The following is a 72089-nucleotide window of genomic DNA, read 5'->3' on the forward strand; positions in this document are numbered from 1 at the left end:
AGGTTGTGCAGTGTTTAGTACAAAGCCAACGGGCAAATAATGATTTGCTGGATCAGCGCACACAGACGGATGTTTGTTGAGCGCCCCATTTCGAGGTTCGTGTTCGTGGTGCCGTCCACGCCACGCAGCAATGCCGCTTCAACCTGCCGCCGCGTACGGACAGACGCATGTACACTCGCAGGCGACATGAAGGTGAACGGCGGACCGTCGACCGGTGCGCGCTATCAGCGCCTTGACGCGGCTGCCGTGGCGGCTCGCATTCTTAACGCTCGCTTCGCCGAGATTAAGCGCTTACATAAAGCGCTGTTCTCAGCTCTGATGCCACTCCCCGCAGAAAGCGTGGAAGTGGGTTTCGATTTCGGCATTGCTTTTTCTGGGCGCCGTGCCTCCGTAATTGCCGGCAAATGATTTGCACATTGTACGTGAACTAGAGCGGACGTTCTTCGGCATGGTTTCTCAGTGACTCAACCGCTTTTTTCATTCATGAGTGAACGCTATACTTCGTTTCAACTTCGGTCCGAGCGCGGCCTGTGTTATGAGCCGAAGGGCCAATCATACAGCACCAAAAGCGCAGCGTCATGGCGTGCTCTCTTCGCATTATAGAACTAGCCGGCAGAGGAGCCGTAGTAGTAGTAATAAATCTTTATTTGCCCGGATGGAGTGTTAGGCGATCGGTGTCAGCTGCCCCGCGAGGGGTCGCCTTCCCCGGTCGTCTTCCTCAGACGGCGGTTTGGATCCCCTGGATCTTGGCGGCGTCCTCGGCCCAACGGACAACGGCTTCTTGGAACTCCTGTGATGAGGCCTTGAGGAAAGCGTCCCAGTCGTCTTGACTGGTGACTGCGGAGATCTTGGGATACTTCGATTGATCGAGTCGTGCGCACTCCCACAGCATGTGCCGCAGGTTCGCCTTCGCTCCACAGAGCTTGCACTTGGGGGAGTAGCGGTCCGGGTACCGCTTGTGGAGCGTGGAAGGGTTCGGGTAGGAGTTCGTCTGCAAGCGTCGCCAGGCCACCGTCGATGCCTTGTCCAGCGCGGCGTGCGCCGGCGGGTAGCGAGCGCGATCGCCCGCGTAGTAGTTGAGGACGTCCCGGAATGTGACCAGCCCGTGTCTCCCCGCCAACGACGTGGTGGAGGGGTCCAGCCTTACGCCCGCCCGGCCAATCAATCCTCGGGCTGCGCTGTGAGCCTTCTCGTTACCGGGAAGAGACGAGTGAGCTGGGGTCCAGATCAGCTTGATGGGAGACGTCGCGGGGGCGAACCCGCGCAGAATTTTGACTGCTTGTGGCGATACACGACCCTTGGCAAACTGTCGGATGGCCCGTTGTGAATCGCTCACAACAAAGCGCGCCTTGTACGTGTGGAGAGCGAGGGCGATGGCCACCTCTTCTGCCGTTCCCGGATCCGTAGTGTCAATGCTGCAGCTCGAGACGAGGGACCCCCCGGCATCGGTTACAGCAGAGACCATCTTGCCGGTGCCGTAGTCGGCTGCATCTCCGTAGTAGACGTCACGTTCCTTGCTGAGGAGGGAGTGTAGAGCCCGAACACGCGCACTCCTGCGACCCTCGTGGTGTATCGGGTGCATGTGCCTCGGGATGGGTTGGATGAGGAGCGCGGTCCGGACCTGCGTGGGAACGGCGCACTTGGGCCCAGTCTGATTGTCGTAGCGAATGCCTAGGCTGCGGAGGATATGGCGACCTGTCGCACTTCTCGTGAGACGTTCCATTTGAGATGGGCGTTGAGCTTCCACGATCTCGTCCACCGTGTTGTGGATGCCGAGGGCCGCGAAACGGTCGTTCGAAGTGGAGTCGGCTAGACCCAACGCCCTCTTGTACGACTTGCGAATAAGACAGTCGAGCTTGGTCTTCTCTGCTACCGCGAGACGAAGGAACGGGAGGACGTATGCCATCTTGCTGACGACGAAGGCACGTACCAGTCGGACCAGGTTACGTTCTCTCATGCCAAATCTACGGCCGGAGATCCGCGAGATGAGTCGTGTGATCTGGGAGGTCGTAGCCTTGAGCGAGTTGATCGTCTCGTAATTGTTGCCGTCCGCTTGGATGCGAAGCCCGAGAACCCGGATGCTCTTAACCGCCGGAATTCGGACTCCCCGCGAGTACAGCTCGATGTCTGAAGGGAGCTGTTTAGCTCGAACCGGTTTGAGGAGGAGGAGCTCTGACTTCTGGGGCGAGCAGACGAGGCCTCGAGGCGTCACGTAGTCTTCGACCGCGTCGATCGCCGCTTGAAGCGTGTCCTGGATTTGGCCATCGCTGCCGCCAGCCACCCACAGCGTAATGTCGTCCGCGTAGATGCTGTGCTGAAGGCCGCCGATGGCTTCCAGGCGCTCCGGGAGGCCCAGCATGGCCGTATTAAATAGGAAAGGAGACAGGACAGAGCCCTGGGGGGTGCCCCTGACGCCCATGGGAATCTCTTCAGAGGTGGCACCGCCGATCGAGATTCGGGCTGTGCGGTTCGTGAGAAAGTCTTGGATGTAGGCATACGTCCGGGCTCCAACCCCCAGCTGCTCCAGGCCAGCCAGGACCGCGTTGTGCTTGATGTTGTCGAAGGCTTTGGTAAGGTCCAGGCCGAGCACGGCCCGCGTGTCCAGCCTAGAGCAGCCCTCTCCGTCTATGATCTGGTGTTTGAGACGCAACATGACATCTTGCGTCGAGAGGTGTGGTCTGAAGCCCACCATCATGTGCGGGTAGAGAGCTCGATCTTCCATGAACCTGTTTAGTCGGTTCAGTACGACATGCTCCATGAGTTTCCCGACACACGAGGTGAGCGAGATGGGACGCCGCGCGTCGATGGAAGACTTCTTTCCGGGCTTGGGAATCATCACCACCCTCGCCGTCTTCCAGGCCGGAGGAATCTTTCCGTCGTGCCAGCACCTGTTGAAGTAAGCCGTGAGCTTGTCGACCATGTCGTGTTGAAGGTGTCGGAGCATCTTGTTTGTGACTTCGTCGGGACCGGGAGCGAACTTCGTTTTGAGGTCGCGGATGCCAGCGGTCACTTTGAGGGTTGTGAAATCGGCGTCCAGTACCTCGTTAGGGCTTCCCGCGTAGAGGGTGGGCGAGCGGGGCGGCGTGTCTCCCAAATATCTTTGGCGGACCAAGTCGATGAGGTCCTCTTCGGAATTTCCGCTTCTTCGGAGGATCTCGCACATACGGTTATGTTGCGCGGCCTTGTTGCCTCCCGGGTCGAGGAGGTGTCGAATGATATTCCACGTTTTTGGCACGTTGGGCTGCCCGTCGAAGCTGTCACATAGATCTTGCCATTGCTGTTGACAGACGAGCTCGGCGTGCTCTTCGATAGTGCGGCTAAGCTGAGCGATGCGTCGGCGAAGCGATCTGTTCTTCTTCTGTGTGAGAAGTCGTGTCTCGAGCTGTGTCTTGGCTTCCCAGAGGTGGAGAAGGCGGCTATCCGCCGCGTCGAGACCATCCGTCTTCGGGAATCACCTTGGTGGCGTGGTCAGCTGTGGTGCGGATCCAGTTTGACCAGAGGTCGATGTCCCGGATTTCGTCGACGTGCTCTTCCTCGAGAAGCGAGCGGAACTTGTCCCACTCAACGACCGTGCAAGGTTTGCCCCTGCGTTGAGTCGGGCCAGCCGTCGCATCGATGCGGACAACAAAGTGGTCGCTTCCAAGGTCTTCTCCCGTGTTGCTCCATATTACCTCCTTGACGTGCTTCGTAAAGGCGAGGTCCGGCGGGGTGTCGTTTTGTCGGATGTTCCCCCGCCGGGTGGGTTGGTCCGGGTCGGTGAGCAGCGAGAGGCCGGACTCGTGGGTATCTGTCCAGAGATTCCTGCCCTTAACGCTTTCCGTCCCGTATCCCCAGGCCGGGTGTGGTGCGTTAAAATCTCCCACGACGAGGAGAGGCTGTTTCCGGGCGATGTCCAGCGCCGCGCGGAATAGCTTGGCAAACTTGTGCTTGGAACGAGGACCGCTATAGATGTTCAGCACGAAAAGACTGCGGGTGTCCGCAATCTTGGGGGCGATGATCTCGATCAGGAGATGGTCGATGGTCGAGATGCCAGTGTCATGGAGGATTACCGGAGCGTTTCTCTTGACCAGTGTCTTGACTTGCGTCTTCTCCGATTTGTCGCACCCGAACGTCACGTAGCCCGAGAGCTTGGCTAGGCGCCTTGGCTCTTGCAGCGCAATCACGTCCGGTCGGTCTTCGACGGGGAGTGCATTTATGTGTTGTTGGAAGTATCCGCGTTTCTTGCCGTAACCGCGACAGTTGCACTGCCAGACGATGTAGGTTTTGGATTTACGCACGGTGCTCGTGCGGGTGAGGTGGTGTCGCCCGGAGGCGGTCGAGTTGTGAGGCGAGACTGGCGAGCCATGTTCGGTTCTGCAGCACTTCGGCAAAGGCTTGGTGGATTTCCTGTTGAACGGACGGGGGCCGAAGAGCCTCCCTCTCTCGCAGGTGCAGGTGATTTGGATCGTGTCGCCATCTTGCGCTTGACAGGTGGGGACGTTGCTGCTGGATCTGGTGTCGGGGGTGTCGTCCCGGCTTGCAACTGGTGTCGAAGGTTGGCGCATTCCTGCTCCGTCCGTTCGAGTCGGTAACCATCCTGCGAAGATCGTTCAAGTCCGAGTTTCTCGAGTTGTTGGCCGTCTTGTCCTTGCTCTCGCGCGTCGGCTCGCTGGCGGGCGGCGCACCCCATTGAACGGTTTGATCCCCTCCAACCCTTTGTCGGGACCGGGAGCGGCTTCTGCTAGGCTTCCGCGGGTTTTGCCGCTTCGCTGGCGTGCGGCTCCACGACCGTGACGCGGGAGGGAGAGGAGGGAAGTCGATTGAATTCGGCTGGAATGGCGTGCGCTGTTCCGCAGCCTGTTGGAGACGGTCCCACTTGCGCTTGACTAGGATGTGCGGCATCTTGTAAAGAAGCTTGCATTTCTTATCCCCCGTCGGATGACTCTTGCCGCATATCCCACAGGATGGTAGGCAATCGTGAGTGGGTGCCGGGTTGAGCGCGTAGCACGCGTTGCAGCGGCGATCTGTAGGGTTGGGGCAGACATCCCCCCTGTGTCCCACGCTGCCGCAGGTTGCGCAAATCTCTACCTTCTTTCTATAGATGTAACATCGAAAGACAACGTTCTCGTACCGCACCCAAAAGGGTACACGGTCACCCTCGAAGAGAATGAGGACGGAGTGTGAGCGTCCCATGTAGTACGGAGGGGTTTCTGCTGTGAACGAGATTCTCTAGAATGTCTTGCTCGGAGTCTTCCTGCGGTACGCCTTGAATGACGCCTCGTTGGGTGTTGTCGGGAGGAACGACGTAGGCGGCGACTTCCCATTCCTTCTCTCGGTACGTGTACTTCGTCAGTTGACTAGCGCGTGGCGTTTTCGGGGCTCGGGGTGCTATAAGAAGCGTGTTTAGGTGCTCGTTTAGCCGAAAGGTGTCCCTAGCTGCCATGCCGCCAGTCACGTCCACCGCTAGTTGTATGCTACGCTGTAGCGTCACGCAGTCCCCCGGTTTTAGTTGAATGCCCCCGCGCAATCGAAAGACCACCCGGACGTCATCTTCCGGTAGCTTGGGAAGCCTCGGGGTTTTCTTTCCTCTAGCTGCTCTTTTGGGCGCTAGGCCAGTCGTCTCGAGTTGATTCTGGCGGGGCTGCACCGCTGCGTTTTGCACCCTGCGCCTCGCATATGCTTTCTTGATTGCGTCTTGCCAGCCGCTGTTAGGCGCGTGGAAATCTTCCGGCGAAATCTCGTCTCCGTCCATGATGACGCAAGAGTGAGTAGAGCTTACCGGTGTGTGTGGTAATCCCTGCCTGGCAGTCTGGTCCCACTTGGACTCCGGAGGACTCGAAGGGTTTCCACTCGGTGTGGCCATATAGTACTGTTAGGCTTAGCGAGGCGACGCCCCGCTTCGGCTAGGGAAATCGAAGTTTCTCGGCGAAAAACGGGTCGAACACCGAAAAAATGGTATCCAAATGTTCCGCACCACTTCCGCCGTGCGGTAGCGTAGAAATAGTGGCACAATCAAGCAGATGACCTCAGGAAAAACTGATTAGTGAGCGGAGCCATGTAACACACGTCTTGCACCTGCGGCCGCTCGCAGCGCCTCCCCGCAAAGGAGCAGGCACAGAGAAACGGCGAATTCCGGCTGGTCCTATCAACTGCAGAAAGCACGCCATGAAGTTGTGCCTCTTTCGCTGTTTGTTTGGCCCTTCGGCTCATAACATCGGCGGCGCTCGGACCGAAGCTGAAACGAAGTATAATAACTGCGAACACTAATAACTGTTCTTTTTAAGAAACGGAAAGGATAAGTTACTTTTTGAATTGTTCCGCAGCTTTCCGGTTCAGCACATATAAAAAAATTACTAAAATCATATTGTCTACCGATAGCGTCTGAAAGGCTCCTTCGGAAATCCTCGCGCTTTCTGCGGGGAGTAGCAGCAGAGCTGAGAACAGCGCTCGATCCAAGCGCTTAATCTCGGCGAAGAGCGCGATAAGAAAGCGAGCCGCCATGGCAGCCGCCTCATGGCGCTGATAGCACGGACCGGTTGATGGTTCATATCGCCTGCGGCTGTACGCACCAAACAAGAATGTTGAGCAGGACATCTCGTAAACCCTGATATGGGGAACGATAAAAAAACGGACGAACACAACAAAACATAACAATAACTTTTATTGGAAGTAAGCTCGAGTGGTTCATGATTATCGTGTAAGAGTTATTAGGTTAGTAATAGAATTTAGTCATCGAACTCTCGAAATATACCACAAAGATAACGACTGCAATAGGAGCATTTATTAGGATATAAATAACACATCTCATTCGCTCGATCATGTAGTATCGAATCTTCTATTTCAAATACAGAAATAAAAAAACTCCTTAAATGCGAGAAGAAAACACTACAAACAAAAACTGGTTGGTTCCAAAATATTTGAAAAGGAAGAAAAGCAAACCAGATTAAGTTAAAGTAAGATTAGTCGCCTCATGTTCTGCTCAATGTCAACCTGAGGTGCCGACCAATCAGTTAGGCAACTACAAAATTCATATTTCATTTCAACTCAAACCTCAAAAGCGTCTTCATCGTTTTGTCGCCTCAAATAAGTTCGGAGAACTAATGTTGTTGTTGCTGTTTTTATACTGTGGTAAGAACAAGGTGATGTTTGCTTTATTTCAGCTGCCTCCTGGTGTACACGGAAACGAAGGAAGACAACTGGCATGGTTATGCCTACGCCTCGGCATACGCCTTTTTCAGCTTGTCGGAGAAGTGTCGAACGCCCACGCTGCCTACCTCATGGCGCTTGGAGCCTATAATGTTAATAAAGTTCAGTCGGCACTTACGTGTGCCTTATTTAAAAGGGTAATTCAGCATGACTTCTTCCGCCCCCCAGGTATAAAAAGAAAAATATTAGATCGCTAAAACCTTTGCATCAGGTGAACTTTGTTGAATGACTAAGTTATTGACCGATTTTGTTCTATAATTATAGATGTTCAGCCAACTTCACACTTGATTTCCACGCAGAGGCTCAGGGTTCAGTTTCTACCACTGGACTGCCTATAGTTAGCCATTTGATTTTCCGATAAATTTGTTTGACGTTCCAGTGAAACCTTAGAGCTTATCATTTATTTTTCTCAATAACCGTCCCTACCATAGTGTTGGTGTAAAGGAAGCCGAATGGTTTCAATCAAAGAGGCAGTTTATCACTAGTGTAAGATCCTGTTCTCCCACTCACATCGATGCATGTGACACTAGTTATAATTAGGGTTCGGCTTTTTTGGTTTAAACCGATAAAAACCGATAAAAGTACGCCGAATTCATTTTCGGAAATTCGGTTTTAACCGAAAACGGTCAGTTTTTAGACGCGGCATTTTCGATTGAAACCGATAAAAATACGTCGCATTCATTTTCTAAAATTCAGTTTTAAGCGGAAACGCTCACTTTGACCTTCCAGTCGTACCGCAGAGCCGTGGCGAAAAAGTAGAACGACAGTGTCTATCGAAATGTGCCCGAATTTATGGGATACACGGATGCCATCACGACGTTTTGGTTTGAAAGTGCCGCATCATCGATCCGAACGTGAAGTCTGAAATGCCCCATGACTCCCCATATACAAGCGTGTTTTTTTAACTCATTGTAAAGAAGACTGACTTGATGCAAGCTCTGCATGTTATGTTGTGCTTCAAAACGTCGCACCGTGTCTTTTTTGGCGGTCACAATTGGTTGACTGGCTGATTTTGGCTCAGGCAGCTCTTCATCTCCTCAGCCTGCCAGTGTCCAGTGTTAGCGTTGTGAGGGCATTCTCGAAGCTCAGGGTCATATTAACAGGGAAGAAACAGTGCGGATCAACGAGGAAAACTTGGGAATGTACATGTGTGTGTAATATAATAAGATCACGTAATTTTGACGTACAGACGGTAAAGTTCCATTTTTTTTTTTGGAAATAGGCTTTATATATGACTTGTCTGTACTTCTGTTTTTTTCTTTTTTCTTTTATAGTTGCGCATATTTGCCAAATAAAGTGTCCATTTCTTTTTCAATGTATCTGTGCCGTTATTCTTTGAATGATCACAAATATCAGAGCAACAAGGATCATCTGATCCGGTGAATGTTGGTGTTTATTGTATATTCACCGAAAAACGCCGATAAAATTTTGTGGGCATAAATATACGCCGAAAAAAACCAAAACTTGAATTTTAAAATAAACACTAAGAAAAGTACGCCGAATTTTGAAAAAAAAAATAGAAACCGAAAACGAGGAACCCTAGTTATAATATCTTGTGTTGGCATATGTTCGCCAGGTGAAATCTATCCCGGTAGTTCACCCTTTCGTCACTTGCTACCTCTGTTGCTATCACTGTGAACTCCGGAGCGGCAGAAAGGTCTTTAGGTTGTCTCATGCCAACCCAAACCTTCCACCTTCAGTGATGATATGGCGTCACGCGAACTTCGAGTTGCATACGCGCAGTCAAAGCGCTACAAAAGGATTATATACAATTTCATCCTGTAATATCGGAAATACTTAAACACCCTCCCGCGATTGAATCTCTTAATTCATTTCGACCACTAATGAAACATTCACAACCCAAGCAGCACGCCATAATAAAGCCTAACTTGGCTCAAGTTTGGCAACCCTAGATACATTACTTGGGCCTAATAAACTTTGCACCAAGGCGCTTATATTTGGCCCTAATTTGATATAGAAATGTCAAGTTTGGCTCGTTTTCTTTTTACCTGTTGTCAACATATTTGGCAAAGAGCCAGGTATGAGTCACAAATTCCACGTTACAGCTGAACAACCGCAAGTGACATCTAATTCATACAATTGTTTCTGTATCCAAAGAAGCAAGGTGACAAGCCAACAACCAGGCATCGAAGCTTAACTCTGGCACTTGCTCCGCAATTTAGGGCCGAAATGCCCGCACCCTGTAAAAGAAAAAGAAGTTTGGTCACACTTCGACTTTTTGGACTGCTTTCAGGACCCTGAATTGTCACACAAAAAACACGTTTACTCGAAACAAATTCATTGGGCTGGCACGCTCCCAGTTAGACGCCCACACATATACAGCGAACACACGATGCAGATTCTGAATGTCAAATCGAGAACAATGCAAGGCCTGTAGAAGATACCACAGCTTTGCGACAAAAAATAAATTACACACTAGCTCTCACGAAAATAGACAAATGGCACTGGGGGCCGCTTTCTCGCGCAGCCTATCAGTCTCTTCGCTCCACAGACCTGTGCTGTCACGGTTGTATTCCAAAGGTACGCCAAGGTAACGGGTGGCAAGGGTTGACCACGCAACGTGAGCGAGAAATTTTGGCTTCGATACCTATCGGCCGCGCTAAAAACTCGAACATTTAGCCCAGTTCACGGAACATCCGGTCCGAGAACAAAAAATTTGGTGATTCCAACGGCCTTTTCAATGCTCTCCTTATCTGTGCAAAAAATAGCAATGTCATCCGCATAAGCCAAAATGCGAACCTCACGCGCATTCAAAGTAAAACCGCGAAAATGATCACTCTGAATGACATTCAAACAGTATGGTTCAATATGCAATGCAAACAGAAATGTCGAAAGCGGACAGCCTTGCCTAACCAGATATTTTACAGGAACGCGTTCACTGACTCGCTCATTAAATATAAGACTCGTTGTGCAATTGTAATATGCCATTTGCACACCTTCAAATATAATGGGTCCTATATCGATATGCTTCAAAATTTGGCTTAGAACGTCATGAGACGCCCGGACGAAGGCCTTTTACAAGTTAACTTGTGACATAGCAACTTTGCGCAGCTCACTGTCACAACACTCCAAGATACTGCGCGCAACATGAAGGTTGGTCAAATAGTCCTACCTTATGTGTTGCACAAGGCCCAACAAGACTCGTTATCACACGCCGCAAACGGCGAGCTAGGACTTTCAATAATATTTTATAGTAAACATTAGTAAGGCTTATTGGACGGTAGAAGTTAACACTGCGAAGCTTAACGCGGTCGTCACATTTTGGGATTAACACTGTGTGTGTGTGTGTGTGAAAAGGAGGGGGGGGAGAACTTTTCTTTCATATGCCTCGGTGAAAACTTCGAGTAACACGGATGGAATTTCATCATGTTGAAATAACCTGAGACTGGGGTAGAGAAGAAGTATCAAAGCGTAGAAGGGACAGAAAATAGACAGGACGACGTCTCACCAGTTCGCCTGCACCGTTACGATTTTTTCTATGGAATTTCATGTTTAAATGTTTTGTAAAAACCAGCAGTTAAACCATCTGGGCCTGGCGATTTTCCGCGTTTTAAGGCATCTATCGATTTTGTTACCTCTGACAAGCTGATGGGTTCGTTTAAAAAGTCCTTATCGATTACGTCAACCTTTGGCAGTAGAGGCGAAAAGTCGCCTATAAATCCTGAGAGTGGTAAGGCGCTACAACTAGACAACTTCTTATAGTGTTCAAGAAACGCCTCTTCGATATGAGTTTTATTGCTGGACAACATCCCAAGGTGTTCTATTTCGACTACATCATTAGTTCGCGCGTATTTCTTTTCCGCCGCCACCATTCTTTTTGTCCGCTGCTCTCCAACCAAGAGACGCTCTGAACGCGCCCCTATTGCCGCCCCCTTGAATCGGTCGCGGTCAAGACTCTCGAGTTTGGCTTTGAAGTGGTTAATATCCTTAATGAAAACGCCAGGTACTAGGCATTCTTCCTGTAGCAGTTTGTCTAAGTTTTTCCGATACTCCGATTCTTGATTCTTCTACTGATACTTGAGGATACATGTTCTTTCAAGTGCAGTTAATTTCACCTCCTGTTTAAATGTCTCCCAGCGCTCGCCTGCCCTGCCTCCTTTCAGTTGCACGTCGCACCAAATTGTCTTAATACTAGAAAAAAAATAGTTCACCCTTCAGAAGTTTTGCATTCAATTTCCTAATTCCTATGAGGAATCGGATCACTCTTTTTTTTACCTAATTGAAATGTTACAAGGCAGTGATCGCTAAAAGCAACGTAGTCTACAGAATAACCCCGACATGAATACACTACATCCGATGAGATATACGCCAGGTCCAGTCTAGCGCGACTGGCTCCCTGAAAGTGCGTACAGTTTGACCGCGGCACACAACATGCAAACGTCTTCGAGAACAAAACCTTCAATGATGTTATTTAATTCTAGGGTACTGGCATTCCTATAGCGCGTCCTGCTGGACCTGTCCTCAGCTCGGCAGACACAGTTAAAGTCACCCAAAATAATGAGAAAGCGGTCGGGCTGGCGATGTTGGTAAACGTTTAAAAGAAAAAAAGAACAGGCGCTCCTTAGCCTGATTTGGTGCATAAACACAAATGACGCGCCCATTCATTTCCCATAACAAAGAAATCGCACATGACAAACCTCCCAGACGGGCAGGTCGTGACGGTTTGCACGGCAGCCCCTAGAGATTTTCTGAGGAACAGGCAGCAACGAGCCGAGAAACCAACGGCATGACTCACGCAGACTTCATACCGAGGACGGCGACGAAGCGCTCGTTCTTACGGACGTGTTTTTCCTAGCTCCGCCGACATATGTTTATAAGTCCGAGATTAAAAGGCACTCGCGCCCCGGTAAAGAGCCCCATTCATCAAGGGGAACCCTCCGCCACCCTCCGACCGTCGATTTTGGATCCGGGAGGGGCCAGTTTGTTGAATATGGAACCCGAGACTATGGACACCTCGCTAAACCTAGCGTCTGGAATGCGAGGCACGAAACCTTAGGCTGCCTCTACAGGAACAACCGCGACCACGGCGGGCCCATCGACGGAAGGGCTTTAAATTTTACTGGACAAGAACACCCTCGGCATATTGAACGAATTTGGAGTTGCGAGGGAAGATATGGAAAGGCTCTTTGTGAGCTTCTTGACCTACCTCGCGACCGCACAGCAAGGAAAAGGCGTGCAACCAGCCGCAGCAGAAAAGGTGAGCTCAAGCCTTGGACAAGAATATACCACGATAGCTCAAGCAGCACAATTGACAAAGACCCCGTTAAAAAGCCAGAATGCTAAACATAATGGGACAGAAGCCACCCTTTTGGCGGAAATTATGGAGGACAACTCCTGGACACCAGTCCAGAACAGGCGCCGCCGTAAACGCTCACTGACGTCTATCGAAGAACCTGAGAAGAAAGCCGCTGCTATGTCCATCGATGAGAGGCCAGAGAGTAAAACTACCAGGGCCATTGTCCTTAAGCCGGTATGTAAGGAAGCAGTAAATGGCTTCAGAGCCAGGGACATCAGGCAGGCCGCGGAAACGGCAGGAATCGAAAGCCAAGAGGATTTCAAAATCCAGTATCAGACAAAGACCAACACTATCGCGCTCACTACGCGAGAAGAAGGCACGGCAGAAAAGCTGCTACGGCTTAACGCAATAAAGAAGAACGGCAAGCAGTATGCAGTTTGCCCCTACAGAGCAATAGAGAAGAACCAGATCCGCGTTGTCATATATTCCCCGGGAGACAACAGGTTAAGAGACACCAGAGACGTTGCTCGCAGACATGAAATGCGACAAGGCAAGGATTATCGCCGCCCAACTTATGGGTAAAGGCACAAGCGCAGTGTTAGTTACCTTCGAAGGTAACAAACTGCAGAAGAAGGTCGTCTTCTGCCAAGCAATATTGAGCGTGAAAGAATACCGCCCGCGCCCGAACGGGTGCTTTAGCTGTCACGAGCTCGGGCATAAGGCGGATATCTGCTTTCGCAAAGAACGAAGGTGCGGTCAGTGCGGGAACGTGCACGACGAAGGAATGGACGAGTGCGATCGTGAATTAAAATGTCATAACTGCGACGGCCCACATCCGGCCACCAGTAACGACTGTCCAAAAATAATTCCGGACAAAAAGAAGATGACACCCACACCTCCGGCGCAAAATAGAGTTACGCTGCAGCTGCCAAGGCCATCACGGAGCGACTCAAGGCATCGGGGAAAAACGATCAAGACGAGCGTCCGACATGGACACCGGAATGAGCGAAATCTACAAACGACAGCAGCCAAGTCAGCAGGCGTCAGACTTCGACGCCGAGAGAGCGATGAATAAATTCAAGAACGACGTACACATCGGCTTCAAGATGATCTTCGAGGCCATCGGAGAGATCAAGAAGGAGCTGGCGTTGCTGCGACATGGGAAGTAACTCCCATAGCAGTACAGGACAGGCCACCACGGAACAGACCCGCATTGTCCAATGGAATTCCTGCACATTTTCGACCAAAAGTGCAGAGCTGAGGTTCAGATTCGAGAGACAGCCGCCGCCGGATGTGCTTCTTCTTCAAGAAACACGAACCCCGAACCTAACGTTCCCCTGCTATAGTTTCTACACGAACCCGACCATAGCAACTACCCCAAGACCGAGCGAAAGGAACCCAGAGACGAAGAAAGGCTGGGCAGCAGTAGCAGTCCTGCGGCCCAAGAAGAAGATAGCGCAAACCAGAGACCGGTTGCAATGAACACCCGCACGCCAGAAGAGGAAGGAATGGAAAACCCACTAAATATGGGAGAACTAATCGAGGCAATCTACTCGGCGAAGACCGGTAGTGCTCCTGGCCCGGACGGGGTAACGCACCAAGCTCTAAGAAACCTACCGGAAGAATCGAAGCAGAAACTGCTCGACAAATACAACACAGTATCGGAAGAGGGTAGGCTACCGAGAGCCTGGAAACTCTCGTGGGTCACCCCAATACCCAAGCCGGGCAAACTGCTTGATCGCATTGAAAATATGGGACCTGTATCTCTAATATCTAATATCTGTAAGACGATTGAGAAATTCGTGCTCAGAAGGATACAATGGTATTTGGAAAAACACGAACGCCGGGATCCCCGGCAAACGGGCTTTCGCGAAGTAATGGGCACGCAAGATAGCCTCAGGTTGCTCTACGAGGAGGTGCTGGCTGAAAAAGACAAACAAGACCCACGGCTCGGGGTCGCTCTGGACATACGCAAGGCGTTTGATTCAGTGCCGCACTGGGCAGTCGTCCGGGAGGCAAAAGCATGCGGCATCCGTGGAAGAACTCTGAACTTTATACGAGACTTCCTGCGCGACAGGAGTGTGATGATCGCTAGTATCGCCACGGCGAAGGAGAAGAAGCGCGCGCCAGGGGAACGCGGACATATATAAAAAAATGGTAGCCTAAGACCGAACGCTGTCGCTTCTTGGCCATCACGTTACAATTGGTGGCAGCGGTGGGATGGCCACCAAACCTGTACATCCCGTTCTCCCGGACGTCTTCACCGGTGAGGGAAGCTTTGAGTCATAGGCAAAGCTCTTCTCCAGTTGCGCGGCAGCCAACGGTTGGGACGACGCCAAAAAGTTGGTGTACCTGCCGACACGCCTCCGAGGATTGGCCTTCCGCGTCTTCCAGCATCTTCCCGACCAAGACAAGGCCACTTTTCCCGCACTAGTGAAGGCGTTGACACTTCGTTTGGCGTCGGCGGGCCAGCGTGCTGTGTCTAATGGCACAGTTTCGGTCCCGCGGTCATCAACCCACAGAAGCCCTAGACGTCTAGGCCTACGACCTCGTGGACCTCTTTGGACAGGCTTATTCTGAGGTGTCACTACAGGTGGGCGACCCGATGATACTGGACCAGTTTATTGTGGGTCTCCAATCCAAGCTGCGTGACAAAGTCCTCGCCGCTGACCCTGCAACATTTGAGAAAGCTCTTGGGAAAGCCTCAAGACTAACATCCATTGGGCATCTGTCTGCGACTACGGGGACACCAATACTGTGCGCCGCCGTGGGTAACACTTCAGAAGCCACTACGCGACCCACGGGCGATGCCATTGCGCTAGAGTGAACAGTTTCATCGAGTCGCAGAGTCACTTCCGGGAGCACAGCCAAAGCTTTCCCCGCGGAAACACTCCTAGGAGGCCACCAGGATGTTTTCAGTGTGGCGGTACTGGCCACCTCGCAAGATCGTGTGCAAACTCTGACCAGCGTGCGCCACTGCGAAGTGACAACCCTACATTTGTGGAACGTGGAGATCAGGGAATTCTCCCGCACCCCCAAGTAACAGTGAAGGGGAAAGTGGACGGAATTTTCATGAACATGCGTATCGACTCCGGGTCGTCAGTGACCATTTTACGAGGCGACAAGTGGCTTGTGCTCTCGCACGACAACCCTGACCTTGCGTTCACTCACCGAGAGGGAGTCATTGGCCTTAACGGCGCCGCCTTCGAAGTATGGGGAACATGCAGCTTAAACATTGAGGGACAGAACGAGCGGGTTGGTATGGATAGTAAACTTGAGGAAGAAAACGAGAAAGGACGGACAAACACAAACGTTACTCTAGGAAGTTTGTGTTTGTCCGTCCTTTCTCGTTTTCTTCCTCAAGTTTACTAAACATTGAGGTTGCAGATCTCTCGGTGACCCACCCTGTCATTGTTAATCCCGGCATCCTACATGAGTTCGTCCTGGGACTGGACTTTTCAATAAAACACCAATTCCGTGTTGACTTCAGCATTGAAAACTCGAACGACAAGTAGAGAGCCCGTGTGCACAGACCCAACGAGTTCAGCTTTCTGTCACGTCGGTTCTGCCACCGAGGACCGCAACCATCGTTCTCGGGACCATTTCACCGAATACGGCAGAGTTCGGTACTGGGCTTCTCGAACCTCGCCCGGATCTCCTCGTGAAAAGGAATGCTGAAGTCACCTGGAGCGTGTTGGCAGTGTCCGATAAGCTACCAGTATGTGTCATCAACCATTCCGAAGAGTTGGCCACCTTATTCAAGGGTACAAGTCTCGGAACCCTGCACGCTTTTGACCACCTTGAAGGCGAGTACTCCGCTGCTCCACTTGACAAGAGGCACGCGCAGGCGGCACGAGACCGAAAGAGAGAAATGGGCATTCACCTCGCTGCAAGATGAGCTTGCCGCATCACAACACCTCCAGGGCAATCAACAAAAACTGATCGAAGGTACGCTTCTTGACTTCGAGGATGTAATTTCTCAAGCAAGGTGATTGGGACTTGGGCAAAACGTCAGTTCTGACGCATTCGATCGACACTGGGGCTGCCGGCCCAATCAAAGAATCCCCACGCTGCTTACTTCCAAACCGCCGCGAAGTTGTGACCACGAAAACGAATGAACTTCTGAACACGGGAGTAATTCGTCCTTCTAACAGCCGATGGGCAGCGCCCGTCGTTCTGGAAAAAAAGAAGGACGGAAACTTGCGCTTCTGCGTAGATTACCGTCGGCTGAACGAGGTCACACACAAGGACGCATATCCACTGCCTAGGATCGAAGAAACTGTCGAAGCCCTGAACGGTGCTAAATATTCCAGCACCATCGATCTGGCGTCAGGATATTGGCAGGTGGAGATGTCGACGGGGACTCGGGAGAAAACAGCGTTTGCCACACATCAGGGACTTTTTGAATTTAATGTCCTTCCATTTGGGCTGTGCAACGCTCCTGCGAAGTTTCAACGGTTGATGCAAATAGTCGTGGGAACATTTGACTTCTGTCTTTGCTATCTTGACGATCTTATCATCTTCAGCAAAACGGAAGCCGAACATGTCATGCATCTTCGACAAGTTCTCAAGGCGTTGAGAGATGCAGGTCTCAAGTTGAAACTTTCAAAGTGCCGCTTCTTCAGCAACAGCGTTTTGTACTTGGGCCACAAAATTTCGGCTACAGGAATCGGAACCGACGAGACGAAAACAGAAAATGTCTCGAAGTGGCCAGAGCCTTTAAGCGTCGAGGATCTTCGCTCGTTCTTGGGACTTGCCTTGTACTACCGGAAATTTGTTGCAAACTTTGCCGGCATCGCGGCCCCGCTTTACAAATTGTTGGAGAAGCAAGTACAATTCGTCTGGACACAACAGTGCCAAGACTCCTTCGAAGAGCTCAAACAGCTCCTCACGAACTCTCCAGTTCTGGCGTTTCCGAATTTCGACCTGCCGTTTATCCTCGACACGGACGCAAGTGAAAACGGTATCGGCGCGGTACTATCCCAAGTACAGGATGGGAAGGAGAGGGTAATCGCCTACGGCAGTCGTACCCTCACGAAGCCTGAACGCCGCTACAGTGTGACCAGGAAAGAAATGCTGGCCCTGGTTGATTTCGTCCGTTACTCTAGGCACCACCTGCTTGGACGGCGATTCACATGCAGGACGGATCACAGCACGCTTCAATGGCTACACAGCTTCAAAGAACCGGAAGGCCAGGTCGCCCGCTGGATTGACCAACTCAGCGAGTATGACTTTATCGTTTCGCATCGGCCGGGAAAACAACATGGAAATGCAGATTCGCTGTCCAGACGGCCTTCCCCGGCGAATGAAGGCCAACATGTCGCGCTCATGACAGTTGCAGTCTTCATTCACCATGACAGATTTTCGAGAAGAACAATGACGTGACCCGCAGCTTTCGCCCATCATCGACGCCCTGCTTGCAGGCACGCCGGCAGGAGATATTCATCGATGCAGCGCGGGAGTGCTCTTCCGCAACCGGCAGAAGCTAAGGCTAGTCGACAGCTGCCTCATGTGGAAAAAAACACCGAAGTCAACCCCTGTTCCCGTGATCCCCGAGACATGGATACCGCTGGCCATAGACTCCGCTCATGATGCACCGGGCGGCGGACATCTTGGGCGCACCAAGACACTAAAGAAGGCCGCAGAAAGGTTTTTCTGGATTCGAATGGGCACCCAGTGTAGCCGACTGGTGCTCGAGATGTGTTAAGTGCTCCGCTCGTAAGGCACCAAACCCCAGACCACAAGCACCACTGATTCAGGAAGCGGCCAGCTTCCCTTTTGAGCGAGTGGCTACTGACATCACTGGTCCGTTTCCAACGACGGAAAGAGGCCGCAAGTACATCTTGGTGGTTAGCGACTATTTTACTCGATGGGTTGAAGCGTTCCTTGTGAAGACTCAAGAAAGCAAGGAGGTCGCCAATAGCGTCGTCCACAACTTCTTCAGTCGCTACGGGATACCGTTAGCACTACACTGTGACCAAGGCAAAACTTTCGAGAGCAACGTCTTTCAAGAAATGTGCTCAATTTTGGGCATCCGAAAAACAAGGACCTCCCCTTACCACCCCCAGTCGGACGGATTGGTTGAGCGATTCAATCGCACGCTGATGAATAGCTTGAGTGCGTACGTCAATGACACACAGACTGACTGGGAATTCAAGCTCCCTCTCGTCATGATGTCCTATCGCTCGAGCGTGCATCAATCGACTGGTTACAGTCCTCATTATCTGCTCTTCGGTAGACACATGAATATACCAGCTGACATGCTGCTCGACGTGCACGTCCATACTAACATGGCGTCGACGTCCAGTTATGAACAACACGCATCGCGCCTACCGACAACATTACAAAGGGCTTGCGACCACGCAATTGTAAGCGACATGAAATCAAAAGATGCACAGAAGCGCCACTACGACAGCACGGCCAGGGAAGAAGACTACGAACCTGGCGACAGAGTTCTACATTATCCCGCTGTGCCGCGAGGACAGTCCTCGAAGTTATATTTGCCATGGTTGGGTCCTTATGTACACTCTCAACAAAAGGGTTGTCGTAGGGTACTACACTTGGGGTAGTCAGAAGCCGTCACAGATATCGCTACCCCCCCCCCCCCTTCGTTATACTAACAACCCCATGGGCAGTCACACGGCACCCAATCAGCAGGTAATCACAGTGAGCACCCCCAAAAGCAACATGGCGGCTGGCAAGCGACAGTGGAGCAATACGAGTAAGGCCTAGCGAGCTGGACTGCTTTTTGCTAAACTACGATTCTCAAGTGCGTACGCCCGTTCGCTGCCTTCCGTGCGCACAAAGCACTCCGAAACGCGCCTCGAAGCACCGGCACCTCACCTAATACGAGTAGGGGCGACGATGTGAGGGGGGGGGGGGCGCATTCGAGGGGGTTTGTCCGCGATTGCTTTCGCGAGGCCGGCTGCATTTACTTCGCGGTCAGAAAACATTCAAAGAAGGAAACAAAATAGCGACAAATGGAATGATGTCTTTATTGAACAGAGCATCTGCTTGCTGTGCTTGCCGCAAGTGATCCGGCGTTTTCGGTTGACAGCGGCGAGGCGAAGCATCACCGATTTAAGCGGCGTCGGTTCCGATCGTTCAACGCTCCAGGGGGGCTATGTTCGACAAATGTTTCGTTTCTCTTAAAAAGAAACGGAAGTGACGCAAGGGACCATATCGCGTCTGATTGGCTAGAGGCTCAAATGACGAAAGAGGGAACTTTCGTCATTGGAGCTTGTGGGAGCCGGGGGTGAAAGACGAGGCAGAGAGCACGTGACAGGCGGCCGGCGGAGAAGAGACGTGCTGGCACGAGACAGTGTGTGCTGAGTGAGGCTGGTAGCTGGACAAGGAACGACGAAGCCAGGCTGCCTAGCCTGGCCCATAACGAGCCCCGGAGCGGTCCGCCAGCGAGGTCTGGAGCAAGACCGGTGGAAACGGCGAGCCCGGGCCATATGACCTGGGCTACGACGATCCCGGGGTGGTTCCGCAGCGAGACTCGGGCATTGATAGACCGGGACAGACAGCTTACGCAGCGCTGGCGTGGGAAAGGCGATCCGCAGGCCTGGTCACGGACCCCGACTGTGAGCTTTGATTGACAGGCGACAACAAGGGCCGGGAGGCCCGGACTACCGGCTCTTGACGACGGGCAACCGAGAGGCACAGTAAACTCATTCGCTGTCTTCTCGTTGCAGTATGTCACTCCCTGGGTGACGGGCGGAGCGCATACCGATCGGGCGGGATTATTAGTAGAGGGATCTCCGTAAAAGAAACCCACAAGCTTCTAGCCAATCAGACGCGATATCATCCCTTACGTCACTTCTGTTTCCTTTTAGGAGAAACGAAACATTTGTCAAACATCGCCTCCCTGCTCACCTGTTAGCATTCGTTATCCACTTTCAAGTCCCTGGTAATCCTCACCGCGTCTGTGCACGCACTTGGCGCTATTCACCGCACGGAACACCCATTCAACTGGCTATGGGACTGATCCCATTTGGATGAGAGGCCGAGAACCGAACCAGACCGAACCCTTTGTGGCTGCTACGTGGAGCCATGGAACGCCTCCATGTTTTTCACTCAAATAAGTAGACATAAACGCGCGACTTCTTGAATTGGGCGGCCACACCCGTCACCTAACGGACAGCGCTCAAACTAAAGAAAAAAAGAAACCAGCAATTCTTGCCCTGAGCGCCTCGCCAGACAATGTCGTATGTACATATCCCACGCCACACTTCACTCATACGCAACATACAGACATCACAGCATTTTATACATCAACGCATTCAGAAACAGCACAAAATACAACATCACATATTGACACTCTGCATTCCTATACACACGTTTAATCGACACCACCAGCTTATATTCTGTGTATTTTATGTGAACGATTAGGATGGTGACCACTGTCATGTTTTGCATAAATACGAAAAGACCGTGCAAGATTTAGCCGTATATATTCTTTTCTTCTACTGCCCTTAGAAAAGCGCTCGTATCTCTAATGTAGGGCCATTGCAAAAGTGAACTGCAGGTTATAAATAAATTTGAATAGTTGCTACACGTCACATTTTGAACAGTTTCGTTTTCTCGCTTGCCTACACTTCAAGTATACAGAAGCCTGTTTAATTAATTGTATTAATTATCGAAACCAATTTCTGCAATCACAAATGTCTCAGTGAACACACTGATACATTTTCTTTTCTCTTTTTACATATCCAGACTGACTTTAGCGGCGGTTGGGTACACGTTGAGTACACTGAGCACGCGCAGGTGATTTTAGCGAAGCCTGTCCGCCGGTCCTCCCCGAAGCGTTATTTCAGTTTCCTTCTTTTCGCTAAATATCCGTTCTATGCGTTCGCGCTCGCGCCAAGAGGACAGTGCAGAATTGCTGCTTTCGGGCCCGTGCCTTCTCCTGCAACGAACGCGAAATACGTATGCTAAATTATCTAAATCCTGGTTGAGACAGTAGTGTTTGACTGCGTGCGTCTGACTGCGTTGCGGCTTCGAGAAATCAGGACATCCCTGCTGCTTATATCGCGTGCCAAGATGATTCCTTGAATTGGATTCCACGCTTGATACGAAGCACAGACGTGCCCGTGAGTGGCTTTCGGTTCTCGACGCAACGCTGTCAAACGCTAGTGTCTGAACCGGCCTTGTTTGAAGCATTTGTTTTATCGAGTGTGCTCGATGAAATGTGCCAAATGACCCAGAGAAGGCGAATCATGTACCTCGAGACAGATAAATAGTGAAATACACGGACATGATCCCAGATATCTGTGTACGTTCGTCCTGTCCGGCCTCAGTCGTGGTGTTCAATGCTTCATACTTCACTGCACTTGAAAGCAAAACAATTGTGTACGACAGGCGCGCAAGTTCGGCGGAACCGAGGAGGCCAGTTGAAACTGATCTGCACGCAAAACTGACCGATCACACCTTTATTGAGAGCACGCTCTTTACTGAACCGCACAATAAAAGACGACGAGAGTATCTCGTCCGGAGAACATTCAAGTCAACTCACGCCTGTGCGTTGCTTCCTGTGCTTTTCTAGAGATTTGGTTAAATTCCTCGAGCACGACGCCAGCTGCCAGCTGTTTACTGCTGTACATGGTAAAACCCGCGACGGAACCAAAAAGGACAACCGCGATACTTTTTATCTGCCTCGGGTTTTAGCAGGTTCCTACCAAGGTTGCATGTACTTGTTTGTTTTCTGCCAGTTTAGGCGAACTGAGCCACACGCTTGTTTCGACCGGTTCAAATTTGAATAAATGATAACCAACGCACAAAGAAAACAAGTTTCAAGTACTTTTTGAGATTTTTGAAGTGACTTTTGCTATTGAACGACTGCATGCACTTGAATGTTCAATTCAAGAGTTTATAAAACGTGACTACCCCATGCTTGCCACCTGCCAACAGGATGCTAACTCACAATGGCTCGAGCCCAGTGGGTAGTTAAGTAAGCCTGTGGGGTCGTTACAGCCGTCAAAACGCACGATGACGAGGGGGGGTGCTCACTTTTTCTTAGAGTGTAGTCCTCAAGAAGCTTCCTAACAACGTGTACAGAATCCAGGAAGAAACTCGAAAAAGGAAGCGCCGGGTCGTACACCACAACCGTTTGAAGCGGGTAGCCGATGGGAACGAGTCAGTCTTGTTGCCTGCCAGGACGTTATCACACGTCACGGATAACGACCTGCCTTTATCTGCACCAGCACTCAAAGACTTTCCCGATATAATCATCACAGAAAACAAAGATAACGACCCGACTCCTACACGCCCAGCAGTCCCAGACTACCCAGACATAATAGACATTGAAGATGATGGTCTGTACGTCGATGCGGTCGAAAGTCTACCACCGGTACAAGCAGCTGAGGATCCGAACCTGGCCGACGCTCATGAGAACCCACCGCTGTTAGACATCCTCAACAACGAGCTTCACGTTGACGACCAAGTAGAAGAAAACGGAGACCAAGGCACTGACAAAGGCCAGCACAATACGCCACCAGCGAACGGTGCCGAACTTCTGGACGACGACCAACTTCCAGTCGTTTTTTTGCCCCCTGATGACGTCACTCCAACGAACTTGCCTGTAGACGTGCCACAGCAGGCAAAGCCAGCAGAGCGATACCTCCTTCGGCAACGAAAAACATTGAGTCGACCCGCGCGGTATCGCGATTGAGTGCTTCTAGCATCAGAAGCCTAGTGCCGGGACGGCAACTTCCTCGTGAAGGGGGATAGTGTGATGATCGCTAGTATCGCCACGGCGAAGGAGAAGAAGCGCGCTCTGGGAGCGCGCGCCAGGGGAACGCGGACATATATAAAAAAATGGTAGCCTAAGACCGAACCCTGTCGCTTCTTGGCCATCACGTTACAGTAGGTTCCAGGTGAAGATCGGATTCACTATGGGCCCAGAAACGCCGACTAAAAGAGGAGTGCCACAGGGCGCAGTTCTATCGCCGATCCTTTTCAATATGGTAATGGCGGGTCTCCCAGCTCGGCTTCGAGTCATCGAAGGGCTGGGATTCACCATCTATGCGGATGGTGTGACGCTCTAGACCCGAGGGGGATCCCGGGAGAACAAGAAAGCACGATGCAGCTGAGCATAAAGTCGCCACCTACATGGCAGAGGTGGGGATGGAAGGTTCACCAGAGAAAACGCAATATATGATGGTCGCACGCCCTAGCGACCACGGGAAAGGAATAGCAGGCTCAATACGACTAGAACTCGATGGACAAAAAATCGGCAAAAAGCCACATATCAGGATCCTTGGAGTTACCTTCGAGCAGACGGCAAGAAGCACGAGATGGATGCCGGAGATGGAAAAGGCGTGGGCTCAGCGTCTCAAGCTCATAAAGAAAACAGAAAGTAAGTACTGGGGAGCAGATGAAAAGGCTCTTCGTATTCTCACAGAGGCCCTGCCCACGTCACGAGCAGTGTAGAGTTGCAAATGGCTGAATCTCAACCAGACGCAGTGGAAAAATATTTCACAGCTCCGCGACTGCCCCGACCTCTCATTCTTAAACGAATAACACGGCGGACCCTGAGGAACAGGCTGAACTTGCCAGGCAGGCGAGGAAGGCCAACCTCAGAGGGTTGCTGCCGTCACAAGAAGACAACATACCAACGAGCTATACCAGATGGCAAGCTGTCCGAGTCCGACGGAGCAGGACCGGAACAGCATTCACTCCGGCCAAACAAGCGAGCTTCGGGCTCGTCGACCTCGAGGGCTCCAGATGCAATGTTTTTTGCCGGGAACAACACAGTCACACTACGCTACGTCTTTTGGGACTGTGCAGGCCTGGAACGACTGAGGAAGAAAGCGATCCAATCTCTTCGGGTAGAGGAAAGACCGGCGAGGCTCGAGGAGTGACGAAAAGGCCAACAGCGCACAGTAAACGGGGACTAGAGGAAGTGCAAACAGGACAAGCGCTGACTCTCAACTGAACTTTAATCACATGAAAACAAAACAAAGAAAACAGCAACTCCGCCGACGTCAAATGATACATTCACCACGCGTTCAAAGAAAACAATTTCTTTACTACTCAAGCCCAGTGACGTTTGGCTTACGCAGTTCGCGCCTGCTTTGACAATTGCATGCGCCTTTAAAATTTCTCTATTCACTGTGTCCCTTCCATTTCCAATGATACCAGTCTTACTGAAGATAGGTTCGCACCCACATCTCTGACAATGCAATGCCAGATGTCCCCCCTAGAGCTCGCACCACTGATCGCAACGACAAGTCATGCTCCCGCAGTCTGTGATTAACACATCTGCCCTTCTGACCGACGTAGGCTTTCCCACACGTTATACTTCGCCTCACCTTAGTATGGACTATTGTTAGCCGCGCGTGCTAAAAGCGCGAACTAGTCGCTTTAAATGAAGCCGCGGCGGTTGCACGAGCGCTCGTGCAGCAAGTGCTCAAGTCAAGGCAGTCAAGGCTGGCGCTCGCGCTTGCACAGCCTTCGCGGTTAGTCCATGCTAGGTTGAGAGGAAGTATAGTGGAATCGTGTAAACAACTCTCACATTGCAAACAACATATTGATTCTCATGCTTCACCAAGCAAGCGGGGCCTTTGTCCTTCTTATTGGCAACTCTCACGCATAGTTGCGCCAGCTTACACGGAGCGGAAAACACCAATGGCACATCGTACCTCAAGGCAACTTTTTTCAAGTTGTGTGAATTTTTTTGGAGATACGGTATTACGAGCGGTTTCTTATTTGGCCTTTCCCTCCGGGGACGGGGTTCCGCCTTGAGTTTCTTTAACAAACCCTCCGCAACGCTCAATAAAACTGACGTTGGGAAACCTGCCAGAGTCAGTCTCTCAACCTGCCGGGAAAAACCATCGTTAACCACATGATGACATGACTTCTCGAGTGCAGCTTGTAAGCAAGACGAGGCAATGCTTCTCTCGACCAGTTTAGAGTGCAATGAATAATGTGGAAGAAGACCCTTCTTTGAGTGTGGGTGATAAGACCAGCAAACGTGTTTAGCAATGAATTCTAGTCTCAAACCCTAAAATTGTAGGTAAGCCCCATCCTGAAGTTTGTGAGTGGAAGTGAGCCCCTCCGAATGATGTGTGAAAACTTCTAAAACAGACCTCACGACATCTGCCTCAAATATGCCCTCCAACCTAATAAACAAAACCAAAAGTCATCCACGTAACGAAACACTTTACAAACGCGCTCGCCATCCAGTTTTTCAGAAATGGCCCTATCGCACTTGGCTACAAAAGTAGGCTAAAAAAAACAAAAAAAAATTATTTTTTTTTGCCAAGTGCGATAGGGCCATTTCTGAAAAACTGGACGACGAGCGCGTTTGTAGAGTGTTTCGTTTCGTGGATGACTTTTGGTTTTGTTTATTAGGTTGGAGGGCATGTGTGAAGCAGATGTCGTGAGGTCCAGGATGAAAGAACACCAACGTGACGTCAAGTATTCCACGAACGCCACCCGTCTGAAGACGGAGCTGGTCGACCACGCGTGGACCACAGGACACACCTTTGACTTCACAGCCGCGACGACCTTGGCGAAGGAGGATAGGTGGGGCCCACGCAAACTACTTGAGTCATGGTTCATCCGCGGAGATAAGACGGCGTGCAACAAGAACCGTGGCCCCCTCCCGGAAGCTTATATGGACCTTCCCGATAAATAGGACTGCGTTGACCGAAGCTCTCTCATTCCTGTGTATGTACTGATGATGCGTCCCGCATGGGAGGCGAAACGTTTAATGAAGTTGTTTTTCTTGTTATGTGAAGTCGGTGTTCTTATTTTAATCATGACATCTCCCGGCTTTTGGACTATTTTTGTTTTAGAAGTTTTCACACATCATTCGGAGGGGCTCACTTCCACTCACAAACTTCAGGATGGGTCTTACCTACAATTTTTGGGTTTGAGACTAGAATTCATTGCTAAACACGTTTGCTGGTCTTATCGCCCACACTCAAAGAAGGGTCTTCTTCCACATGATTCATTGCACTCTAAGCTGGTCAAGAGAAGCATTGCCTCGTCTTGCTTACAAGCTGCACTCGAGAAGTCATGTCATCATGTAGTTAACGATAGTTTTTCCCGGCAGGCTGAGAGACTGACTGTGGCAGGTTTCCCAACTTCAGTTTTATTGAGCGTTGCGGAGCGTTCGTTAAAGAAACTCAAGGGGGAACCCCGTCCACGGAGAGAAAGGCCGAATAAGAGACCGCTCGCAATACCGTAGCTCCATAAAATTTCACACAACTTGAAAAACGTTGCCTTGAGGTACGATGTGCCATTGGTGTTTTCCGCTCCGTGTAAGCTGGCGCAACTATGCGCGAGAGTGGCCGATAAAAAGGACAAAGGCCCCGCTTGCTTCGTGAAGCATGAGAATCAAGATGTTGTTTGCAAGGTGGGAGTTGTTTACACGATTCCACTAACGTGTGGGAAAGCCTACGTCGGTCAGACGGGCAGATGTGTTAATCACAGACTGCGGGAGCATGACTTGTCGTTGTGATCAGTGGTGGGAGCTGTAGGGGGGCATCTGGCACTGCATTGTCATAGATGTGGGTGCGAACCCATCTTCAGTAAGACTGGTATAATTGGCAATGGAAGGAACAGAGTGAAAAGAGAAATTTTAGAGGCGCATTCAATTATCAAAGCAGGCGCGAACTGCGTAAGCCAAACGTCATTGGGCCTGAGTAGTAAAGAGATTGTTCTTTTTTTTTTTTTTTTTTTTTTGGGGGGGGGGGGGGGGGGACACGTGGTGAATGTATCATGTGACGCAGGCGGAATTGCTGTTTTCTTTGTTTTGTTTTCATGTGATTAAATTTCAGTTGAGAGTCAGCGCTTGTCCTGTTTGCACTTCCTTTAGTCCCCGTTTACTGTGCGCTGTTTGCCTTTTCGTCAGTATAAACCAACTAACCCACATCGCCACCCTTACTTGAGGAGTGGTACCGACCCCAGGGAACACCGCACCACAGAAAAGCAATCCTCGATTCCCTGATGAGCTACATCAGGGAAACGGGGACTTATCATCACATATAATTTGTTTTTCACCATCATTCATTCCCTTTCCCCCTTAAACCCCCATGCCCCCCCCCCTTTCCTGTTTTCAGGTCACCCCACCAAGACAGCCGAACCACTCATCTCATCAATAAACATAATTCAGCAACAACAACATCCTTAAGGCTGGTTCACACATCTTTGTTGGTTACATTCGCATGCAACCGGAACGACCGGAACAACAAAGTCACCGGGACGAGTGTTTGCCGTACACAGCATGGCAAGATATGCAAGGGGTAGCTTTGCGAAGGCATCCATGAGTCACGGTTGTCGCGAGGTCTTTCTTCGCTACGGTCGTTTTGGTGGCGTGCGAACGCAACTGTTGCGAATATGTGAACCAGCCTTTCCGGTTTTTGTAATACCCGATACCCACTGCACGCGCTTTCTATACGATGGCGACAAATTGCCGTCGCAGCACTGTCATTGTCAAGAGCTCGTGCCGCGAGAGAAGCACCTTCAAGCGCTCAAGAACACAAAAAAAGGAACAAAAGCGATCGGAACAAAACGGTCGGATGTCTATTGCGTCCCGAACGCTTTTTGTTCACGCACCTCAGGATGCGTGAACGCGCCACCGACGCCAAACGACTTCGCCATGACGTATCGCAGCTCCCGCTGTGACATATATTGTGGATTAACGCGGGACGGCTCATTCTGTTATCCAGAGGCTGCGACGTAATCCTTCCAATCAATAAACACCTTTAAAAGGACAACACCCGGGCTCCGAATAAAAACCTTTTTGGGTAAATGGACCAAACCAAAAACCAGCGTGCTCTGTGAGTCAAAGCAAGTGTACTCATCCCTGGACGGATTCCTTTGGTCTCAATGATTGTCAGGATCATTTAATCATCGACACCCCACCTCATCATCCTTCCTTCCCTTTCACTTCTCGTCAAATGAACCCATTAAGCCAGGTGTGTAAAGACCTGTACGTTCAAGAACAACAAAATGGCGGATTGACGTCACGTGACAGCACCCTATAGTGTCCTTGTCACTTAGCGCCTACTGCACTACGCATTAAACAAGTATTAGACGGGTCCATATCACATGAGCGAATGACATTTTAGCGAACAGCGACATTTGAGCGAATCGACGTTTTAGCGAATAACGGGGGCGCGCGTTAACCCATCCGCCGTGCTGCGTTTTACGCCGCTTTGCGGCGACAGTCCGCGGCGGATCATTACAAAATGTGAACCCATTTGGCCCACCCGACTATTCGCTAAAGCGTCATTCGGTGAAACGTAGGCGTTCGCTAAAACGTCATTCGATCAACTGAATGCCTCCCCATTGTGCGCTGTCTGTCTGGCTCTAAGACGGACGAAGACGCACTAAGCAGAAAACCTGTTTATATATTAAAAGAAAAAAATCTCAAATATGATTTGCATAAGAAAATTACGAACGAGGAAGCTCTGATGCGCACTCAAGGTCTCATCCGGCTGTGCATGGCCTTGTATACAGCGATTATCAGCTCCCACACCTTCCTTCCTCTTGGATTGATTTCCGGGTTGCGCGTTAAGTGTTATATATATGTATATAGATGAAGTAAGGTAAATATAAAAACAATGGACCGGGAAAAGTTAATAAGTCAAAGATGCGTATTGTCGGAGTTACTAATTCGAAGTTTATTACGACGTTTCGAGCGGGGACCGGTCTTTATCATATATACATATATCACGGGCATTTTTCATCACTGTGCGGCGGTCTTTGAAGGGGGGAAATAATTGAAAATATTATGGTGACTGAACCGGTCGAATGAATCCATGTGTTGCGAAACCCCCGAAAGCCAAAATAAACGGCGGAGCCAGGAGCCTGGCGCCGCCATTTATTTTGAATTTCGGGCGTTTCGTAGGACTTTGATGCATTCGATCAAGTGCAATGCAATCATCATCGTATTTTCGATGATATATATATATATATATATCAATGGCAGAAAAACGTACTTCAGACGATTGTTTGGAGTTTTTGCGTGAGCGTGCACACTCAATAGGCTACAGGCTACCCAAGCTTTATTGTATCTGGAAGTCGTTCCAATATTTTAAACTGAAAATGGCAACTCGTAACGTGCTTTCTCAATTGTATTTTTTTTTTTTTTGTCGTTTTTTTCGTATACCGATTTTGTCGTTCGCCGAGTATTTGGCGCCTGCTGTCCTTGTGGTTACTTCTCCGCTTTCGTTCAGTCGGATTTTCCATTGTTGTACGTGTCTCTTTCTCCCCGGCCAGGTTTACGCCGGAGGCTTATCCTTCGAATCAGGCCCCAAATGAACGGCTTTCGTGGCGATACCTGCGTCGAGTCCATCCTGGGGCTCTTCAAGGAGCCCAGGTGTTTCAAATTGGCATAATCTCCTAACGTCACGGGCTACGTGATGTAGCCAAGGTGTGTCAATATTTCGTCTCGCGACTTCACGAACAATATGGTATAAGACTCCAAACAAGCGTCTCAAGTACGTTTTTCTGCTGTTTATACGTTTTGGCATCCTGCGCTACGTTTTCTCTCTCTATCTCTCTCTCTCTCCATATATATATATATATATAGTGTTCCCTTCTTGCCGTGCACAGAACCCACGGCACCGGTTTGTCTCCCAATTCTCGTTCTCTTACCCTCGCGTAGACACCGGCTTCTATAAAGATATGTACGTAGGCACTCCGGTCGACTCTAAGGGCGAGAGGCGACTTGGTGCATCGAGCTAGGAAGCCACAACCGCTACCCTCGAAGCATTTCCAGGAACTTCATTGCTTCTTCAGGTATGTTTGCGGCACTGATAGCTTCGAAATGAATTTCGCTTGCTTTCAAAAACATTAATCATGGTCACGAGTCACGATGTCACCCCTTAGGAAACCAACCACCTTACAGATAAAGAAAAAAAAAATAGAAACGCCCCGGAGTTCGAAGCTGTATGAACTTCGGAGAACAAGCAAAAAAACACCAAAGCAGTCGAAGCTATAACTATAATCTAAGGAAATGTAAAGTAATGATAATAATAATAAAAAAAGAAAAAATGAAATGAGTGATAGCAAGGGTGAGCACTACATGTTTATCATTTCGCTTTTTCCTCTAACAACGTTCGATGTATCGCTCGGTCATCATTATCTTCGATGAATATCATTATACGATCGAGTTTTCATATCGGGCGGTGATTGGTTCAAACTTCGCAGTCGCAGAAGCGGTTTATTTTTGGGGCTTTTTGATAATAGCAATCTGGCAATCGTAGCAATAATGGTAAGAGCCCGCACACAGCGCGACACCATTAGCCCAAACAAGCAATCACATGTTTTCTTTCTTTCTTTTTTTTTTCTTTTTTAATTTAAAGGCTGCCATAAACAGTATACTAGCGTGGAGGAAAGTGACTAGGCTGTACAGTAACGGCCGGTAAAAGTTAGTGCCCGTTAATACTGTATCGAAGTAAAATAAATAAAAAAAAGTCATGTCGTAAGTGTTTTTCCTAAGAGTGCTGTGAATTGTACCTTCGCGGAGTGTATGAGCTGAAACACTAGATGGGTTCTTCTTTCCTGCGTGTGCGGTCTTTTACTTTGTCAAATAGTCAGATATATTGGAGCTCAACTTCGCATTTCATTACTAGTTAGGACCAGCGCTCTTTCAAAATCTGAGAGTTTTTTTTTCTTGCATGTCGAACTTAACTCAAATTTTGATTCCGTACAGAGAAACTGTAGCATGATTTACCTAGTATATTTATGTATCGAGGACACTCTGATCCATGGGCCGAGAGTTATTTGATGTCTGCCTGCCGAGAGGATAGAGCTTTCTCAAATTATACTTTTTCTAGACACGGCGTGCAAAGTGCCTCCCCGACCTCGCACCCTCGAGTAATTTTTTTTTTTCAGTAACATTAACCGTCAATTTTTATTTTTTTCCCCTCGAAACATTTTTTTTTTATTAGTGTCAAAATTTTTTATTACTGATTTTTATATTTCAGTGTTTTTAATAAAGAGCGAGGTTGAACGTCATAGATTCACCTTTCTGGCACAACGAAGGAGCAAACCGAGGCAGAACTCCTTTATAGAAAACTTTCATAATGTCGTCAACGGGTTTTATCACAAAACACAAAACATTGCTCTGCACGTAAAAGCAAAACTGGCAGCCCAGTTGCGACAAGAAGCTAATCGAAGCTGAAATCTGCACAAGTGTTTGTTTCTAAACTGCACCACCAACTAACGCATTGTCTTCAAACTTATGCAATCTCTCTACTAAAGTTACGAAGGGAACTGGTGGTATTAGTAAATAAATAAATGAAATTAATTAATTAAGACGCGTCAGAGTATACTCGAGCGTGGCACTCAAAAGGTTAAGGTCTGTTTTAGCTCGCATTACTCGTGATCGCGGTATTTTGCAAGGCGTTCATCCTTCATTCATTCACACCCTCCTCTATGAAAGAAGAACGAGTTCTCCGGAGCACAATCCCTTTATCGAGTTGCGCCATTTGTCTATTACTGACGTTGCACTCGCTCTAGAGTTTACTCTCAGCCAAGTCTGTGCACCTTTGTTGGGATTTCAGCGGTTACGTATTGTGTTTCCCTTCGCAGCGGAGGAAGAGGAACGTGGACGGATGGCTTCCACAAAACCCGAGATCCTCAGGAAGTACCTGGATCTGGAGCAGCCCGACGACGTGGTCTTTGTCACTTACGTCTTCGTGGATGGAACCTTGGAAAATGTCCGGGCCAAGACGAGAACGCTGGCCTTCGAACCCAAGACCGCGAAAAGTACGCTCCAAGCAGGGAACTTGAACGTCGTGGAATTTATTTCTTCGAACCAATTCCGACGCCTTAAACCTAGAAAAAAATCCTCACTTCTGAGATTTCTGAGTTTCACGAGTTAAAAAATGAACTGCTAATTTTAGTGTACTAGGAGAGCAGTTTCCAGAATAATCCGCGTGTTTTCGGAGTTTGATACGTTGTAAGTGGTTGTCCATTGTTTTGTTTTTTCCCCCCGTCTTGGACTTTTTTTATGTATTTAGTTTGTTAGCAGACATGCGTTTTTTTTTTTCTTTCATTCATAATCTACGTGACGACTAATTGTCTATAGCACTTTTACGTTTTCGCTCACACTTTTTTTTTTCCTGTGTACTGTAAAACCCTTAATGTTTGCGAGCCCTCTATTTTCGCGAATTTCGCGAATTGAAGAATTCGCGAAATTTAAGGGCGCGCGAAAATTTCGGTCCTTAAGATTTTCAATGCAGGCGTCTGGAATTCTCGAAATTTAGTGGTCGCGATTATGTCATCTGTGACCGATTCGCGAAAAATAGGGGCCGCGAAAATAAAGGGTTTTACAGTATAATGTCGTACCATTTCTACATACTCATTCTCGATATGCTTGCGCTTTTAATGATAATATTCTCTTTTGGTGCACATGTAAAACGTTTTTCCTTTCCAATAATCGCCTCCTGCCTACTGCCATCTTTGCCTGTCTTGCCGTGGAGCCCGTTTTGAGCGCCCACAGTCACTCTCTTCACCGTAATATCGGATGCTGTTTACGTTTCTACAGCCCAGTCGACTCTGCACTTTTCGCCTGGGCGATAAGCGCTTGAAGGTGCGAAAAGTTAACGAAAACAGACAACTTTGTCTTGCGGACCGGGTAAATAAACCATGCATTGCAGATAGCTCAAACTTCGAGAGAATGTGACTCTAGCGGTTGGTATAGAACGCGAAAATTTGAGAACATGACGTTACCTGGATCAGAAAAGATAATCGAGAAGCACCTGTTGCAGTGAAATAAACTTGTCAGCAAGAAAGAAAACATTATTCACTTTCTTGTTGACCAGCGTTTTTCACTAAAATAAATCTCGCAAGCGTTCGCAATATCATTTCTTGTTTTGACGATATTAGGCTTAGGTGGACGTCGGCTCATAAATAAATTTCGTTTTTCTTAATTATTTTTTTATCCATGCAACGTCGTGTTCTCAAACTCTCGCGTTCTATCCCAACCGCTAGTTTCGAATTCGCACGGGGTTAAGACTTCCTGCGATATACAGTTTAGTTACTATCTGGGCCAAAAAACCCGATTCATTTTTTTTTTTTGGGGGGGGGGGGGGAACTGTAAGTCACCTTTTTAACGCTCACTATCCAGGCCGAAAATGCTCAGTCATTGAGCTGTGCGCGAATGCTCGGCGTCTAAGATCCACAAAAAAAGAGAGCTACAGCACATGTTGAGAGTGTGTTTCACACTCTGAAGACGCTGAAAAAAAAAATAGCCAGAAAATATGTGAACTCACTAACTTTTTCTTCATCGTGGCAGATTGTCCCGAATGGACGTACTGCGCGGTAGGAACGTACCAATGGGCGGACGCCGGCGCCAAGTCCGAAATGTTTCTGGTTCCCGTGGCCCTGTTCAAAGATCCATTCTTGAAAGGTCGAAATAAGCTGGTACTCTGCGAGACCCTCCGGCATGACCGAAGACCCCCTGGTAAGCAAAGCACCGCTTGGCCAAACTGGACTGAAAAGGCTTTGCAAGCTACTCGTCGCCTCCGAGGTCACAAAGAAATTTAGGTCAAGAGGCGTCTGAGCAAAATAGATAAATGGTGTACTGTGTGGCAGATGAAACTGAATATTAAGAAAACTGTCTATACGAATGTAACGCATAAAAAACAAATTCTGGAATTTAACTATAACATAAGCGGCCTTTTTTTAATAAAGTTACTGAGTATATATATCTGGGAGTGTTTTTTAGCTCCGATCTAAACTGGAACTCTCATATTGATCATTTATTTCAAAAAGAATTTCAAAAACTGTGGATGATCAGAAGAAAGCTAGATCATGCGAGTCCAGAAGTAAAATTAATGGCTTTGAAATGTCTGATTTTACCAACCATTGACTATAAGAGCCCTGTATGGGAGCCATTTACCACTAGAAATGATCATATTCTAGAAAGACTACAAAACAAAGCAGTGCCATTTATATTCAATAGTTACAAATCAACCGACTCTGTCTCCGCGCTCAGGTCCCGCGCAAAACTATGCAGTGTTCAAACCAAGTTGGCTATAAGCAGAATGAAGCGTTTTTCTTCTCAGATTTTGAATGGATGTTGGAGAATGAATGTTTCGAAATGCGTAAAAACTCCCGAACCTATGCAGCATAGAACAAAACATAATCGTCATATTCAACCATATTGGTGCTCAACAGATCGTTTTATGTACTCCTTCTTTGTTCGGTTTATAGATGAATGGAACAAGCTACCCGCACGTGTTGTCAATTCTGAAGATCTCATGTCATTCGCAAAACAACTAGAGTTTGTGTTTGCATGTAATTAATACCTTTTTATTCAATGTGTTTTGTGTATGTAATTATGACCTTTTGTTTATGTTTGCTATTTGTACCACTCCTGCCCTGGCCTTACGGCTGGCAGTAAAGATACATAAAAAAATGGCAGAGTCCTAAAATACGACAGAAACGGCAAAGATGCGAAAACACACTTATTGTTTATTAATATTACTCGATTAGCAAAAATAAAATATGTCAAATTGCTAAGAAATTGTGTTTCATACGTGAAACGTTCTACCATCACAAGCGTTTAGCGGTACTCAGAGGTTCCAGACGCCAAGCGCCTACGTTTACGTCGCTCTTCATCAGTTAGTTTAACGCGTACTTGATAGTTGTTCCTAGAATGAAGTGGAACTACTGCTAATCAAGCTGATAAACCTGGCTATCTTCCAGAGCTTTCCATATACTCTTCGAGCTCCCCTTCCTCAGTGCGCACAGGTGGTCGAGCTTCTCCTCGCTTACCTCACTCCTCCTCGCCTACCCCTATGGTCACATGACCTCCCCGTTAACCAATCGGCGTCGAACGCCTCACTCCTCTTCTCCCACCCGTCAACCAATCATTGCCGAGCCTCGATGCCACGATTTTATATGGGCTTCACGATGATGCCCAACACCTAGCCAAAGAACGTTTCACGTTAAAACAACCCGTAGTGCTGTGAACGTATGCGTTAATGGCGCTGCCGTGAACGCCTACAGCGTGAACGTATAGCTATACTCGTCATCACTTTGAAAGAAAAGTTGATTTTGCGCATTTTGTTATGAGCTGCGCGAGGTAGTTTTCACAGGATTTGGTTGTCAAAGAAGTATTGAATTTGGCTTTTTAAACGTGTACGCCTTGGTAAAATAACATAAAGCTAATCTTAGATGCACCTACATCATGGGCGTACTAACCGGGGGGGGGGGGGGGGGCGCAAAGAGTGTGTGTGTGTGTGGGGGGGGGGGGGGACAAGGCATGTGTTTTGCCCCCCCCCCCCCCCCCCCTTGAGACAGCCGACACTGGACAGGGCAGACACTGGCCGGCGGCACCTAAGGGATACCAAGGGCACCACCCTCCAGCCCTGGGGGGGGGGGGGGGGGGGGGGAAGGAGGGGGGCTGATTTGCCCCCTCAATCGAAAGCAAGTTGGTACGCCACTGACCTACAGATATCTTAGCGCGGCACAAGAAAGAGAAAATGAGTAACGTTACGCTAGGAGCCGAACTTGTTTTTACCACTTTTCTTGCTGTGAATGCGAGTACAGAATTCCGTGTTCTTTTTTGGGTAAATTTTTCATAAATTCCGGAAAGTTTTTTTTTTTTCATTTTTTTTTTCTTTTTTTTTTTACAGAGTTAGCATTAATTCGGTATAAATTATTGGTGTCCGACGAGAAATTGGGGTTTGTCGGGAACTGTGTTGAAGAAAATAGCGCACGGGAATGGGATTCTCCAAATTCCAGGGAACAAACGCATGAAACAAAATTTTTGTAAAACGTCCTCGTACCAATAAGTAAATAAAACAAGATAAGATCTATGTGATTCCGAATCAAGAATAAGCCTTGCGGGTAGTTTAATAAAATATGTGTTTCATTAAAAGAAAGAATGCAAAAAACAAACTGTAAACAAATTTGTTTTTTCTGTAGATTACTCTTTTCTTACTCAAGGGCAGCTCTTTTCGGTTTCTTCGATTTTTCTTTGAAATAGACTTGGAGGTTATTTTTCGGGATTCATTGGTATTTACCGAAAAAAAACAAAACCCTAATTAAGCATATATTGCCTAGTATAATAACAAAGAACTCGCCCGTGAAACATGAACAGCTAACAAATCAGCAAATGCCGTTAATTAAACAGAAACTCAAATTAAAAACGAACCAGTTAAAACTCCAAATCACTTCCTGAAAGTAGCGGTGCCACGTTAATACTTTGCGAATTCGGGCAATGCACTGCACTCCGTGATTGCACGAGACACAAATTTAATATATCTTGTAGGTGATGAGACGTCACAATCTTTCATTGACTTTCATTGAATGATCTGCGCGATTTGATACATAGTTTGGTCGTTAAAAATAGCGGTTTCTGTTAGTTTTCGTCATGTAATTCAAGGTTTCATGCAAAAATTTCAATGGCAGTTTTGTTTTCGCCTTACAGTTGATGGTACAGCGAACGCATATTGCCTGAAACTAAAACATCACCGTCAAGTATTAGTAATATTAAGAGTAGTGAGAAAAAGTGGGACCACAAACCCTCGGAGTTAATTTATATTTCTTGTCTTTTCAGGAGGGTGCCCCCAAAAATATTTTACAGTGTTTTCTTTTATTTTTTTAACGGAAAAGTAAACTACACATGCCGAACACTCAGCCTCCGACCTAATGTTGAGCTGTCCGGAACAGGTGTAAAGTTTTATAACAAATCGTTTTTTCATTCAAAAGTAACAGATGATTTTAGCTACATTTATATGCTCTAGTGAGCGTTTGGCGATGTCTACTTTAGTTTTATAATTAAAAAAAAATACATATATATATATATTTTTTTTTTTTTTTTTGGGGGGGGGGGGGGGGAGGATGCACGCTGTTTTTATGAACGGGCTGAAAGCTCTAATACTGTGTGGCATTCCATCGTTGCTAAGCTCGCGTTGCGACCAGATCACAACACGCGATATTATAAGTTGGTCTTTGTTAAACTTGCGACAGTTACGTATTTCCGGACGCCCACAGTGCCTAACTATACTTTTTTTCTTTCTTCTAGAAACGAACACCCGTTGGTCGTGCGAGAAAACCATGAAGGAGGCTGCCAACCAAGATCCGTGGTTCGGCATCGAGCAGGAGTATGTGCTTCTCGATGCGGATAAAATTCCGCTAGGTTGGCCTAAAGACAACAACGTTATCAGACCCCTAGGTAAGTGGTAGATGAAAATGATATCCCCTTCAAGAAAGGAAAGATTTCACTGTGTGGGCTGAAGTCATATCAGTTCGCGATAACTGTAAAAGTATAGACATTTGCATCGCTTATCACCCGGGCAAAAAATGCTGAGTCACTGAGCTGCAGACGCATGCTCAGTGTCTAGCATGCCCACTGATCTCTATGTCTGTTTGCTGGATCGCGTTTGACCAGCTCCGCCTATGGACGGGAATACGGCCACGGTCGGCCATCTTTTTGGTAGGGTTATATAATCATTAGCCATTATAGTAATTAATATGGCGGACAGCGCAATGGCGGCAGGCTGCCATTAATAGCCATAGATTTAGTACACTGTTCCGTGGGTGATATTTTGTGTTTGATTGAAGTTGTTCGACGAAGCAGATTCTTGAAATCCGGTGTGAATGGTAGCCTCATCTTTGAGGACTCGGCGAAAGTTCTACGAAAGCGCAGCACCGGGGAAAAGCAGCGCAGCTCGCATCGAAAGCAGAGTTCGTACCGGCGTCTGCTTTCGGTGACTCTTTCGATGCGACTTTCGACGCGTGCTGTGCTGCTTTTCCCCGGTGCTGCGATTTCGTGAACCTTTCACCGGGTCCTAAAAGATCGGGCTACCGTTCACGCCGGGTTTCAAAAATATGTTTCGTCAAACAAGTTGAATCAAGCACGAAATATCATCCACACAATTTTGATGGCAGCCTGCCACCACAACTTCCACAACGCTGCCTGCCATGAATGGATGATAGCGGTTGCACTACTAGGTAAAGGGGCTTAGAGCGATAAACCGGGGTTCCGGTGTGCACTCGAAAGTGACCCCCATAAGGCGGCTGCCATTGTACGCAAATTTGACTACTCGTCACATGACCAAACCAAATACGTGACGTCACAGGAAAGATGGCAGCGCTCATGCAGCGGCTGGCCCCAGCTGGGCCGGAGCTTGTCGGATTTTAGAGCGCAGCTCTTAGGGGCCCGTTTCCAGCCTGAGCGGCGTCGGCGTCGGCGTCGGCGTCGGCGTAACCGGGGGGGGGGGGGGGGTCACGTGACCTCCCCCCGAGGTCACGTGATCCTCCCCGAGGTCACGTGACCCCCAGGTCACGTGACCCCCTCCCCCGAGATCACGTGATCCCCCGGAGTCACGTGACTACCCGCAGGTGACGTAACCCCCCTCAGTACCCTTCCCTACTCCTCCTCAAGAGCTGCTCTCCAATTCGGCGTTACAGGGATTAGTAAACGGCTTTCATTTTTTTTTTGTTGGTTGTCGGTCGTCTCGGCGAGTTGATTTCAGACGGGGAAGCCGTCATATGAGGCCGGTCGAAAGCGACTTCAGAGTTCAGCGTGGTGTCTGACGTAGCTATAACGTGAAAACACGGAGGAACAATGTGCATTTCGCTGGTGACCGACGGGGATATTGCCGTAGAAGAATCTGCCCTACGTTGCTCGGACCTCGGATTGATTCTGATACCGCTAGGATAAAATTTAAGGCGACGTTTCTGCGCTCTCGTTGACCATCGGAATCTTCGAGGTCTGCGGTGAAGCGTGTGCAGTATAATTGGACACACAGTTTAGCGACGGAAATTGCGTGAGTCGTGCTTGGCAGTGTGCAATCGTGGTGCCGCTTCGTTCAAATGACCGAAGGCTCACTTTCGTTGTACGGCACACCGGAGAGCTGCCTTGAAGCTGGTAGTTGCCGTGCCGTGCTAAATGATGTTGTGCTGCTTCCCAAATTGTTCTGGCGTAGACGTGCACCTTCACGGAGCACAAGTGTTGCAGTTGATATTGATTCCGCTGGTCTGTCGCACGCTTCGTCGACACAAAAGTTTCATCAAAACTCGTAACGCGAATTGCAAGCCGTATGGAAATTTCTTTGCGAGCGTTACCTACCCAGTCCACCCGTTCACGCCGCTTTGCGACAGCAGTCTGCAGCGGCCCATTACCAGAACAATGGTCCCACATCCATTTCAGTTCAGTTCGCCCACGGCAGTCGCCCAACCCCAAGGGAGAGAATTTATTCGGACAGAATGCCGCTGAAGCAGTGCAGGCCATGCTCAGCTGTCATCGTATGTTCTGGTGGATGTGCTGGGTACTTTACCCATAGCCCTTCACTCTCTGTGCACCTTGGCGGCTCCTCAGCCGAGTTGCCCGATAACGGGACACGGGTGGCGGACCATCCCGCGTCTTAAACCCTTGGCGAGCCGTGAACCAATAACTATCCCGAGCCCAGCAGAAAGACCGCAAGACGAGCAAGTACCACAAGGACGAACCTCGAAATTACACCACGAAGAACCTGAAATCCGAGTCGGTCGCTGCTACCAGCAGGAACCACCGGAATTCGGTCTTTTGCCAGAAAAATCCGAAGCTGACTAAGCCAACAATGACAAACCTGTAGCAGCGAACCGCGTCCGCTGCCACCATTGTTTGTATGCCCGTCGCACCTCACACTCCGACGCCCTTTCACTCATGGTATATGAAGACGTCGAGGGCTGGATTGAACAATATGACCATGTTGCCCGCCACAGTGGGTGGACAGACAACCAGCTCCAGCAGAACCTATACCTCTCGTGGAAGGAACTGTCAGGCACTTGTTTGAGAAGCACGAATCCTCCTTAACGTCATGGGAAGTTTGCAAGATCAAGCTGAAGTGCACGTTCATCAGCCACCATTGACGAGGGAGAGCCGAATTCCTGATTCTGTCCAGGACACGGCCCCAACAAGAGCGTCCCTGCCTTCGTTGAGGATGTTTTGCGCCTGATCGAGCACCCACGCCAACCCTGGTGTTACAGAAGACGAGAAGATAAGAATCCCAAGCCCCTCATGTTTGGGACAGCACCTTCAGCAGCCTTGTCTGCAACCCCACGACAACAGTCGAAGGGTTCGTATAACCGAAACTTCCAAAATTGAATGTACACTGCAGGCCGAGCCTGTCACTATCAACAACTCCCCAGCGTCTCGACACTCCAGTCATCCAGCTGCAACTTCGACGCCAAACTCCCAGGCATCCGTAACATCATCCACATTGTTGTCCGTGAGGAGATCAGGAAGCTACTTTCTGCCATCAGTTGCCTAGCTTTTATTTTGATTGCTGACATTGTTTTGGAACAAGTTCGACAGGCATTTCAACTGAAAACTTCTTCAAGCAAAGAGGCATCTGACAAGCCGAGGGCGACTTATGGCACAAAGTCACGACGTCCACCACCGGCTTCCAGTTAATATTCAATGCCGATTCAACGAGACACCCCAACGGCTAAACATTCCCAACATCGGAAAGAACCAGTGTAGATTCTTGCTGAACAAAGTGCACCGAGAAAACGAAGGTGCTGCGAATGGTCGACCGAACACCACTCTGCTACCACTGCATGAGGCCAACCATGTCTACTGCAGGTGCCGGTACCAATGAATTGGCCTGCAAGAGATTGTGCCGAACGACCTTCGACCACGTCTCGAGGAACGTCCGCGGGACATTAAGGATTATCTTCGGCGAGCTTTGCCCCTGGTGCTGACATTACCCCGAAGCTCCTGATCCCCATCACCTCGACAGGAGGTAAGCATGACAAAGCAGGTGAGCAGCAATGCAAGGACAGTTGATTTGGTATTGGTTGTTGTCCAAGGACAATACCTAATAATTTGCCGATACTATGTATCTGTGTCCATGCAATGAGGCACACAATTTCCAACTTTTACGGAGAATGCCGCTGAGTGACATGAAGAAACAGAATGGTTGGTCGTTCTCAAAATTGGACACCAAGCATCACCCGACTTCACTTTGCCACACGAGACTTACACAAGTTGCAGTAGTCGCGGGATGCAGAAAAAAATCGCCATTACGAAAGGGAAGTGAGATGGCTTGGATAGCAAACAAACACTGTTGCCTGTTGCCAGCCATAAAGTCAACACAACAGCAAAAGGCACAGCCACGTAAGCATGCCCGAGCTTGCTGCATTGACGCAGAGAACTACCAGGAAAATTTGCGGATTACAAGCCAGCTCTGCAGTTTCAGTGCATCAAATGTCAGTGGCCGCACACGACGTATGATTACAAGACAGCATGTGTCGGTCAAAGCTGCGACTCGAGCAAACTGAACACCGACGTGCCAGGAGCGTCATCCGATAACAAGAAGCACAGGTACTACGACTGGACTCCTGACACGAGACTGTCGCAGAAAGAACTCGTTATGGAACCATTTTCAAAGAATCAATAATTATGTAATTAAGTGGAAATAAACATATTTGATACACTAACCAGATAAACATATTTCCGCTCGCCTTTACGCCTTCAGAGTCTCTACACAAAGAATTATGTTCACGGCACCTGCTGGACCTTTTGAGGACACCCGCATCTCTGACCCCTCAATATTAATTAATGGGACATACCAAACTGGCAGACTGGTTGCATTGGGCTGCGCTCGTTCCACTTCTCCTGAACATGTGGCGCGTCCGTAAACCAACTCCAGTGATGTGAAAATGTTTATTAGTTTATTCCCTCCAAGGGCCTCTGTAGGCATTGCAGGGAGAATACTTAAAGCTACACACGTGATAACATCAAAGCACACGGACATTAATGAGCACAAACCAGGTCCAGCTACCGAAAATAAATATTATAGTAAGGAATAATTATTGCTGCAACTTGTTGAGTGCAAGAACAAACACACCTCCGAGCATCTAGTTTTATAGTATGGATGCATTGTGGTAAAGCAGGACACTTCCTATACGTATGGCAGAGTAGACCCTTTGCAGAACCCCATCAAGCAACACAACTGTCACCATTCTTTTTCGGCGTAAAGCACAAAAATGGGCCCCAGTTCACGTCAAATGCTAATGAAGCATTCGAGTCCAATAGGCGCTGAGCCGAGTTCACAGTGATGGCGGACATAACATTCTTGTCGAACAAATGCCCAAAGTATGAAAGCTTGGGGTAATTAGAATAGTAGCTACTGTAATTCGTTTTATCACAATTTGGCAAACGGCAAAGGCTACAGTCTCGATGAGCCAATTTGCACGTTGGAGAGAGGCGCATGACAAAATGTCATTCACAGTGCTCGTCTGCACAAATTTGTCACACACCTTCGCTCCGTCTCTCTGATTGGCTCAAGGGGGCTGTGGCGGTTGGCCTTTTCCAAGCTACAATGATACGAAGTATAGGCAGCCCACTTTTTAAAAAAGTCTATTGAAGAGACCGAAAGGAATGGTCAACATTTTTCAACAAGACTGCTCTGCAGGCAGGGGATGAACACAAATGTGAATAATCTTATCCAGGTAATTAGAGGAAGTAAATAATTGACCGACTAATGCAATACAGACTTAATGAAAAAAGCTATTGCTGCAATAAATTTTACAAAAGAGAAAAAGGTGCAGTTAATGTATGCATACACCAAAAAACATGTTCTTATAGGAAGTCGGAAAGCTTTGAAGCAGGTGCCTGAAACGATTTATTCATCCCCACACTGAATAAAACGTCATCCTCGAAGCTGGAAATAACTGTGCACTTCGCACTCACAAAAAAAGGAAGAAAAACGATCGAATGTAGAATCGTCGATTAGCACAAAAGGCTAAAGATCGCAGGAGTTTCCTCGCTAAAAGTTGCTGTGGTTATTTGGTGACGCAGGGTTGAAACAACTTCCCCTAGGCCCTAACGCGACGTATACCTTTCGCTTAGATTCTCAGACATTCCAACGTTCAAACGAAGCTAGAAAAATGCGAATATTTTATGCCTGAAGTTATATCGTAAAATTGTTGATAAGTGCAAAACGTAACGGTCGCAGGAGCTTCCTCGCTAAAAGTTGCTGTGATTATGCAGTTACCTAGGGCTGAAACAAATTCCCCTAGGCCCTACATCCGACGAATATATTTCGCTTCGATTTTCAGACATTCCAACGTTCAAACAAAGCTAACAAAATGCGAAAAGTTAATGCTAAAAGCACTCAAAGTTCTATCGATCCTCGAACAGACCCCGAATCCGAGCACCGGTACGGCGATACGGCTGATACTGTCTCACAGGTATTAATATCCAGATCATCCTGAGCGATCTTCCGCAAAAAGCGTATAAAGTCTCATTCCATCATATTTTCTCATTATACCTGCGTCAGCGAGCACGAAAAAACCCGGAGTCGTTGGAAAGCCGCTGCACATCACGGCTACCGCGCACCAAACAAACTCGCATCCGCCAGCTCTGGGCGCTGCCATCTTACCTGTGACGTCACGGCTCTTGGGAGGTCACGTGACGAGTAGTCACATTTGCGTAAAACATGGCGGCAACCGGGGGGGGGGGGGGGCGCCACTTCCGAACTTCCGGTTTATCACTCTAAGTCCCTCTATCTCGTTGTGGTTGCAGCAGCTGTACCTTCGCTGGAGGTAATATAACTCTACCAAAAAGATGGCCACATTCACGGAGCGGGCAAACGCGGTCCAGCAATTGTCGTAGAGGTCAGTGGGCGCACCGCACAAACAGAGCAACAGCGTATGCTCAGAAGGCGACCCACAGCCCAGCAGATAACATGTAAGCCGCGCGGTCGTACTTTTAACGCGTCGTACAGGAGGCAGTCTGCAGACACTGTCTGACGCTAGGTGGCGCAAGCTACCGCACGTTGCAAAGGGTCATTAACGTCTATCCATCCGTCCTTCCTCATATGGTGTTTCTGTCACATGGGTCACACACAAACTTACATGCCTCGGGCGTGCCCGTATTGATAACTCTGCCGTCGTGTCAGCAGCAAACACCGTGTTTTTGGTACAATGTATCTGAGCAGAGCGGCCGCGACTCGGGGCTAACTGAAATTTGCCACTGTTTCGTATGCGCCACACTCCCGTACCTTCGAATTACCGGATGAAGGTAACTTGGAAGCTCGTTTTCGATGGCATATTACTTTGTTAAGGTTTGGGCAATAAAAATGACCAGTTCTATAGATCGCAAGATTCCCTAGAAGGCTAGCCGCAATAGAAAGTGGGAAGGAGGGGGAGGGGGCAGGTATAAAATATTAGGAACACAGGGAGAAAAGAAAACAGAGACTATTACGGAAGAGCAAAACATTTGTCTCAAAGGAATACCCATATATTTGTTTGACGATTTTTACGTTTTACGTTATTAAAGCAACGTTCATTGTAAATAAAATCCCACCACATATTTCGGGGGGAGTGGGGGGGGGGGGATGTACATTTTGACGGGCGGCGGAGAAAAACTCACCGGAGAAAAGCTCACCGAAAAACCGGCAGATGAGGAGAAAACCTCCCCGGCGCTTGAGCGGATCCGGAGAAAAGCTGACCGAGTTTTTTTTCTTAACTTAGCGGATTGTGCGTCACACTTGGTAATTTTACACAACTAGAATTTGTTACTTCATTAAACATAACTGTCCTCTGTCTCGTAATATTCTTGAAGTTTATTGGGCATATTTACGAATTCCTCAGAAATTAAGAATTACCCATTTTGTTGATTAATGACACCGCAAGTACATAATCAGAACATGCTACACCCGTAAAAAAGAAAACAATTTATTGACAGCTTGACAGTACGCCGTCGGTAGCTCTGTCAGATAAAGAGGTTCGTTTTTTGCGAGCTAATATGAATAGCGGTGTGTGAACCGTTTAGGCTCCGAAGATTGTGTGATGCCTGTTAGATGAGTTTTGGTGTTCGTTGATGTAATCAATGCCAACTACGCTGTTTTTTTTGTTTTTTTTACAAATACAGACAATAGCTTTGTCCTGTCGTGTTTGTTGTCATCACTCCATCGTCGTCTTTTGAGCTGTTTTCATTAATATATATAACGTATACCAACTCGCCCAATTCGCTACCTTGCGGAGGACTAGTTCTTATATAGGTAGGTCACGAGTAACAACGGTGGCAGTGTGGATCTCTAAAGGTCATCGGTTGTTGGCCGTAGGAGGGCACTGTCACACAAAGGCAACGTGTGGGAAAACTAGCATGAACGGCTGGAAAACCTGCAAGTCCGCGGGAGAAAGAAACCTCGATATCTTACTAACCGTTCTATCCTGCTTTCAGAGGTTAACAAAAGCTTCAAAGAGAATTTCAGGCACCGCGTTGTTGCACATGCACTTTCAAATTTTCGGCATTTAGAGTTCTGTTTTCTTTTTCTTTCTCCGGTTTAGGCAGACATTACTAAATTTTCGAACTTTTTCCTCATTTTCAAGTTCATAAGGTTTTCAGTTAGGCTTTCACTGCCTGGAGAGTAAACTACAGAAAACATTGGCTTGCAATTAATATTTGGGGAGCAATAAGCTTAACAGAACTGACAAATTTTAATAATAATATATTGATCCGACAGGCCTTTATATAAAAAGAAGAAAAAAAATCGATGAGCTTTTCGCCGTACCCGGAATATCCGGTGAGCTTTTCTCCGAATCTGCCGGTTTTCGGTGAGCTTTTCTACGGGATTTATTTTTGGCTCCTCATTAAATCGAAAACATTTGACCAAGAATCAAAAGAAAGTTAATTTCGTTGATATTTTGATCGTTTCTATTATTGCTCTTTTTAGGCGCGTTATGCATTATATTTTGAGAAGAACGTCAAATGACGTACAATACAGCATATTTTAAACGCCGCTGACGGCGCTCTTTAGGGTGTCTGCTCCAAGACGCAGAAAAAGGGCCGGTGTCGCAATCTTTGATTAGATTTTAATAGGGAAATCGGCCGCCCGTGTTTGTTACTCAAGATTTTCTTAGGAGCTCGTAGATTGGGTTATTACCATAAAGAGACGATCTCAGAATCCACTCGAGTGCTCCCTCAAAAATGTGTTCGCGGTTCTCGCTTCCCGATTGGTTGTTAGTCGTTCCCATCAGCCAATGTGGCAATCCCATTGGCCGAGGAGCGATAATGAGGTGCTAGGGGGTCTCTGCGCATGCGCCATGCCCACACCCGATGCGGGCGAACGCGGGCTCGTTTGTAAACAACGCGTTGGTCGATAGTCGGGCCATCGACCGGTCCGCTGCATTCACATTGGGCAGCACTTGTTGCTGACGACATCGAACATCTTTGATCGTGCGAATGTGTAGCTCAGGCTACCCTGGAAATCGCATAAAAATGCCGGCGAACTTTCTCGTGTTCTTGGGGTCACTATACTCTGCGACGCACGTTCTAAACCCACCGGGAAAGCCGCTGCACTGAACTGACCAAATTGCCCGATGATGCGAGTCGTTATACTGTCGCACGATTGCTACTAATAGTTTAATTTATCCGTATTCGAACGTTTTTTTCGTAAGGCGATAGCAATTATCTGAAACACGGGTGAAAAAAAGAACTACGGAAGAGCAAAATGTTTGACTCAAAACTACCCATTCCCTCTCTCTCTCTCTGTCTCTCTCTCTCTCTCTCTCTCTCTCTCTATATATATATATATATATATATATATATATATATATATATATATAAAGATTTTTACGTCTTACGTTTTGAAGCAACTTGCAAGAAAACGAATGAAATTGCACCAGATATTCTACCGCACAAAAAAGCTGCAGCGTGTAGCGCTATCCTCAGTGAAAATGTTCACGAGGTCGATGACAAGACGGCGTTGTCAATTTTTCGTTAACAGGTATGCGTTACCAGACGATCAAACCTGCTAATATTGAGCTCTCTTTTCTGACGAAAAAAAAGAAAGAAAAAGTAACTAAGCTACCAATTATTTTGCTCTGAATCTGTTTGAAGTCACGGTCACACAGCTAATGCATCATATAAAAGACCGTCTAGGGAAACTGTCTGAAGTGGGCTTCTTCTTTGTACGGCGGTCCAGGCTTCTTTCAGTGGCTTGACTCACCCTTTCGAACGCCACTCGCCATTTATGGTGGAAATTTTTTTTTCTTCCGAAGCTTTGGTTGCCAGACAGCAGACAAGTGCAAATTACTCAAAAAAGGCAGTTAAGGTATACTGAGTATCGACGTCAAAAGTAATTAGAGTAGAGTAGAAATTACGATTTGTAATAGTAATTGAGTAAACTATTAACTACTGTAAAAAGTAGCCAGTTACTTTGAAATTACTTTCCAAGTTCCTTTTTTATATTTTGCGGTAGCAAAGAACGGCAGTTTTGATCCGTGAAAAACCCACCGAGCCTAAAATAAATGCAGTCATTTTGTGGCTTGCGTTTTCGCCAAAATAGTTCCTTCACTCAAAGTTCTTGATGGTAGAGTTTTCCTTTTTTCTTCCTAGAGACGTCCCCAGCCAAGCTAAAAGGGCGTTCCTCCGACGCGCTGGGTGGAACGGCTGCATTGAATTTGAGAAACAGGCTGTGCAGAATCGGGTAAGCGAGTGTCGGCATCCTAGGTGACCATGACGAAACATGTGAGGTTGCCCTCGGCTAGAGGGTCTTTAATAACAAACTCTTCTTCGGCAAATTGAGATTGGTATGACAGGCCCCTTTTTATTCTTACGACGTTCGGAGAGTACGCTGAGCGAGTGCACCAGATTGTCAAGGGTTCAAGTCTCGCGCCACGACGATGAGATCATCCGGACGACTGCGCGTCTCGTTACAGTACTAGTGCTATGCTACTGAACAAAAAAAAATTGTTTTGTTTTAACAGATAATGAACTGAAGCATACTTCGCCGCTGACGCCGGGTCCAACAAAAGGATCTCCCAAGGGTGGCTCGCAATCCTCGCCGGCGACTACGGTATGCTGACGCGCCTGACACGCCTGACAAGTAAATCGTTTTCAACAAAGAGGAGGTCTCCCTGGCGTGGAAAGTCGGAAGGACGCGCAGTTGAACTACGTGAACAAGCGTCGTCGCTCGTACAGTTGTAGCTGGAAGCGGGAACGTGCTCCCATGAACGGGTTATCCGTGTCTGCGTTTGGCGGGGGAGTCCGGCTTTGCAAGAGAGTATGCGCTGACAACCAGGCGACCATGGGAGTAGGCACCCAGCTGCAAGGTCATTCCAGTGGCGTTCCGATGGAACCCCCAAACCGCTTGAGGCAGAACTCGCCAAAGGCCCTGTCACACTGAGGCAACACGACGGCAACAGCAACCCAACACGTTGTCCAACAGTCGGGCAACTTGTTGCTCACTCCCCGTGTTGTCCGAAAAACCTGTCACATCGCGGCAATATTGGAAAACATGGACGAGTACTAAAATGTTGCCTCGGTATGACGGCTTTCGGCAACAAAAACAGCAGCAACTTGTGTTGGACAACTTGTGTTGCCCTGATCGCTGGCTGAGCGAATTTGAGGCCGGCAACATGACAACACAGATAGTTTCGATGATAGAGCTAGTTCCCTAACAATAATGTCTTACTCAAATAAAGGCTTGGGAAACGTTATTTAACAATAATTAGGGCTGGCGTGAGCTAAAATATTTTTGTTAATGTTTTTACTGCGTAGTTACGAAAAGCGAATTTCGAAATGGTCTCAGATGCAGTCGTGAAATCTCAAACGATTGTGGAAATTAGAACTGCCGAGAGACCAGCTCACATTTCTGCTACTCAAATAAAATGGTATGGCTACTCACCCGCTGATAATAATAAGAATAATCCAGAAAGTAAAGTTTAAAAAATCAAAGTATATAAGTGACCACTTTGATCATGATTGTTGATGATTGGAACTTCGAAGCAGCCGCTACCAGACACCTGATTTGTTTTAAAAAATGCACAGGACGCTTTGAGGAATGAAGCGATCACATGGCAGGTGGTAAGCAAAGCAGCGTTGAAAAATATTTATTCAACCGATTGTTAATAAGGGCGATCGTGTCGGTGTCGCAGTTTTTAAGTACCGTCAGTTCAGCTCAACACCAAGCTACAAAAAAGGCTTTGCGGTGCTGCCGGTGCCAGCTCAATTTTACTGTAGAAATAGGAATTGCATAAAAGAAAGAATCGGACAGAAACACTTCAACGGTGGCGTAAATCCCGAACATATACAGGGTGATTCAAGGAGAGGCCAGGCTCTTTAAATCGACCGCACCTATCGCACTACGACTTTGTGCAGCGTTGCCCACAGATGGTGCATTTTTTTTTTTTTTTTTGTAAAATTTGTAATGAGCGAACTTGCCTGAGGAAAAAGTAAAGAACGACAAAGGCATAGCTCCTATGGAAACGCAGCGAAGCCACCAGTCTTCAAACAACACGGCGCCGTTTGGCAAGAGAGACAAGAGATGGCGCAAGCGGTCGCGACGCCAACTCCAGCCAACGAACGAGCATACGACGCCGAGAGCCGGCGTGTTTAGCAGACAAGGAACTGCAGTTCCTTGTTCTTACCTTGCCTGTTTTTGTTTCGGCGACTGTCGCCGCCTGCGGAACGCGCGCCGCTTTTCAGTCGAAACTACCGTCTGCTAAAGACGCCAGATCTCGGCGCCCTATGCTCGTTCCTTGGCGGCGTTCGTTGCGCCATCTCTTGCGTCCCGTGCGAAACGGCGCCGTGTTGTTTGAAGACCGGTGCTGTCGCTATGCTTCCATAGGAGCTAAGACTTTGTCTTTCTTTACTTTTTCCTCGGGTAAGTTTGCTCTTTTGAAACTTTACAACAAAAATGCACCATCTGTGGGCAACGCTGCACAAAGTAGTAGCGCGATAGGTTAAGAAACCAAATTTTGCGCTCGATTTAAAGCGCCTGGCCTTTTCTTGAATCACCCTGCATATCAGCGATGTCACTTTCCTCGGTTAGGGCTATCTGCTTTGTCAGAGAATGAAGAACATTTTGATAAACTAAAGAGTGGAAAATACTCCCCGTGCCAAGTCTTATAATCACAGTCACTGGTTGATGTCGTACCGTGGTAATTTCCGGCCCTTCGAAAGCATTAGCACTTTGTAGAGTCACATATCCAGCGACATCGCGCCGCACACGAACGAAGCTAAACAGTCAAGATGACGGAGTGTTCCCTGTGTTGTCCCCGCAGTCAGCGCGGTGTGACAGGGTTGTCGGACAACAAATCGGCCAACACGGTTGCCGGGTGGCAGCAACATGTTTCCCTACTGCTGTTGTTGCCGCGATGTGACAGGGTCGCCGGGAACACGATTTCCTCGTGTTGCCGGATAGAGTTGTCCAGCTGTTGCCTCAAGGCGCGTTCACACTCTTGCAACCGAGTACGACCGAGAAAGACTTCTTGGGACCGGATGCACTGAGCGGAGCTGGTCCTAAGAGATCGCAAGAGGCTTAAAAACCGGTTTGGTCTCTCTCGGTCGCACTCGGTTGCAAGAGTGTGAACGGGCCTTTAGTGTGACAGGGCCTTAAAGGCAGACAACGTGAAAAACAACAAAAACCCTCGGAGTGTCCCCGTCTTTCACGGTTGCAGCTTGAGGTGCGGAGCCTGCGTCATCACCGGATCAGGTCAATACCCGACCAAGACTTGTTAAGCACCTCTTCCTGCGTTCGTGCGCGCCGGTGTTATGTTTTGGCAGCTTGTCGCCACCTTGGCCCAAGGACGCCTGCAGGGGCTCCGGAAGTCAATTTTGATCGGGGGGGGGGGGGGGGGGGGGGGGGGGCGGGGGTCAAGGCTCACATCCTTGCAGTGCAGATTACCCCCCCCCCCCCTCCCCCAACTTTGAAGAAGGAAGCGACCTTTGTTTAGCCGAAATCTTTTCTGAGTAACAAAAAGAGATCTTCAAAATCTCTAGCGCGCAAGAGCGTTTCCGTGGCCTCTTCTGTCACACCGAACAAAAGCACGAAAATGATTGACGGATGGCAGAAATGCTTTTCGCGTCTAGGCGTCGTGCAGAAACTTCAAGGGGCGCCTCCCATGCTAGGCCAGCTCTGAACCCTCTCCGGCCATTATGGGATCAGTGCGCTTAATTGGCACGGTATTGGCATGGCCGGGCTTGAAAGAGCCGATCCCAAGCAAAACTCGTCGAACAGAGTGTCCCTCCAAGGACATATGCTCCGGACTGCTGTTCGTCGAAGCGCTCTGCCAGAGACCGATTTCCCGCGGCAAGAGGTTTTACGTTTGGGGAGGCTTATCCAGAGCAGGAGGGAGGCCTCCTCCCCGCCATCCTTTCCGATGACAAGGAATGGTAGAAAGGTGCCGTTCCTAAGCTGTCCCCGTCTCGCTGCCAGTGATTAAGATGTGCCCAATACGCGCGCGTCAAGGCTGGCTCAGAAGAAACGTTTACTCCAGCAATTAACAGGGGAATCAGCTTTACTACCAATTCTCTTCCCGACAAAACGTCGCTGTCCTTTCTTATTCCGCTTCAAGCTTGGAAGGCGCGGTAGCATGTTGCTCTGACTACATTAAGGGAGGGTTGTGGGTCAGCCTCACGGTGTAAGATACACTCTTTAAGGGGTATTCACACGAGGGAGAAATCCCGGGGATTTCTCCCCGGCACGCGCATTCCGCGACTAAAACGTCAGACTTTTCGATGTGCAAAAGCCTCGCGTTTTCATCTCGTGATGCGCGCGCGCCGGGGAGAAATCCCCGGGATTTATCCCTCGTGTAAATACCCCTTTAGGTGAGGACACGGCGGGGATGAACGCGCGGCGCGAGGAATCAGATAGTGTTGGTTCGACGGGCATCCGAAAGGCTGCATTATTCCGCGGCCGCCGTGCCCGCGGCTCACAGTGTCGCCGGCGGCCAAACGGCGAAACTGTATGAGAGCGAAAAAATTATCTCGTTGCCATGACACCCCGGTACACCGTGGTCTTTATGCACGTTCGACAACCTCGCTGGAGCTCTGCGCGTGTGGAGCATGAGGCGGCACGAGCCGTCTATGCCGTGCCCACGGGTCGACGAGTCATCTACCGGCGCCGCTTGAAACATAGTGAGAGAGAGAGAGTGAAAAGCGAACTTTATCTGCACTGCGCGAGGAGCGCGCTGTCGTCACCTGAAGAGTATTATCTTACACCGTGGTCAGCCTTCAGCGTCGGGGGGGGGGGGGGGGGGGGGGGGGCGTGACCCCTACGAAAAAAATAGAAGTGAAAAGAAAGTGAAAGCCGTTTACTACTCCCTGTAACTCCGAATTAAAGCGCAGCTCTTGAGGAGGAGGAGGGAAGTGTACTGGGGGGGGGGGGTGAAGTGAACTGGGGGGGTGAAGTGAACTGGGGGGGTCACGTGACCTTGGGGGGGTCACGTGACCTTGGGGGGTCACGTGACGATGCCGATGATGTCATCAGTGACGTCACTGATGACGTCATCAGTGACGATGACGATGCGGACTCCGATGACGTCATCAGCGATGATGACGATGACGATGCGGATGTCGGTGACGTCATCAGTGACGTCATTGATGACGTAATCTGTGATGATGAAGATGACGATGCGGATGCCGGTGACGTCATCAGTGACGTAACTGATGACGTCACCGGCATCCGCATCGTCATCAGTGATGATGACGATGCGGATGCCGATTCCGGTGAGGTCATCAGTGACGATGTCATCGGGGAGGTCACGTGACCTCGGCGGGGGGGGGGGTCACGTGACCTCGGGGGGTCACGTGACTTTGGGTGTCACGTGACTTTGGGTGTCACGCGACCTTGGGGGTCACGTGAACCTGGGGGAGGGGTCACGTGACCTCTGGGGTTCGCGTGAGCTTGGGGTGACCTTGGGATGACCTTGGGGTGACCTTGGTTACGCCGACGCCGATGGCGACAGCGACGACGACGCCGCTCAAGCCGGGAACGGGCCCCTAAGAGCTGCGCTCTAAAAACATAAGGGGGCCGGACGCCCCCACTGCCCCCCGGGTTCCGGAGCCGATGTCACGCCTGTGATGCAGTGGGGGCGGACGCCCCCACTGCCCCCCGGGTTCCGGAGCCCCTGTCACGCCTGTGATGCAGTTTCTACGGCTGCCGAGTATATAAGTGCGTGGGAACGGTATGTGAGGGGGTCTCTTGTTCGGGAATGCCACTTCTTCTGCCGGAGCCTTATTTATTTCTGCATTCAAACTTTTGTGGTGAGCAAAATTAACACTAGATTTCAGAAGTAGTTAGTAATTTGAGTAGAAGGTATTCGAAAAATGTAGTTAAATTATACTAATTATCCCAAAGAAGTTGTAATTGAAAGTTACCAAGTTACTTGGAAAAGTAGTTAAACTACAGTAGTTTGAGTAGAGTAGTGGAACTACGTCTGAGTCTGCCAGACAGAGTATAAAATTCCGCTAGAATAGTTAAAATGACTCAATATATACATTACGCCCCCCCCCCCCCCTCCCTTTCTAAAAAGAAATAAAGAAAGAATTTTAGATGTACTGTGCATATTGCTTGAAAGGGCCAAGTTTAGGTGCCAAGACGGCCTGTTTTTGCGTCTGTAAATTGTGACATTGTTTTGTTTTTAATGTTTTATAGGACCGTACTCCGGTGGGGTTGGCGTCGGCAACGTGGTTGGAAGGCAAATCGCGGACGCCCACCTCAAGGCCTGCGCTTACGCTGGCGTCAAAATTGCTGGCACCAATGCGGAAGTCGTCTTATCTCAGGTGACGGCTGCAATTTAGTTGTTTTTTTTTTTTGTAGGAAGGATTACATTATTGACCTCTGTTTTTTCTTGACTTAAGGCTGAACCGCGTGTAAGCGATTTAGCGAGCGACGGTGACAAGTGACGAGCGACGGATATTTCTCAGTGTCGCTCGTCGCGTGGCTCGGTTTTAGGACTTTTAGAAAACGTCGCTCATTGCCTTGGCCGCTTGCTCCGGTCGCTTTCATGCGGATTGCCTCTTCGCGCGACTGACAGGGCGAAAACGGGTCCTCGTCGCCGTCGCTAGTCTCGTCGCTCGCCAAATCGTTTACGTGCGGTTTATATCTTATTATTATTCACTATACTCCGTTCCCCCTAAAACCGCGGTCAGACTGTTGAGGTATAACCGCAGCATATGATCTGCGCCACCTAGGCAAATATTATCCAAAACATATTATCCCTAATACTAACACTTATAGTAAAAACTGCACAATAGGCCAATTCGATCGCAGCTCCTGTCCATTCTTCGATTTTAATCCCACTTCCTCTAACATTTTTATAGTTTGTTTTATTATTTAAAATAATTTGCGCCATCGTCCGGATTTCTTTTTAACTAAAGCGACTTCCAGTGACAAGCGCAAAAAGCGTTTTTGGAAGATGCCGCTCACTCTCAAAAAGCGATGGGGAGCGCAGCCTCTACCCCGAGCCAAATTAGGGCGATGAATATAAATAGTAGAGAGTATGTAACTCCTTAAAATTAGCGCTAGGCCTTGTCTACGCGGATAATGGAATTTGCTTGCCAGGTGGCGCAAGTCACCGCCTGATCCAGAGGGCACAGCCACGATGCATCCATCCATCCAAACTTTTAAGTCGCGGTCACGCCGCTCATGCAGCATACAAAAGACATCGCGTTCACTGCAGACGTGATGGCAGAATAATCTGCGGTCAAGGGCCTGAGGTGTTCGAAGCATGTTGGCTTCATACGCGGAGCGCAAGTTCGTCTGCTTCTTCTGCAGAGGCTGTGGTGACGTCAGAACGCCGAGCTCTGATTGGCTCTGATTGAAGGATAGTGTGCAGACCTCAAAGCAGCTTGCTTCGGTGTCTACCCACTATCCTTCAACCAGAGCCAATCAGAGCTCAACATTTTCCTGATGCCACCGCAACTCGTGCGCAGGAAGCAGACGACTTGCTCACCGTATATCCCTCGAACATGTCTGCCGATAGTTTCTGTATGACCAGTCTGATAGGACCGCCATACATGGAAGAGACACGCCTCAAACAATGTCTGCAGACTGCCAGTATGACGTAGTCTTTGGCTCTGTTTGGACATAGCGAACAGTTCTATTGTTAAACATTTCGACAAAAACCCCGAGACTGGGTCAAAAAATGAAAGCCGCTTACAACTCCCTGTAACGCCGAATTAGAGCGCAGCTCTTGAGGAGGAGGAGGGAAGGGCACTGGGGGGGGGGGGGTTAAACTAACCAGGGGGGGTCACGTTACCTTGGGGGTCACGTGCCCCCCAATGCCGATGATGTCATCACTGACGTCACTGATGACGTCATCAGTGACGATGACGATGCGCGTACCGATGACGTCATTAGTGACGTCACTGATGACTTCACCAGTGATGATGACGATGACGATGCGAATGTCGGTGACGTCATCAGTGACGTCGCTGATGACGTCATCAGTGATGATGACGATGACGATGCGGATGCCGGTGACGACATCAGTGACGTCACTGATGACGTCATCAGTGATGATGACGATGAGAATGCGGATGTCGGTGACGTCATCAGTGATGATGACGATGACGATGTGGATGCCGGTGACGTCATCAGTGATGATGACGATGACGATGTGGATGCCGGTGACGTCATCAGTGATGATGACGATGACGATGTGGATGCCGGTGACGTCATCAGTGATGATGACGATGACGATGCGGATGCCGGTGACGTCATCAGTGATGATGACGATGACGATGTGGATGCCGGTGACGTCATCAGTGATGATGACGATGACGATGTGGATGCCGGTGACGTCATCAGTGATGATGACGATGACGATGCGGATGCCGGTGACGTCATCAGTGATGACGATGACGATGTGGATGCCGGTGACGTCATCAGTGATGATGACGATGACGATGTGGATGCCGGTGACGTCATCAGTGATGATGACGATGACGATGTGGATGCCGGTGACGTCATCAGTGACTGTGACGTCATCGGGGGTCACGCGACATCGGCGGGGGTCACGTGACCTCGAGGAGGGGGCCACGTGACTTCGGGGGTCACGTGACCCCCCACGAGGTCACGTGACCTTGGTGGGGGGCTCGCGCGGTGCATTATGGGACATTTCCCATGATGCACCGCGCGGTTACGCCGACGCCGACGGCGACGGCGACGGCGACGGCGACGGCGACGCCGACGCCGACGGCGACGCCGCTCAAGCCGGAAACGGGCCCTTAAGAGCTGCGCTCTAAAAGGGACGGACAGACACAAGAGACTTTGACTTGGTGTTTGTCCGTCCCTTTTTGACCCAGTCTCGAGGTTTTTGTCGAAATGTTTAACCACCACCAGCTCGTTTGCGCCCTTACCTTTTGTTCACTAGTTCTATTGTTTCATAAGGAGTCGGAAGGCTGTTTCCATTGGCCCTTTCGAGGCCTTCGTATGCCGTTACACATGGTTCTTATTCGTTTTGTTCTTTTTTTTTTTCTTCTGGCCTGCGCTCACGCGGTTATAGTGGGAGTACCAGGTGGGACCTCTAGCAGGGGTCCAGGCTGCCGATCATCTTTGGACCTCCCGTTACATCCTCCACAGAGTGGCCGAGGAGTTCGGCGTGATCGTGTCGCTCGATCCGAAGCCTTTCCAGAGTAATGAGCTGTGCGGCTCCGGAGGGCACATCAACTTCAGCACCAGGCAGATGCGCGACGACGGTGGCCTCGAGTGAGCAATTTTCTTTTTATTCTTCTTGCGTTTCTTTATCGTTGACAGTATAATTCGAACTGTGATCGGGTAGTCTTTCTCGAAATCAACTTCGAGAACGACTGGGTCACTGCTCGGCGGGCGCTTGTAGCGAAGGGGTTCTTGAGAACTTGCGCGAAGGAGTTCTTAAGATCGTGTAGCTTCCCTTGAAACAATAAAGAGGAACTTCCTGCAATATAAAGGACAGATTTAAGCTTAGTTCCAGTAGATGATTAGATTTAATAATGCATGTTGCCCTCGTGGCTGAATATGTCTGTGCATCGGTTTATACTGCCATCAGCAGCAGGAAAGTTTGGTTTGCATGAAGGTGGAAATGCTATAGAAAAAGACAGCGCAATTTGTGCTGACCTTGGACATCAAAGATCTGTATGGAGCGGGCGTAGTGCCTTTTTGGTGCGGGTAATTCTGCAAGGAAAGCACTTTATGAGCCCGTACACTCGGAGAAGAAAACTCTTGAGAGGAACTGTACACGATTTCTGAACCACTAGTCTATTACATCTATTTCTGTGTTCCTTGTCGGCCAGGCTTTATCTGATATATCACTCAAACTCTGTACGACAATCTGAATGGGGTTATTAAGTCCGGATGCTGAGACTAAATTCGAATGCTGATAACACCTTGTCTTCTTCGCCGCGGCATCCTTGCAGGTATATCCTGGAGGCTTTAAAGAAGCTGGAGGTAAAATCCGAACTGCACCTGACCAACTACGACCCTCAGAAGGGAAAATCCAACAGCCGACGTTTGAATGCCGGCTTGCTAGGAACTCCTAGCGAAGACTTCACAGCCGACAAATGTTCGCGTCTGGGCAGCATTCGCGTTCCGTGTCTGGTGGTCGAAGCCCGAAGAGGCTACTTGGAAGACAGGAGGCCGGGAGCGAACGTGGAGCCTTACCGCGCGACCGAGACCCTGGCGAAAACCGTCTGTCTCGACGCCTGACTCGAAGTTATACGTGTTTTCGAGAACATTTTCACGACATCGTGCACGTATAATTTCCCGTGAAGCACCCTGAACGCCACCTGCACTTTTAAATTGTACACTATAATCGCTGACAGAGTGAGAAGGGCAGGGCGTCTCTTTCAAAAGCTAGGCATCCAGCACGCGCTCCATGCCTTCTGCCGTGCTTTGATTGCGCACGCGCGCTTAAGTTGAACGAGACGCCGAAGAGTTGTCGAAGGTAAGAAGGTCGCCCTGGAGGCGGGGCAACTGAAACTCCTCCCTGCCGTTCTCACCCTTTCAGTGACGATAGCCTGATCATGCTAACAAAGACCGGGACACAGCAGGCCACGATGAAGATGAAAAGCTAAAAAAATAACGACGTGTTTTTTTGAGGGAATCTGTACATATCGGTTTCTTTAAATCAAACTAACTCTGTTTTTATTTTGCCTTACCGGTTATTAAATTTCAGCTACAAGTACAGCAGTGTTGTGTCATATTTGTGTCTTCATCCGCGTTCTATGAGCTGTTCGTCCCCATTATGCACAACCCACAACAGTAAGAACGACCCGTTCAACGCTGCAGTCTCGGGCAATTCTGAAGGGTTCACTTTAGGCAGGCCCACTTTGCTTGGGGGGAGGGAATAAATTAACCTTTTCTCTATACTCCTTCTAAAAATAAAATGCATAAGGTCAACACTTATTTTGCACGGCCGCTAAACTGCCTCAGCAAACTGTTGGAGACGGTACAACGTTTACCAACTGGCGGAATTTGCCGTGTTTTCTCCAGAATGTGTCGAACTACCATACGCAAATAAAGGAAGGATTTCGAGCTACGTCAATTGTTGGGACCCTTCTACTGTTTTTCGTGCTTGGCTGTTTCCACGTATTGGAAGAAAGTGCACACGGGCCTTTTTTTATGTTGTGGCGAAAGCCATCGCACCACGTCTACTTCACGCGTATCCATCCGAATTTCAATAATTGGTATCTCGTGTAGCCAATAACAAAGGGCGTCCTTTTATTTTTGCCACGGTTACCATGTGCCTATTGGAGTGATCTCATTGGACGAACTGGTGAAGGTATTAAGGTGATAATCAATTATTGGTGTTCTAACTGCTTTGTGGTGCAGTATATGTTCGCAACTTTCACGACCTAAACAAATGGCGGTCGCCTGGATGATCGACGTTCAACAGTACGATGTGACGCGTAAGTAACTCTACTTTCATGTAGGTGACATCTGACGATGAGTCCGGCTGACCGGACTCTGGAAATGAGTGTTGGTTTGTTTCAAGTTTAGCCGCGGCATCGATCTTATAGACCAGGAGGTGCCCTTCCTCTTGTCAATGAATCTGACCAACATCCTGTCAATGGTGCTGCTCGCGGCCGCCATCTGCTTCCTGTCGGCATACTTTCTCATCATCGTCGCAGTCGTCTTGCTCCAGTTCCTTGGACTAACGGTAAGGATCGTCAGCAATAATATGCATCCTCCTTGATCCACGCACCTTTTCATACGTTTCCTCGTAAATATACTCTATTTTTTAAACTGACAGTACGTTGTATTGCTTCACTACTTTGTGCATTCATGTGACTTCTGTGCGTTAAAGACCCCCAGATTACCAACCAGCATAGGTCGGCATTTTAAGCTGTCCTGATTCAAACTCACGATCACCATTTTTTCCCCAATCAGGACACACGCCCACTTACGATCACGATTTATTTAAAAAAGGGTCATCACCAGGACTCACCCTCATGGTTCAACACAAAACCAAAACTCACTCGCCGTCATCATCACGGTCGTCACGCTCACAGGTCATCACGGTCATCACGCTCACAGGTCATCGCGAGTCATCAATCTCACAGGTCATCCCACTCACCGGTCCTCGCGGTCGTCACACTCACAGGTCATCACGGTCCTCGCACTCAGGTCCTCACGGTCCTCACACTCACAGGTCATCACAGTCCTCGCACTCACAGGTCCTCCCACTCACAGCTCCTCACGGTCCTCACACTCACACAGGTCCTCAAGGTCCTCACACTCACAGGTCATCACGGTCCTCGCACTCACAGGTCCTCTCACTCACAGCTCCTCACGGTCCTCACACTCACACAGGTCCTCACGGTCCTCACACTCACAGGTCCTCCCACCCACAGCTCCTCACGGTCCTCGCACTCTCACAGGTCCTCACGGTCCTCACACTCACAGGTCATCACGGTCCTCGCACTCACAGGTCCTCCCAATCACAGCTCCTCACGGTCCTCACACTCACACAGGTCCTCACGGTCCTCACACTCACAGGTCATCACGGTCCTCGCACTCACAGGTCCTCCCACTCACACCTCCTCACGGTCCTCACACTCACACAGGTCCTCACGGTCCTCACACTCACAGGTCATCACGGTCCTCGCACTCACAGTTCCTCCCACTCACAGCTCCTCACGGTCCTCACACTCACACAGGTCCTCACGGTCCTCACACTCACAGGTCATCACGGTCCTCGCACTCACAGGTCCTCCCACTCACAGCTCCTCACGGTCCTCACACTCACACAGGCCCTCATGGTCCTCACACTCACAGGTAATCACGGTCCTTGCACTCACAGGTCCTCCCACTCACAGCTCCTCACGGTCCTCACACTCACACAGGTCCTCACGGTCCTCACAGTAACAGGTCATCACGGTCCTCGCACTCACATGTCCTCCCACTCACAGCTCCTCACGGTCCTCACACACACACAGGTCCTCACGGACCTCACACTCACAGGTCATCACGGTCCTCGCACTCATACGTCCTCACACTCACAGCTCCTCACGGTCCTCACACTCACACAGGTCCTCACACTCACAGGTCCTCCCACTCACAGCTCCTCACGGTCCTCACACTCACACAGGTTCTCACGGTCCTCACACTCAGAGGTCATCACGGTCCTCGCACTCACAGGTCCTCCCACTCACAGCTCCTCATGGTCCTCACACTCACAGCCCCTCACGGTCCTCACACTCACACAGGTCCTCACGGTCCTCACACTCACAGGTCATCACGGTACTCGCACTCACAGGTCCTCCCACTCACAGCTCCTCATGGTCCTCACACTCCCAGCTCCTCACTGTCCTCACACTCACACAGGTCCTCACGGTCCTCACACTCACAGGTCATCACGGTCCTCGCACTCACAGGTCCTCCCACTCACAGCTCCTCATGGTCCTCACACTCACAGCTCCTCACCGTCCTCACACTAATACAGGTCCTCACGGTCCTCACACTCACAGGTCATGACGGTCCTCGCACTCACAGGTCCTCCCACTCACAGCTCCTCATGGTCCTCCCACTCACAGTTCCTCATGGTCCTCACACTCACAGCTCCTCACGGTCCTCATACTCACACAGGTCCGCATGGTCCTCGCACTCACAGGTCATCACGGTCCTCGCACTCACAGGTCCTCCCACTCACAGCTCCTCATGATCCTCACTATCACAGCTCCTCATGGTCCTCACACTCACAGCTCCTCACAGTCCTCACACTCACAGCTCCTCACGGTCCTCACACTCACACAGGTCCCCACGGTCCTCCCTCACAGGTCATCACGGTCCTCGCACTCACAGGTCCTCCCACTCACAACTCCGTATGATCCTCCCACTCACAGCTCCTCATGGTCCTCACACTCACAGCTCCTCACTGTCCTCACACTCACACAGGTCCTCCCGGTCCTTACACTCACAGGTCATCACGGTCCTCGCACTCACAGGTCCTCCCACTCACAGCTCCTCATGGTCCTCACACTCACAGCTCCTCACTGTCCTCACACTCACACAGGTCCTCACGGTCCTCACACTCACAGGTCATCACGGTCCTCGCACTCACAGGTCCTCCCACTCACAGCTTCTCATGGTCCTCACACTCACAGCTCCTCACTATCCTCACACTCACACAGGTCCTCACACTCACAGGTCATCACGGTCCTCGCACTAACAGGTCCTCCCACTCACAGCTCCTCATGGTCCTCACACTCACAGCTCCTCACCATCCTCACACTCACACAGGTCCTCACGGTCCTCACACTCACAGCTCATCACGGTCCTCGCGCTCACAGGTCCTCCCACTCACAGCTCCTCATGGTCCTCCCACTCACAGCTCCTCATGGTCCTCACACTTACAGCTCCTCACGGTCCTCACACTCACACAGGTCCTCACGGTCTTCACACTCACAGGTCATCCTGGTCCTCGCACTCATAGGTCATCACGGTCCTCGCACTCACAGGTCCTCCCACTCACAGCTTCTTATGGTCCTCCCACTCACAGCTCCTCATGGTCCTCACTCACAGCTCCTCACGGTCCTCACACTCACACAGGTCCCCGCGGTCCTCACTCATAGGTCATCACGGTCCTTGCACTCACAGGTCCTCCCACTCACAGCTCCTCATGGTCCTCCCACTCACAGCTCCTCATAGTCCTCACACTCACAGCTCCTCATGGTCCTCACACTCACAGCTCCTCACGGTCCTCACACTCACAGGTCCTCACGGTCCTCACTCACAGGTCATCACGGTCCTCGCACTCAGAGGTCCTCCCACTCCGTGCTCCTCATGGTCCTCACACTCACAACTCCTCACGGTCCTCACACTCACACAGGTCCTCACGGTCCTCACACTCACAGGTCATCACGGTCCTCGCACTCACAGGTCCTCCCACTCACAGCTCCTCGTTGTCCTCACACTCACAGCTCCTCACGGTCCTCACACTCACACAGGTCCTCACGGTCCTCACACTCACAGGTCATCACGGTCCTCGCACTCAAAGGTCCTCCCACTCACAGCTCCTCATGGTCCTCACACTCACAGCTCCTCATGGTCCTCACACTCACAGCTCCTCACGGTCCTCACACTCACACAGGTCCTCACGGTCCTTGCACTCACAGGTCCTCCCACTCACAGCTCCTCATGGTCCTCCCACTCACAGGTCCTCATGGTCCTCACACTCACAGCTCCTCATGGTCTTCCCACTCACAGTTTCTTACGGTCCTCACACTCACACAGGTCCTCACCGTCCTCACACTCACAGGTCATCACGGTCCTTGCACTCACAGGTCCTCCCACTCACAGCTCCTCATCGTCCTCCCACTCACAGGTCCTCATGGTCCTCACACTCACAGCTCCTCATGGTCCTCCCACTCACAGCTTCTCACGGTCCTCACACTCACACAGGTCCTCACACTCACAGGTAACCATGGTCCTTGCACTCACAGGTCCTCCCACTCACAGCTCCTCATGATCCTCACACTTACAGCTCCTCACGGTCCTCACACTCACACAGGTCCTCACACTCACAGGTCATCACGGTTCTTGCATTCACAGGTCCTCCCACTCACAGCTCCTCATGGTCCTCACACTCACACAGGTCCTCACGGTTCTCAGACTCACAAGTCATCACGGTCCTCGCACTCAAAGGTCCTCCCACTCACAGCTCCTCATGGTCCTTACACTCACAGCTCCTCACGGTCCTCACACTCACACAGGTCCTCACGGTCCTCACACTCACAGGTCATCACGGTCCTCGCATTCACAGGTCCTCCCACTCACAGCTCCTCATGGTCCTTACACTCACAGCTCCTCACGGTCCTCACACTCACACAGGTCCTCACGGTCCTCACACTCACAGGTCATCACGGTCCTGGCACTCACAGGTCCTCCCACTCACTGCTCCTCATGGTCCTCACACTCACAGCTCCTCACGGTCCTCACACTCACACAGGTCCTCACGGTCCTCACACTCACAGGTCATCACGGTCCTCGCACTCACAGGTCCTCCCACTCACAGCTCCTCGTTGTCCTTACACTCACAGCTCCCCACGGTCCTCACACTCACACAGGTCCTCACGGTCCTCACACTCACAGGTCATCACGGTCCTCGCACTCAAAGGTCCTCCCACTCACAGCTCCTCATGGTCCTCACACTCACAGCTCCTCATGGTCCTCACACTCACAGCTCCTCACGGTCCTCACACTCACACAGGTCCTCACGGTCCTTGCACTCACAGGTCCTCCCACTCACAGCTCCTCATGGTCCTCCCACTCACAGGTCCTCATGGTCCTCACACTCACAGCTCCTCATGGTCTTCCCACTCACAGTTTCTCACGGTCCTCACACTCACACAGGTCCTCACCGTCTTCACACTCACAGGTCATCACGGTCCTTGCACTCACAGGTCCTCCCACTCACAGCTCCTCATCGTCCTCCCACTCACAGGTCCTCATGGTCCTCACACTCACAGCTCCTCACGGTCCTCACACTCACACAGGTCCTCACACTCACAGGTCATCACGGTCCTTGCATTCACAGGTCCTCCCACTCACAGCTCCTCACGGTCCTCACACTCACACAGGTCCTCACGGTTCTCACACTCACAGGTCATCACGGTCCTCGCACTCACAGATCCTCCCACTCACAGCTCCTCATGGTCCTCACACTCACAGCTCCTCACGGTCCTCACACTCACACAGGTTCTCACGGTCCTCACACTCACAGGTCATCACGGTCCTCGCATTCACAGGTCCTCCCACTCACAGCTCCTCATGGTCCTTACACTCACAGCTCCTCACGGTCCTCACACTCACACAGGTCCTCACGGTCCTCACACTCACAGGTCATCACGGTCCTCGCACTCACAGGTCCTCCCACTCACTGCTCCTCATGGTCCTCACACTCACAGCTCCTCACGGTCCTCACACTCACACAGGTCCTCACGGTCCTCACACTCACAGGTCATCACGGTCCTCGCACTCACGGTCCTCGCACTCACAGGTCCTCCCACTCACAGCTCCCCATGGTCCCCCCACTCACAGCTCCTCATGGTCCTCACATTCACAGCTCGTCACGGTCCTCACACTCACACAGGTCATCACGGTCCTCGCACACACAGGTCCTCTCACTCACAGCTCCTCATGGTCCTCACACTCACAGCTCCTCACGGTCCTCACACTCACACAGGTCCTCACGGTCCTCACACTCACAAGTCATCACGGTCCTCGCACTCACAGGTCCTCCCACTCACAGCTCCTCATGGTCCTCACACTCACAGCTCCTCACGGTCCTCACACTCTCAGCCCCTCACGGTCCTCACACTCACACAAGTCCTGACGGTCCTCACACTCACAGGTCATCACGGCCCTCGCACTCACAGGTCCTCCCACTCACAGCTCCTCATGGTCCTCACACTCACAGCTCGTCACGGTCCTCACACTCACACAGGTCATCACGGTCCTCGCACTCACAGGTCCTCCCACTCACAGCTTCTCATGGTCCTCACACTCACAGCTCCTCACGGTCCTCACACTCACACAGGTCCTCACGGTCCTCACACTCACAAGTCATCACGGTCCTCGCACTCACACGTCCTCCCACTCACAGCTCCTCATGGTCCTCCCACTCACAGCTCCTCACGGTCCTCACACTCATAGCTCCTCACGGTCCTCACACTCACACAGGTCCTCACGGTCCTCACACTCACAGGTCATCACGGGCCTCGCACTCACAGGCCCTCCCACTCACAGCTCCTCATGGTCCTCACTCACAGCTCATCACGGTCCTCACACTCACACAGGTCCTCACGGTCCTCACACTCACAGGTCATCACGGTCCTCGCACTCACAGGTCCTCCCACTCACAGCTCCTCATGGTCCTCACACTCACACATGTCTTCACGCTCATCTTACTCACAGGTCGCCACACTCACAGGTCATCACGCTTACAGATTGTTTTCTTTGTTTTTCTTTTGTTCCTCGCATGCCGTTGGTTTGTCTTCGCCGTGGTCGTGAGACGGGGAAACTAGCCCAAAAGAGTGAACTACTGAACCGCTTATCCAATTTGAAAGAATTGTACTATGTTTATGTTTATGTTCCGCACATCTCAACCAAATTTTGTTCACCTGGATTAATTACGAAAGAAACTACATGCAAGCTGACGAAATTAGGTGTGTTGAACTTTCACCTGCTGACAAGGGCAGCGGTAAAACACAAACGCGCCTTCCGACAGGTTACACAGACAACGACGCAGTGATTAGAGCATCGCCTCGCTGTGCATATCTCGCTCATTTGTACACTAACGAACGATTAATACATATATCACTACACCACCACTTCAGAAAGCTAGTTTCTGAAGTGGTGGTGTAGTGTAGCGGAAAGGTGTCTGCTTTAGACGCAGCGGGCCCGGGTTCGAACCGCAGTGGGACTCTCGATTTTTCTTTTCAATGTTTACATTTTTTTTACAATTATTACTGGAAAAAAATGAACGCATGTTGTCGACGAAACTTCATTAATGGTATAAGACTCCCTTTCCGGAGGTGCAATGGGGCATAGCCGGCTTGGGTTGCTGGCTGGACGCCGCGAAGCAGCGTGCACGGAGGGTTAAGTGGGTTAATACGTTTGTAATTAGCAGCCGCATACTGTCGCCGCAAAGCGGCGTGAACGCAGTCGAGGTGTGTTAACGAGCTCTCCAGTTATACACGCGCCGTCCAAAAAGGGTGACCCAAATGGCACGAGCTCTTAGCGTTCCTGACGGAACTCTAATGGCGACTATCGTTCCGTCTGGACGGAACGCTAGCCACACCGTTCTTCCTTTTGTGCCACCCACACGCATTTTTACGGAACTTTATGCAGCATATATATATATATATTATACAAGAAACATATGCATCGACCAAATTTTTTTCTCTTTTTTTTTGGGGGGGGGGCGGTAATATTAGGTAGGGTGACGTACCTCTGGTTTAAAATATCATCATAATCCCTGTTGGCAGTGGTGTCCGTCAGTCGCATGCTATTCTATCAGAAACGACCTTTGGAGACCGAGTTTTCCTTCTCACTCGAGTTGTTTCTGCTTTTGTTGATCGACCTTGTTTGCCGGAGTAGGCTGCGACTTAAGGAATCATCAACCGGCATTGTTTTTCAGTCATCTCGGTCTTTATCTCGGCCTTCTCGGCCTTCTCGGCCTTGCTTGTGGCGACGCCGCCACAAGCAATGGACGTGCTAAAGCTGTCTTTACGAAAAACACTGTAGCGTCTCAGAAAGTTAGTGTGAGATGTATTCAAGTGTGTTTCCTGCAAGCATAAGGCAGATGCCTTATACTCTTCTAAAAGGAACTCAACATCTACAAAGTTAGTGAATAAGCCACGGCAATCCCACTGAAGAATTACAGAGCCCATTTTAAAGGATAAAAGATTTCATAAATGAATTAAAGCAATTCTGCATGTGCTACACACTAAACCACTGGCTTTTTTCCTTTTTGTTTTTATTTAGCAGTTTACCATTCCATGTCCTCCTGATCCAAGGAAGGAGCTGAAGAGTCGGCAGTGTCAACAGCGCCCACTGCATCCTGAACCTTAGACGCAGGTTTGCCAGTTCCGACGTGGTCGGAGACCTGGACCACGAGTTTCCGGCCACGGCCAGACCCCGCCGAAGAAGTCTTCGACGTACCAGGCCGAGACCCTCCCACATTCACGCTTTCAACGTCTTTTGACATTGATGTAGCCGCAGGTGGGCCATGTTGGTCCGTAACAAGGTGGGCCGCCTCCGAGGGATAGGAACGACGGCCTCGCTCTCCAGTTTGAGAAGAGCCACTGGCACGAGGCTGCCGGTCAGCCGGAGGTCGTGCCTGAATCCGCTGGGGAGTCTGTGTGCTCCCAGCGTTACCTGGGGCACCCTGCTTCCCCGCAGGTTGTTTCGGGGCCTGAGAGGGGCCTGCCAAGTCCTCAAGAGAGAACTGAGTGGCCCTAGACTCCGTACGTGGTGCAGGGTCCCTGCGCACCGCGTCGGAGTAGGTACCTTTGGAAATGAAGGAAAACCTTTGTTTTGCTGCAGGGTACAATAAGTTCTCTTTGGCTCGCAAGGTAAGGATCTCCTTTTCTTGTCGCCACAGCGGGCAGGACCGAGAGTAAGCAGGGTGAGGACCCTTGCAGTTCGCGCAGGCAGCTGAATCTTCACAGACGTCGGCCACATGGTTGTGGCTCCCACACTTTGCACACGTCTCCCTCCCCCGACAGCTGCGCGACCCGTGACCAAAACGCTGGCAACGGAAGCATCGCTGTGGGTTCGGGACGTACGGTCTGACACGACAATTCAAGTAGCCAGCTTTGACGAGTGCAGGAAGCGTGTGACGTTCAAACGTCAGGATAAGGTGTTTATTTCTCACCTCTGCACCGTCACGCCTCGTCATAATGCGTTTGACCGCCATTACTCTAGATGCCCGCAGGCCTTCCAAGGTCTCATCGTCACTACTGGAAAGAAGATCATCTTCTGAAATCACCCCTCGAATGGTGTTTATGGTTCTATGTGTGCTCACTGTTACCTGTATGTCACCCAGGGATGTCAATTTTAAAAGCGTAATGCTCTGGGACTTTTTGGCTACTTCTACAAGCAGATCACCAGAATGCAGTTTCTTTGCCTTGTAATCAGCACCAATCTGACTGTCGAGAACCTTCGCTACAAGAAACGGTGACATCTTAGAGAGAGTTTTATCAGGGACCACGGAGTGGATCACCATGAATCTTGAAAATGTTTCATCTTTTTTATCTTTTACTATGACCGTTCGTTCGGGACGATGCCTCTTAGCGGCACGTCCAGAACTGGGGGTTTTGGTTTGAGGGTTTGCCATAAGAGGCGAAGTTTGTTCGGAACCTGTGGTGTGCCGCCCACCACGAAGCCCAACACGGGAATAGATAACGCACCATAACAAAAAGGGCTTTGCTGGAGACATTATGCTATTAGCACTGACCAGGAACTATAACCGAGTGTGGTTCTGGACAAGGGGTCTGTCGCCACCCAAGGTTAGTCCTTGCCGCCAAAGAAGTTGAGGAAGAAAAGAAGAGAAATGAGAAGAGTGAAAAGAAGGAGAAGACAAGTGTGAAAGAAGGGAGGGGATAGTAGGAGGAGTGGCGACCAGACTGAATCATCCTGGCCGGGCCTTACCAGGACTCCCGTCTATGAGAAGCGGGGGCCGAAGTGGTGTATTGCCTCGCCCGGGGGGCCCCGAAGGGTTCAAACCTACACCGGGCTTGGCTCAACCACCAGGACGCCCTTTTCCCCGGACACGGGAAAGCCACGCATAGCCAGACGTCGGCGGGCGAACCCGCATGGCTCGGGGTCCGTGGAGACGCCACTCTCCAAACACCTGCTTTCACAGGTGTTCCCTGCGGGGGCTATAAACGTTATCGGACCTGGCGACCTGTGGCTTTAACCTTTAGCCATCATAGTATGAGACACAGCATAGTACATCACATCGTGCAGACGAGAACGGTCGTCTCTTCGCATCACCTGCCCCAGCCTCCCTCAATACAGCGCTGAACGAATCTCGCATTGTAGTCGTTACGACCTGTCGTCGCCACGAATGAAAGATATAAAGCAAAATATTTCTAAAAAGCACGATCACCAGAAAAGTTGCGATTGTAGAACGCAGTTTTTTGAAGTGAAGATTCTACTCGCGAGACAAGCAAAATTCCCTGAAAGTTGCCTGAAAACTAAAAAAAAAAAAAAAAACTAAAGACATTGAATTTTTGCTATCTTATTACTTAAATGCACCGCAATCTGATGCAAACCGCAGAAGTGTCGACAATCAGCTGATGGTCGAGATCATGTACGGCCACTATTCAACGCACCGATCTGATTAAAGGATATGCTTTGCGAGCAGAAATGAACAAGGTGTTAAATAGCAATGCGTTACAGTTACGCGAAAATCAGTAAGTAGATACGAACAAGCTCGTTGGCAGAGAAACCAACGGCAAGACAGACGTGACAGCTCCGTCCGTATCTCGGTTAGGGCTAACACGCACTGAGAGTGGAGAGCCAATTTGAAAACAGGGGTCGATAAACACTTCACGAGACAATATTTTGCATCCTTGTCACAATCGAAGGCCATCCTGTCGAGACATTTACGCTATTGTGGCCTAAAACACCTCGTACAACCAATTTCGTCCACGGCGTTATAGTGTTAGTACACCATAACCGCGTCGACCGCCACAAACCAGCCGCCATGTTTCAAATCCCGGATTAAGAAACAAGCAAAAGCAAGGCGCCCAATGTTGAGCGCTCAAGATAAGCGTAGTTTAGTGCTAGATTTAGCGATAAGCGATTCTGGGGCAACCGAACGAAACCGAAACTTAGCTTAGGTTCCCGGCTAAGCTCCGCTTTTCGCTAAGCGGCGTTGGTGCAACCGGCCCTTTGTAGTTATAAAGTGAGGACCGGGAGCCGAGTTATATGGTAAATTGGATATTAATTTTTAAATTCCGTCATTTGTCACAATGATCTCATCCATTTGGGTGGTTATAAGATATTCTGGGCAGTAAGAGGGCAATGAAAAAAATTTATCAGTGAACACTTCCCTGAAGAAAGTACAAAACAGCTCACAAGTCTTTGCGGTAGGTAAACTTTTTCCAGAGGCGTGAGTCAAGCTGACCGAGTCCTTTTCCTGCTTTGGATTCACAGCGGACCAAAACTTTTTGGGGTTTGTTTTCAGTATATTATAAAGATCGCAGCTAAAAACTTATTTTTCGCATTTTTTATTTCATATTTGCAAGTTAAATAACACTCCTTGTATTTTAACCATGAAATAGCAGTCTGAGATGCCTTTGCGGCACGAAGAAGCCTATTCTTTTTATTTAGCAACCTCTTCACACGTGTTGAAAACCATGGGTTCGAAAACGACGTGTGAATGGTTAGTGTCGGAATAAATTTATCACAAAACTCAAGCAATTTACACTTAAACAAAAGCCAGTTTTCATTCAGAGACCTAGAGTCAAATTCTTTTAAAAACCAAGCTGAATACAGCGAAAAGGTGTTGTTTAATAGCGTCGAGGTTTGCCCTAGAGTAACTCGAAATTATTTTTGCCCGAAGAGGTTGCTCACATGATGGAATGAAAAGTCCAACATTAATGGATATGTACTCACGTAATGGTTCCATATACACGGTATTTGCAACTAGATCGAGTTTTGAAATAGAAAAAAAAGGTCAGGCATGGCTTCACCACGACTGGGTTTATTAACAGTGTGAGAAAGTGGAAAAGAGTATATAACGTCAACAAAATCGCGAGACTGTTTTGGAAGATTCTGCCTCGATAAAAAATGGTATTTTATAAGACAGAATGGACCACTTAATTTCAGAGTAGTTGAAATCGCCAGAAATAACAAGTACATCATTTGGGGATTGTGGGAGCCACTGGTTTCCCTCCCTCGAGAAGGCGTGAGCCGCGGACGTTCCGGGCGAAGCCGTCCGACTTCGAGCCCGGTCGCTCCGTATCGTGTCGGGGGCAACACGTCACCATGCGGACCTACTCTCTCGCACTCCTCCGCACGTCTCCCCGATTTCGGGGGGAACAGCGACATCGCGCGAGAGGAGAGTCAGGCCTGCCCTCCGAGTGGACGGCCGTGTGGTCGAGGAGTCCTGGATTGGACTCCGGGCAACAAGTCGAGTCGCGGCGCGAGCTCGTCCGACCGGCGATGACTCCACGCTAGTGATTCCCCTGGCTCTGACAGTCGGCGTTCCCACAACCTGTGGACGTCCGTCTGCCGAGAGCCCCGGCACCGAACTCCTGCGACGACGGGTAGCGGCGTGAGCTCGTCCGACCGGCGATGACTCCGCTCGCAATTACCCCTGGCTCTTGGGTCGGCGGGCGATGCGGGCACACTGTGTCCGCGGCTCGCTTGACCGCAGTGTCTTGTTGGGGACCCCTGGTACCCAATAAACGCTGTTGGATACCGGGATCGTCGTTGTTGGCATGGCGTTGGCCGAACCCGGCGTGGCGACCGCCCTCGCTGGTAGCCGTCGACCGCGCAGTGGGACGGGCATCGGATTTCCCCTTTGAGCACCGGACCGGTCTCCGGACGTAAAGGGTACGTGATCGGCCCTCCCTTTTATTCCCACAGTATAAAAGAATAAGAGACTCCAGACAATCATGAAGTAGCGGAGCAAAGTCCACAATACTTGGGGCTTATAACGAGCAACTACAATAATAAACATGGTAGGCATTTTTATTCTAACCCAAACGGCTTCAAAGGTTGAAACGCTATCAGAAGAGTCAATGCGGTATGTCTTTTTGACTGCTACAATTACACCTCCTCCCTTTCGGCCTGCTGTCATTACGAAAAATGAAATCTGAGGGGTGTATGGTTAGTTCCGAGTTTAAGATATCATCTGTGAGCCAAGTTTCTGCTAAAATGATAACGTCGGCTGAGCATGACTGGACTGCCAGAAGAAGGTCGTCCTGCTTTGTATGAACACTTCT

General features: G+C 49.6%; 2 protein-coding genes across 2 annotated transcripts; one reads left to right on the forward strand and one right to left on the reverse strand.

The window, feature by feature from the left end:
• Positions 1-718: 718 nt before the first annotated feature.
• On the reverse strand, positions 719-4544 carry LOC115315946. The gene is given in 2 exon segments (XM_040214474.1): positions 719-3439; positions 3441-4544. Coding segments are annotated over 2 exon segments (3825 nt in total).
• A 27460-nt stretch (positions 4545-32004) lies between these two features.
• Positions 32005-57831, forward strand: LOC8033617 (glutamine synthetase, mitochondrial). Its single transcript, XM_042289727.1, has 6 exons — positions 32005-32173; positions 33705-33872; positions 37446-37595; positions 53800-53927; positions 56654-56856; positions 57543-57831. The coding sequence occupies exons 1-6, from the start codon at positions 32020-32022 to the stop codon at positions 57829-57831; spliced, it is 1092 nt and encodes a 363-aa protein (XP_042145661.1). The 5' UTR covers positions 32005-32019.
• Positions 57832-72089: the final 14258 nt, after the last annotated feature.

The sequence above is a fragment of the Ixodes scapularis genome, unplaced genomic scaffold, assembly GCF_016920785.2.
Source record: "Ixodes scapularis isolate PalLabHiFi unplaced genomic scaffold, ASM1692078v2 PGA_scaffold13__105_contigs__length_92229423, whole genome shotgun sequence".
NCBI lineage: Eukaryota > Metazoa > Arthropoda > Arachnida > Ixodida > Ixodidae > Ixodes > Ixodes scapularis.

What these genes read in the sequence shown, in the direction of transcription:
- LOC8033617 (XM_042289727.1), top strand. Translation starts at nt 32,020, where the DNA reads ATGGCTTCCACAAAACCCGAGATCCTCAGGAAGTACCTGGATCTGGAG. An exon ending in CGAACCCAAGACCGCGAAAA is followed by an intron (nt 32,174 to 33,704) that starts GTACGCTCCAAG and finishes TCATCGTGGCAG; the next exon opens with ATTGTCCCGAATGGACGTAC. An exon ending in GCATGACCGAAGACCCCCTG is followed by an intron (nt 33,873 to 37,445) that starts GTAAGCAAAGCA and finishes TCTTTCTTCTAG; the next exon opens with AAACGAACACCCGTTGGTCG.